The following is a 72,089-nucleotide window of genomic DNA, read 5'->3' as shown; positions in this document are numbered from 1 at the left end:
GAGCTACTGCGCCCAGCCACAAAACCCTATTTTTGGACTTCCAAGTTTATTTTATGCAGCTATATTTCTATCTGTGTGTCAGAATTATACTGGTTTTTTTTATCTACATTTGAAGTAATTGAGAAGCATAAGTCCTTTAATTTTGTTCTCTTACAAGCTTGCCTTGACACCTATTACACCAGCACTCAGGAGCCAAAGACAAGAAGAGTGTGATTGCAAACATAGCCTGAGTGACAGAGCAAGATCCTTACTTAAAAAAAATTTTTTTTAAATTATGTCCTTTAAGAGGCTTTCTTTCTTCCATTGTATTTTTTTGGCTCTCTTGTCAAAGATTAGGTGGCCATAGGTCTGTGGTTTAATATCTGGGTCCTCAGTTTTATTCCATTGGTCTTCACGCCTGTTCTTGTGCCAGTACCAAGCTGTTTTGATAATTATAGCTCTGTAATAGAGTCTAAAGTTTGGTATTGAAATTCCTCCTGCGCTGTTCTTTCTGCTAAAAAGTGTTTTTGCTATACGGGGTCTTTTATTATTTCATATGAAATTTTGAATTGCCTCTTCTATTTCTTTAAAGAATGACATTGGGATATTGATGGGTATTGCATTGAATTTGTAGATAGCCCTTGGCAAGATTGTCATTTTCACGATGTTGATTCTTCCAATCCAGGAGCATGGGAGGTTTTTCCATTTCCTCAGTTCTGCTTTAATTTCCTTTTTCAGAGTTTTAAAGTTTTCATCAAAAAGGTCCTTTACATTCTTAGTTGAGGTAATTCCTAGGTACTTTATTTTCTTGGAGGCTATTGCAAAAGGAGTTGCTTTTCTGATTGTTGTCTCATTCCTCTCACTGTTGGCGTAGAGGAAGGCAGTTGATTTTTGAGGGTTAATTTTATAGCCTGCTACCCTTCCAAAGTTTTGAATCAGCTCAAGGAGCTTGGGGGTAGAGTCTATAGGATTCTTTAAATACAGGATCAAGTCATCTGCAAAGAGGGAAAGTTTTACTTCCTCTTTCCTTACTTGGATCCCCTTTATGCTTGCTTCTTGCCTTATTGCACTGGCTAGGAATTCTAGGACTATGTTAAAGAGGAGTGGAGAGAGTGGGCATCCTTGTCTCATTCTTGATTTTAGAGGGAATGGCTTTAGCTTTTCGCCGTTAAGTATAATACTAGCTGTGGGTTTGTCATACACAGCCTTTATTACATTGAGGAATGTTCCATGGATTCCTAGTTTCTCCAGAGCTTTTAACATAAAGGGGTGTTGGATCTTGTCAAATGCCTTTTCTGCATCTATTGAGACAATCATGTGATTTTTATCCCTGCTCCTGTTAATGTGTTGAATTATATTAATTGATTTGTGTATGTTGAACCAGCTTGGCCTCCCTGTGATGAAACCTGTTTGATCATAGTGTATAATTTTTTTGATGAGTTGTTGTAGACGGTTGGCCAGTATTTTGTTGAGAAGTTTTGCATCGATGTTCATCAAAGAAATAGGTCTATAGTTCTCTTTCTTTGATGAATCTCTGTCTGGTTTGGGGATGAGGGTTATACTGGCTTCATAGAATGAGTTTGGTAAAGAACCTTCATTTTCAATTTCGTTGAAGAGCTTGAGGAGTATTGGTGTGAGCTCTGCTTTGAAGACCTTATAGAATTCAGCTGTGAATCCATCTGGCCCTGGGCTTTTCTTAGGTGGAAGGTCTCTTATTGCCATTTCTACTTCAGTGCTTGAAATAGGCCTGTTTAGTTGGGTTAGTTCTTCTTGGTTCAGTGTGGGTATGTTAATATTGGCTAGGAATTCATGCATTTCTTCTAGATTCTCAAATTTGTTGGCATAAAGGTTTGAGAAGTATTCCCTCATGATACTCTGCATCTTTGTAATTTCTGTTGTGATATTACCAATTTCGTCTGTGATTTTTTTTATTTCGATATGCTTTCTTCTTTTTTTGGTAAGATTTGCTAAGGGTTTGTCAATTTTGTTAATTCTCTAAAAGAACCAACTCCTTGTTTTGTTGATTCTTTCTATAGTTTTTTTGGATTCCAATTCATTTAATTCTGCTTTGATAATTTGCTTCCTTCTACTGGGATTAGGGTTGGTTTGTTGCTCTTTTTCCAGGAGCTTAAGGTAAGACATTAAATTGTTGGTTTGTAATTTTTCCAATTTGTTATTATAGGCACTCAGAGCTATAAATTTTCCTCTGAGTACTGCCTTTGCTGTGTCCCAAAGTAGTTGGTATTTTGTGTGCTCCTTATAGTTAAATTTCATAAACTGTTGGATTTCTGTTCTGATCTCTTCAATGACCCATTGGTGATTCAACAATGTGTTGTTCAATCTCCATGAGTTACAGGGTTTTCGTTGGTGGAGATGTGTGTTCAGTTCCAATTTGATGCCCTTGTGGTCAGAGAGTGTAGGCAATAATTTCAGTGTTTCTGAATCTGTCCAGGTTTGTTTTATTGCCTAAAATGTGGTCTATTTTGGAGAATGTTCCATGTGCTGCTGAGAAAAACGTATATTGTGTTGTTGCTGGGTGGAATAATCTGCAGATGTCTGCAGATTAGATTTAGTTGGTCTGTATAGTTGTTCAATTCTAAGGTTTCTCTGTTGAGTTTTTGCCTTGTTGATCCGTCCATAGGTGAGAGTGGTGTGTTAAAGTCACCAACAATCACTGTGTTTTGATCTATGTATGGTTTCAGTGAAAGTAAGTTTGCTTGATGAAGTTCGGAGCTCTGGGATTGTGTGTGCAGATATTTAGGATGGTTATGTCTTCCTGGAGGAAAGATCCCTTTAGTAGTATGTAGTAACCTTCTTTGTCTTTTCTCACTAATTTTTGTTTGAAGTCTATTTTATCTGATTTGAGGATGGCAACTCCAGCCTGTTTATGGGGGCTGTTAACTTGATAGAGTTTATTCCAACCTCTCATTTTCAAAAGGTGTTTGTTTTTTGGGGTAAGATGTGTCTCTTGAAGACAGCAGAATAATGGATCTTGTTTTTTGATCCAACTAAATAATCTATGCCATTTAATTGGAGAGTTAAGTCCACTGATATTGAGAGTCAGGATTGAGAAATATTTATTAGTTCCTGCCATTTTTACAAGCTTTCATTAGGGACTGTGTCTTGATAATTTTTGTGGTACTTAGATGTTATGAGTTTTAGGTGCTATGTCTTTCTCTGTATTACATTTGTGTTGGTTTTCCATGTGTAGAAAATCTTTGAGAATTTTCTGTAGTGTTGGTTTTGTTGCTACGTAATGTTGAAGCTTTTCCTTGGAATGGAATGTATTTATTGTTCCCTCAGTTATGAATGAGAGCTTAGCTGGGTACAGTATTCTTGGTTGGTAATTATTTTACTTCAGGGCATGGTATATATGATTCCAATCTCTTCTTGCTTGCACGGTCTCTGCTGAGAAATCTGGGGTTATTATAATCGGTTTGCCTTTATAGGTGATTGTTCTCTTCCCCTTGACTGCTTTTAGGATCCTTTCTTTGGCCTCTATTGATCCAGTTCAGATTATAATGTGGTGGTGGGATGTCCTTTTCTGGTCAGGTCTGTTTGGGGTTCTCAAAGCTTCTTGTATCTGGATGGGCCTTCCCTTCTGGATATTTGGGAAGTTCTCTGAGAGGGTTCCCTGAAGTATATTTCCAATACCATTGACCTTTTTCTCTAGACCCTCCTCAATACCAATCAGCCTTAAATTAGGCTTCCTAATTGTATCTTGGACCTCCTGTAGTGTTTTTTCATATTTCCCGGATTTGAATTGACTCATTTTCTGTTCTGTTTCTATAATAACTAAATTATCTTCAACCCTGGAAATTCTCTCTTCTGCATTCTCTAACCTGCTATCAAAGCTATCTAGTTTATTCTTCATCTCCCTTGCTTCTAATTGCTCATTTTTGATGCCTTGCATCTCTTGTTTTAGATCATGTATGGATTTCTTTAGCTCCTTGATTTCTATTTGAGTGGTTAGGTCAGCAGCTTTATTCTCTTTGGACATTTGTTGGAGTTCAGTCACCTTGGTGCTGGCAGAACTGGTTAAGCACATGCAGAAAACTAAAACTGGATCCTTCTTTGTCATCCTGTACTAGAATTAACTCCAAATGGATCAAAGACCTGGAGGTAAAAGCCGACACTCTGAAAACATTACAAGAAGGAATGGGAGATACACTAGACCTCCTGGGCACAAGTCGAAACTTTCTTAATAAGGACCAAGAATCACAACAAATCAGAGAAAGGCTGGATAAGTGGGACTGCATTAAACTGCAGAGCTTTTGTATGGCAAAGGACATAGCTAGTAAAATAATTAGGAAGCCGACAGAGTGGGAGAAGATCTTCACCAACCATACAACAAAGGCCTCATATCTAAAATATATCAACAGCTCAAAAAATTGAATCAATCCAAAACTAATCTCCAAAGTAACAACCATCCCATTAAAATATGGGCCAAAGATTTAAAGACAGTCTTCTCTGAAGAAGAAACAAAAATGGCCTATAAACACATGAAAAAATGCTCAAAATCTCTGGTCATAAAAGAAATGCAAATCAAAACAACTCTAAGATTCCACCCCACTCCAGTTAGAATGGCCAGGATCAAGAAAACTAATAACAACAGATGCTGGAGGGGATGTGGCCAGGAGCAATCACTACTAACACTCTTGGTGGGAGTGCAAACTTGTTCAACCACTATGGAAAGCAGTATGGCAATTCCTCAAAAGGCTAAACATAGAGCTCCCCTATGACCCAGCAATTCCACTACTTGGCATTTACCCAATCATCCAGAAACAAGGGCATACTAAATCTACTAGCACAACGATGTTCATTGCAGCACTGTTTACCATACCAAAGATATGGGACCAACCCACATGTCCCTCAGTTGATGAGTGGATCAACAAGATGTGGTATTCATACACAATGGAATTCTATGCTGCTGTCAGAAAGAATGACATCGCCCCATTTGTTAGGAAATGGAAAGACTTAGAAAAGATCATATTAAGTGAAGTAAGCCAGACTCAAAGGAACTTAGGCTCAATGGTCCCCCTTATTTGTCATAATCAGTAGAAACCTTGGTCTCTCCTAGCAGAGATTTGCAATAGAGCAAAACCTTGATACAAAAGGCCACATAGTAGGGTGCTAAATGAAAGGATCTCTAGGATATAGAAACATAAACCATGTAATGAATGATTGTTGTTCTTAAGGTACTATGTTATCTCTCATCTCTTTTGCTGTCCCTTGGTTATCTCATATTGTTACAGTATCTCACTTTGTTACCTGATATATGGGATATATTTGTATTTGGTTATTTGAATTTGGATAGGGAAAGGGGGAAAACAAGATGAGGGGTGGGGGTTGGGGGGAGGGAAATGGGTACCAAGACATGTGAAAGGGTATCAATGTATGGGAATTAATGCACCATAAATCTGGCAAATATCATGTAATACTTCTATTAATTATAATAAAAAAATGTATGAAAAAATTATGTCCTTGTATTTAAGGCCTGTAATTATTCATGCCCCAAATTTTAACTTTGTGAATAGAGATACTTAATCTGCACAAAACTGAGAATTTTATTAATAGTATGGAGTTATTTTGTTTAGTTACATATTTATTTATTTTTATTTATTTTATTTTTTGCCAGTCCTGGGCTTGAGCGCAGGGCCTGAGCACTGTCCTTGGACTTTCTCAAGGCTAGAGCTCTACCACTTGAGCCTCAACACCACTTCCAGCTTTTTTCTATGTATGTGGTACAGCAGGATTGAACCTGGGTCTTAGTGCATGATAGGCAAGCACTCTACCACTAGGCCAGACTCCCAGCCCTGACTTTATTTTTGAAAATTATTGTTAAGTAGTTATACAAAGGAGCTGCCATTCACTGAAGCAGTTGGTGAATGTGATGCATCTTGCTGAATGTCATCCCTTTCAACATTCTCACCACCCTTCCTTAACTACCTTTTCCATTGCTTGTCCTAATTTTAGGTTGTGTATTGATTTCTTTTTGCAGTTTAACAAGGGATTTTATGTGTACAATGCATCTTAATATGTGTCACAATTTCAACTTCTTTCCCCTCTTTTGATCCATTTTCCATTATATTTGTCAATTCAGAATTCTTACCTCAATTCTTCCCCTCTTCTATCCTTCTCCTCTGGCCCATCCTCTCTTCTTGCAAATAAACATTTCCTGGTACTTGTTTCACTGAGCTTTGTGTTAGTCTTTTTCAAGAATTATACTACTTGCACTCTCCATAGAGTCTATTGCACTTCAGCTCACTCAGTTGTAATCCCTGGCTTACTACCCAGTGTGTTTACTTTTAGATTTATTTACTTTTAGATTTATCGGTACATTCTAGATACCAAGCATAAAGGAAACTGTGCAACCTATGTTAAATTGTATGGCCATTTCTTGTGATGATTATGATGATGATGGTGTAGTTGGACGAAGGAGTTAAAATTCAATAAGCCAGGTCCTGAATACAAGGCTTCTTGATTAATGTCACACATATCTTCGATCCTACCTCCCACCCCCCCCCACCCCCCCAATTCTCCCTCTCCCATTCCTGTCCTCAGGTTACACATGACCATTCTTCATATAAATATGAGGTAGTGGTAAATAATGCTACAAAGAATATTTCTTCATGGACATATTGTCTGAGAAATTCTCTAATCAGTGAATGCTTGCCTTGGCATTCTTTGAGAAGAAATGGTAGATTTTCACATATAAGGATTTTTATCTAACTTGAAAATTAGTTCCACAGTGAATTCTGCCCTCTACAGGGTATGGTGCCTTGGTTCCAAACTGGTACAATGGAAGGTAACCAGTAAAGTTTGTCTTATGTGATTATCTCTCAACTAGATGATGACTCAGACTTTCTGGCAGTCTTAAGTTTCTATTATTTAAAGTAAGTCTGTGTGTCTCAAGTTGTGAGATCAAATTTTATCTTTGTCATTGGAAATTCCCACTTCCAATCCTAATAAAAAGCCTTTCAGATTCTGTATTGAGGCAACCCATTTAATAGAAAAGCATGACTTCATTTTGGCATGATTTGTCTTCAAATCAGGTCAGTGATTTAGATGTGAATGGCTGGATTGTTCCTGGGCACCAGATCACATTAGACTCCCATTTATTTTAAGAAATTCATTATACTAATTATGATAACCACAAAGGGATGTCTTATGACCAGGAAGTACAAATTATAAGAACAGTAATATCCTTTGTTATGTGCTAGAAGAAATTTCCTGTGTAGCTTGGTCATTAAAACTTGCTTTATTTTTCAAATATTTTTGAATAGTAGATTACAGGTAAAAGATATCAAACATAAGCAGAATTACTGAGAGTGTAACACACTGATCTTATATTCAAATGTTTGCCCCATCTACAAAAGAAGCTGAAAACACTGGCTCCCTTTTATCATTAAGTACCCATGTGTAAAAATACATTAAGTTGCAAAGATGGGGAAACAGGAAATAAAATTATGATAAACTTGGCACTTAATATCTATGTTTAAAAATCAGATTATAATATTCACTCCCACCCAGTTTGTAAAAAATAGTACAAATGTACAGTCTGAAAAACTTTTTTTGTCTGATATCAGAAATTCTCTTATAAACTGCATTTTATGTCTTCAAAGCAAATATTTTGCTTTATGTTAAGAAGAAAACCTAAAAAGCATTCATGGAAATTGAAATAATACATAACAAAAGATATACTGCCCTGGGTACCTATTCCATTAGTTGAAAAGCTGGTTTAGATTAACCTGAATATTGACATCTACATCAATTTTGAAAATTTGTACCTATATTTATTATAGGTATTGAACATAAGATTTGAAAGGAAATTAATTTGATTTCAAATTAAAAGTTCAAAAGTATTCAACTGTAATCAGCTTCCATGTTCTGGAGCTGAATAATTTTATAATTTTGTTGATGTTGTAGATGATAATGATGATATTGATGATGATGACAATAATAAACGGAATATATAAGCCATGAGGGGAAAAATTCCGCAATGACTATCTGTTCTCATTTTAGAACTGAAGGTACTCAGCTTCCTGTTTCTTCATATGTCATCTGCGAGTGAGTCAATCGTAGCCATCACTGATTTCCAAGGCCTTTACAACGGACAAACTGTGGTTTCTCTTTGATTGTACCCTTGGGTGAGCTTGCAAAATGGAAAGTTGTTTAAAGCCATGTGAGTATCCAAGACAGTAACCAGAAAGCACATTTGCCTGTAGATTTTTAATTGGATTAACTTGTCAAGAATGTATGAAAAACCAAACTACTCTCTCATGAGGTTTTGATTTTTTTGTTGTTTCTCTTATGCCTTACTTAGGACCTTGTCTGCCTACTCATAGAATAAAATAAAGGGAAAATAAATCAGAAACCAAAGTTGGCCTACATTGATAACACATAAGGCATACTGGAGACTCATGTCATCCTTCTGAATATCAAAGTTCTGGATGACAGTCTGTATAGCAGTATACATTCCAGAAAAGCAGTCAGAAAACTCCTAACAGTGTATTGCACTCTCAAAGGAGGCAGCTACTTGCCAATACTGCAAAGCCACAGAAAGTGAGTTTCTTTGCAAATGTCAATTGGTATTGTAGTTGAAAAAAAACAACAACAGAATACTGTGGTGCTCAGCATGTTGTTAAAATTTAAGAGCTCTGACAAAATGAGGTCAAGAGTAAATTAAAATCACAAACTGCCTTGTATGTCCTCACTGACTAGAGAGGACTGCATACGAGTTAGGAGTCTGCAATTTTTGTCCGCAACGTAATAAACATTTTATGCTTTATAACTACACTACCTCTGTTCCAGTACTCAGTTTTTAAGTGAATGGTCTTTGCTGTGTCCCTCTTTGGTAACACAACTATTTACAAACACTGAAGAGTGGGCCAGATATTTATAATGAACTATTGTTTGTAAGTTTCTGATTTATTTGATAGAATTATGACCAGTCCTATGAGCAATTAGATTGATGCTAGGTATTCTAATGTCAAAGTTATTCTGCATTGGATTTTGGGTTCAGTGACAGTAAGCACCAGGATTACTAATTTTCCACATTCTCTTTCTTCTGTGATGTCATCATCTATTGCATAATGTCCCAGCTTTCTTGTATGGTTGTACTCAGACAAGCTATCAACCCAGCCTTTGTGCTGGCATGGCCTAGCCCAACAATATTCTCAGTTATTCCTATATTTTTCCAAAGGAATGTCAGGAAACAAAATTTCACCTCAAGTATTCAAGGGAGGACAGCTTAATCAATAATCTACTTATCCATTTGTGGCAAGATTACAGAAAGATTAAAGATTAAAAAGTAGAACAATTACAGGAATTGAGTGTTGAGGAAAGAAAGAGTTAGAGGAAAAAGAACAAAGCATTAGATGACTTTTTTCTTGTACATTATTGATCGGGACTGTGTTCTTTGAAATGTTTTTACTTTAATAACCAAAACTAAACTAAGAAATAGATTAGATGATGCTAAATTATTGCAATACAGGTAACACAGTAGCAAGTTTCTAGTTGTTTTCTAATCCCTTCCTTGCCTCTAATTTTATTAATGAAAGCATTCTTTGCATTATTAAGAATCATTTTGATATTTTAGTATAAGGGGTACTTTAACGCTGATTTGGGTGATAAACTTCAAAACAGAAGAAAAAGAGCACTCATCATTGCTTCCATATCATATGTATGTCACTGTTCTAAGCTGTTCTCTCTTGCAAACACTTTGTACTCTTGGAAGATCAGAACTTATTGATTGATAACATTTTTATAGAGATCAAGAAAGTACCTGAAACCAAAAAAAAGAGAGCATCCTTGTGAATAGATAGGACATGATCATTATGATATTTTATCTTGACCAGTGAAGTTAGCAGTAAAAATTCTTACCAGTAACAATTTCTACAGAATTCTTTATCAAGTAAGGATAGAAATAATGATTGAATAGATCATACTTTGATCAAGACTATTGAACAGTTTTGTATACTCTCTTTTCCTTTCCCCAGTTCTCTATTCAGGCATACACAAGATGGATTGAAGTGCTGTCACATAATAAATTTAATTTTTCTGCCCCTCATTATATCTCTTTATTTTGTACATAAATGTGAGCTGATTAAATCCAGGAATTGTGTAGAGTGTAAACATTTTTCTTTCATGAACATGTACCTAAACATTATTTAGTTTGCAGCTTGATTTTTTTTGTAACATTGAGATTATCTAGGTAAAATACTTTTTATGATCACTTAAAGTAAATTTTATTATGCAATTACATCAGGATGCTATGGGATATGGAGGAAGAAAATAACTTTGTATAGCCATAACTTCATAGAGTACCCATGTTCAATTTTCGAAATTATCATGTTTAAGTAGTTGTATGAGGAAGATGTCATTGAGAAAAGAAGTTTATGAAGGCAGCATGTCTTGATTGATACCATCTTTTCAGTGCTCTTACCCATCACTCCCCATCCACAAATTTACTCTTCATAACTTCACAAGATATATATTGGATTCTTGACAGCACACCACTTCTCTTCATCTATCTCTTTTCTTTCCCTTGATCCCACCCCATTTTTTTCAAGTACCTGCTTCCTGAAGTTTTGTCTTGTTGAATTTTTAGTTCTCTTTTCTAAAGAATTACAGTTTTTGAGATCTCCCTTGATTGTACTCAATTTCAGTTAATATACTTGTATGCACTTGTATAATTGCCAAAATATTTCCTTATGAGTTTGAAAGCTAAATCTAGCTTCCACATATAAGGAAAACCATGGATCGTTTGTCTATCTGGGTCTACTTTACTTCACCTAGAATATTTTTTTTCCAAATCTCTACATTTCTTTACAAATGGTACAATATTTTTTCAATGGTTTAAACTTCCATTGTGTATATATAGTACATTTTCTTGTGTGTTTGTTTCCTTTTTGTAAATGGGTCTTTGGGCTTGAACTCTAGGCCTGGGGGCTATCCCTGAGCTCTTCAGCTCAAGGCTAGAGCTTTACCACTTGAGCCACAGCACCACTTCTGCCTTTTTCTATGTATGTGATACCGAGGAATCAAACCTGGGTCTTAATTCATGCTAGGCAAGCACTCTACCACTAGGCAAAACTCCCGACCCCTATATAGTACATTTTCTTGATCCATGAAATTCTACCGCAATCCAGTTAGAATGGCCATTGTCAAGAAAACAAAAGACAGCAGATTCTAGTGAGGATGCAGCAAAAAGGGAAATGTAATATACCGTTGGTGGGAATGTAAAGTTGTTCAGACTCTGAAAACATTGGGGAGATTTCTCAGAAGAATAAACGTGGAATTAACCTATGATCCCACAATTGTACTCCTGGGCATTTAATCAAAAAATTACAAACCAGCATGCAGGAAAGCCACAGGCACAACCATGTTCACTGCAGCACTATTCACCATAGCTAAGGTATAGATTCAGCTCAAATGTCCTTCAAAGGAGAAGTAGACCTTTTAATTTTGGGTTTAGCAAGAATAGTTAAAATGTGTTCTCTTAACTTAGGTACAACTGATTATTTATAATCTGCTGAACTCAATCTCTGGATTTATTCATTGTGTCTGTACACTAAATTCATTTCCCTGTTTCTTTCTTTAGTCTGTCTATAGTAACTTTTCTGTCATTATATATTTTATTTCTTACAGTATGACATATAAATGAGATCATACAATGAAACCAAGTATTATTTATAGTACAACCATGACAGGTCGTGGATGAACCTAGAGAAAAATTTCCTAAATAAAATAAACCAGACACAAAAAGTAAAATAGTATATTATCTAAACTTTTCTAAATTTATTGTATCATTAATCCTAATTGTCTAGTGGTTTTCTACATTTTGAACAGTTACTTAGCTATTTTATGTTATCCAAACTGACGAACAAATATTGTCAGGCAATACGTATGTTGTTAGAAAGGGTGATCACTGGGGGAAATACTCTAAGCTTTCCTTAGGCCATTGCAACTGGGATCTGTTATTCTGTGCCATCACTCCTTAGAGTTTCAAGCATTTTGCAGCCTGAAAAGATATTAGTCTGGTAAAAAGATAAGGGCCTTGGAAGTATAGTAGTTCAAATCACACTGTCTTTTTGAAGAATGTTGGTGTCAGCATATCCATTACTTCTGCCTCAGCATTAGGTAAGCAAATCCAGAGAACAGACACATTTTTGATTTCCTAGCCACAAAAATTCAGACCTATAATGGAGTAGAGCTCTAATTTTATCCTCCCCAAAGAATATTATAAAAGTATATTTAAATCAGATCTAACTGGAATATAGAAATAGAACTCCTATTGTAGCTTGACATATTTAAAATATTTTGTAATTACTAATGATTCTGACAGTATTTTGCATGATTTCTTTGAGCTGTAAGACTAAAACATTGAAAAATGGGCTTTCATTATAAAACTTAGGTCTGTATGTTAAGAAATAAACATAAAACATATACAATATATCCGGTAACAAAATCAAATACAGTAACAAAGGGACAACAAAGGAAAAGAGAAATAACAGTATATTAAGAAAAACAATCATTCAAAATAAAGCTCCTGTTTCCATATCCTAGAGATCCTTTCATTTAGTCTCATCCTATATATGTTTATTTGTTTATTTGAAATAGGAAAGGGAAGGGGGAAAACAAGATGATTGGAAGGGGTGAGGGGAGGGAAATGGGGGAAAAAACATGAGAAAGGGTATCAATGTGTGAGAAGTAATGCACCTAGTATCTGGGGAATGTAACTGTAACCCCTCTATACATAACCTCCATAAAAAAATAAAATAAAATAAAGAACTAAACATAAAACTAAATGATAATGCAAACTATCATATCTTTGTGTTATGTACTAAATTATTTGTTAAAATAGATCTCTAGAGCATACATTTCCTTATGAAAGTAAATTCATATTCATTCCAAGGACAGTTTTACTAAAGAAATAAACACACAATGTTACTAAATGCTGAGCTTCACATATATTATAAAGAACTCAACATTTTAGATGAAATGCTAGAAAAATTTGTGTTCTTGTTACAACTTTTATTTATATTGGTCTTAAAATTCATTTTCTTTTATACAAGTTATTCACCTGGAATCTGAGTGAGTAGAAAAAGGATAGATATAACCTTGAGGCAAAAAAGATCACAGGGAACTTACATCCATGCTGACATGTCATTATTTCCTATGCTAGCTAATCTCCTGAAATAAAAAATAAAAGCAATCAGCCTTAAGAAGAAAAAAAAATATTCACTGGAATTTCAAATGTAAAATATGCTTATGGAGCCATTGGGTATAATTTTAGTTTAGTTCAAAAGTATCTACCTCAATTCCAAAGCATAGCGTTCTTTGAAAAAAACCTGAAAATATAAGCATTTTAGATACACTCCAGAAGAATATCTGGTAACAAGTTACTTCTAAATATCTCAGTGAATATAAGTTTTATTTATTTATTTTTGATATTTTTTATTGTAATTAATAAAAGGGTTACATGATATTTGCCAGATAGAAGATATATTAATTCACATACATTGATACCCTTTAACATGTCTTATTTTCTTAGTATCAGTTGACTTTTGTGGCCATTTGGTTAGGAGGGAAAAATGTGATAAAAAATCCACTGCAGATTAGCTTTTTTGAAAAAGTAAATATAGTGGCATTCTTTAGGTTATATTTCTCCACAAGAAAAGACCTTGCACATGTAATCATAAATCCTCTTGTCTATCACCTTGACAATAAAATTAAATTTAAAAAATTAAGAAAAGTGAGCTGGGAGTTTGGCCCAGTGGTAGAGTGCTTGCCTAGCATGCACAAAGACTGGGGTTTGATTCCCCGGGACCACATACATAGACAAAGGCTGGACGTGGTGCTAAGGCTCAAGTGGTAGAGCTCCAGCCTTGAGAAAGTCCAAGGACAGTGCTCAGACCCTGAGTTCAAACCCAGGACTGACAAAAAAAATTAAGAAAAGAAAAGATTATTTTCTTTCTGGTTGGAAACAAGTTCAGTTTTATATTAGAACATTATACTATATGTTTTCAGATGGGCATCTTTTTACTTATCGTAATTTTAAAGTAGAGTCCAAAATATGAGCTTTTACAACTGCACGTTGTGTCTAAAATGTTTGTTTTTGACTGATAAAGAGTAATTTGAACTGAATAACAACAAAGTATATCAAGTAGTTGAAACATCCTCTCTACTTGTTCACCTGAAATTCATATAATTCCTATTTTGCTGTCTGAAAATGTATTTTTCCAATTATATTCATTCTCCAAACAATGCAGCAGTAGCACTTTTAAAACATGAAGCCAAGGATTTCCTGGATATTAGTCCCATGTTTGCTTCTAAAGAGCAAGAAAATTTAACATATGCTTTAGATTTATGTGTAAATTATTTTTAAATATTGTGTCTCTATGTCTGTATGTACAAGAAAACAAGATCTTCCAAATATATGCCACACAGTCTAACCCTGGATAGATGTTAGGGAGTGATTTAGGAATGTGTTTTAAAGACATATTTTAAGTATTTTTATTGCATAGAAAGGTTACAATTATATTCACTGGATAGTAGGTGCATTACTTCTCACACATTGATACCCCTTCTCATGTTTTTTTCCCCATTTCCCTCCCCACAGCCCCTCCCAATCATCTCGTTTCCTCCTCTTCCCTTTTCTATTTCAAATAATAAAATAAACATATATAAAACATACCAGGTAACACAGTCAGGTATAGTAACAATATGAGATTAACCAAAGGGCAACAAAAGAGAAGAGACATAACATAAGACATTAAGAACAGCAATGACACAAGGTAAAGCTCTTGTTTTCATTTCTTAGAGAGTCTTTCATTTAGTCTCATCGTATATGACCTTATGAATCTAGGTTTTTTTTAATTAATTTTTTTATTGTAATTAGTGAAAGGGTTACATGATATTTGCCAGATAGAAGGTGCATTAATTCACATACATTGATACCCTTTCACATGTCTTGGTACCCATTTCCCTCCCCCCCCACACCCCCCACCCGTCTTGGTTTTCCCCCCTTCCCTATCAAATTTCAAATATCCAAATACAAATAAATTCAATATATCAGATAACAAAGTGAGATACTATACCAATATGAGATAACCAAGGGACAGCAAAGGAGATGAGAGACAACATAGTATATTAAGGACAACAATCATTCATTATATGGCTTTTGTTTCAATATCCTGGAGGTCCTTTCAATTAGCTTCACATTATATGGCCTTATGTATCAAGATTTTGCTCTATTGCAAATCTCTGCTAGTAGAGCCCAAGGTTTCTACTGATTATATCGAATGAGGGAAACCATTGAGCCTAAGTTCCTTTGAGTCTGGCTTACTTCACTTAATATGATGAATCTAGGTTTTGTGCTATTGTAATCCTCTGCTAGGAGAGTCCCAGATATGTTTAATGTGTACTTTTCTTTTGTTCATTAGTTGTAGTGGGATTTGAATTGCAAATTCACATTTCTTTTCTTCTTTCCCTTCTTTCTTTCTTCATTCCTTCCCTTTACTTTTTTGTTCTTTTTGTAATTTATACTCAACAAAACTACAAAACTGTGAATATGTTATGTCTATGACACAAAACACAGGACACCATATGTTATATACCAGAATTGGCTTCATGGTAATGAAAACATTTATACAGATTACTATTATTATAAATCTCTCTAAATTACAACTTGTCACTGTATCTGTCAGTTAGTTAACAGCTGAGTGAATTTAAATATGTGACAAAATACCTGATCCATTTCAAAGCAAGAAAGACTTATGTGACTCATGGGTTCAGTGGTCATGGTCGTTTGGCCATGCATTTCTTTTCTATATAAAATGGAGGTACTATGTCTTGGCAGAAGGATATGACACAGGAAATCTGCTGACCCCATGGTAGATATGAAACAGAGAGTGTGGGACAAAATACACCTTCAAAGGCTCTCCCCCAGCAGCTTTCTCAAAATAGGCTGTCTCCTAAAAGAAAATTCAGTTATCATAATTAAATTATCTCTCTTGTCTGCCAGACAAGCTTTCCACACACAGTCTTTTGTCTTATATTTAAATGTGACCACTATTAGCAGTTGAAGTGCAAGGTTTCTTACTTTGAGTATTTTACACATCTTTGGATAAACCATTACTGCAGGAGATGGCAACAATTCTTTGGCCAAAACTTAACCAAAGTACTGAGCCTTTACTTGGGTTGTGTACTTTCACTTTCTAACTTTAGCAGAAGAACCCTGATTATTCAGTGTAGCTGGAACCCTAGTCGTAACTCTTTCCTCAGTATCTGCATTCTTCAATATCTGATCACTAGCCTCCCATAGACAGAGGTCTGATCCCCCAGCTCTGTGTTTAGCAAGAAGCTTATCAACTCCATTTTGTATTCATCCTAAATCCTTAACCCTGCCTCTCTCTCTGTCTCTGTCTCTGTCTCTCTCTCTTCTTCTCTTTCTTCAAGTTTCTACTGGAATGGTGCTTATAATTATTAAAATGGTTCTGAATAACATTTTCCTACCTTATGTAATAAGAATTATCAAGCATGTTTACTTTAACAGAAACAAGGAAGAAATATTCTGCTATAATTTTTTCTCCATTATGTTACAAAACTTTTGAAAAGTTAAACTTTAAAGGATGACTAGCAAATGATTATGGTCATCTATATTTAGCTCATGCAATCCCTTGCAGTGAAAGCAACGATTGGGTTATGTGATAAATACTGTAAATTTTAAATAGGACAATTAATTTCCTAATTTTTACTATATTTAGTATACTTAATGCCTCCTCAATCCAATAATATTTTAATTATTAACTTTAAGCAAATTATCTAATAGAAAATTTTCCATTGCTTCCTTTTTAAAGATTTCTTACAACCCATGTTCCTATAGACTTATGTTAGTTTCCCTTTTTAATTGTTTGTTATAACACCACAAATATGACCATATTACTTATTCATGTGTGAATGTTACAGACAGAAATTCTCCGCTTGGAGAATAGAAATGAACTTCCATCTCCTTAGGGTATCTTGTAATGTTCAAGTTAAAATCTTCTCCACAGAGTAAAAACAACAACAACAACACTATTTGTGTCAAACCATAAATTAAAAAATGTGCTTATGTCACAATTTCTCTAATAATCAGGAACTGTTTTCACTGCCTTTAAATGAACTAAGGTTAGGAGTTTACAAGGTTTAATAGCAAGCACAGATATGCATACAGGAAAATCCACTTTGGTTTTTTTTTATTTATTTCTGGTAGTTTCTCAAATACTATTTCCTTTTTCCTTCAAAATAGCTAATATGGAAATTTATATTGATTTTACTTACAGTACATGACTCATAAATTCTACTCTGGAAGAATGATATCATTCATTTTGTTTTCCTTTAGAATATTACATGTACATTCCAGAGTATTCCTGGTATTAGTCAAAACAGCAACTTCAAAAAAGGGTATCAGAAGCTAAAACTGATATAAAAAAATGTAACATTTAAAGTAATAAAATATTGTTTTTAATTTTAATTTAATTTAATATAATTTTATTGTCAGGATAATGTGTAGAGAGGTTATAGTTACATTCATCAGGTAGTAGGTGCATTATAAAGTGATAAAATATTATTAAAGGAACTTACTAATTTATTTATTATAGGTTGCTTCCATGATTGTGGAGACTGAGATATCTCATGGCTGCTCTCTTGTACCTGTGGATATAGGAATATTTGCACTGTAGTTAAGTTCAAACCCCAATATCTGAGAGACACGGGAGCTGATTTCTTAAGTCCAGTTTCAGAAAAATGCCATAAAACCAAGAAGTCCGGTGTCTGAAGGCAGTGGATAATGCCCCACCAGAATCAGAGAAAACAAATGAGCCCTGTTGTCTCAGAGAGGTGGATAACACACATCTACATTGATGAAAGAGAGCTTTATTCAGCCTACTGATTTTAATGACAGTCTCTTCCAGAAATATTTTTATACACACTGAGGAAATAATGCTTCAGTAACTATTAGGCATTCCTTAGCCCTGTCACGTTGAGATAGGGGGAAAAATGAATAATTATACTAGCAGAGAGTATACATGATTTTCCAGCCCTAAATCCCAGAGAAATAGGTTTCCTTGTCTGAAGTTATGACAGATTAATTTAAATAGTACTGTCTTCTACTACTGCTATGTTTAATTGAAGGCCCTGGTTATTATTATACAATCTTAGGAATAAAGATAACAAATTACATCATGATGACATAGACATGACTGTCAAGTTCTTTGATGAGATTTCTAGAACAACTTCCTTTATGCCTACTGTAATATAATGGTTTTGCTTTTGAAAACAATAGTAGAAGAAAAATATTTTCTTCAACTTTTTTTTCCAGTCTTGGAACTTGAACTTAGAGCCTGAGCACTGTCCTTGAGCACTTTTGCACAAGGCTGCCACTCTGCCTCTTGAGCCACAGCACTACTTCTGGCTTTTTCTGTGTACGTCATACCAAGGAACCAAATCCAGAGGTTCGTGCATGCCAGGCAAGCACCCTAACACTAGGACACATTGCCATCCCTTTTCCTCTACTTTTTAATATAGAGAAACTGAGATGTTAAAATCTTTTGAGTATGAAGATCAACAAATTTCGATAGCACATCAATAACATCTCCTCTAGCTGCTCAATCTTCACCAATCACCACTCCATATTTAAGTATCCTTTAAGTTATCATAGCTACATTCTTTCCATGTAGCCCTTCACAGCCTTCAGCTTTCTGTGATGCTTGATGTGATGCAGTTTTTTGAAGACCTACTCTTAGCAGTTTTTGGAGTATATTTTGAGTGCATATATCCATATAAAGGTAAATTAATTAACTTATACCATGTATTCTTAACAGTAGGTTTTATTATAATTTGACTAATTTTAAGAGCAATTTCATGAAGAAGCTGGTGTCCAGAGGCAATGCTTCATGCATAATGGAAGTTTATCACTGTGGTGGATGATATACTGTCCAAGCCATCTCTTGAAGAACATCGTCCTTCAAGTACTGGATGTACTGCCAATATGAGGCTTTCAGCTATCAGCTCTTTCCAGAAATTGTCCTCTGATGAAGCACACTATCTTACTCAAAAATCACTCCCATTAATCGAGCCAGAGTGCATGCAATGAGTAGGAGATGCTGCAATAATAGTGGCTCTGGCTCCCTTGTTCCATGTGGAACAACTCCAAAGGCCCATTCCAGTTTCAGAGATTCTGTGGGATTGGCTGAAAATTTTTATTTTTCCCTCTGGCAAATCTTACTTGCTTCCTTTTCAGTATCCTGGGATGGAAATCCAGAGAGCACGCTTTAATGAACTTCTTACAAACCAATGTTTGATTTCCAAGTGATTCCTGAGATAACCATCTCATTTATTGTCCATCCCAGATGAACTAAGAGTTACTCAAATGAGCCTGGGTTTACTACCATTGTTGGCCACTTCGTTAACCTTGAGAAGTCTTACTCCTCCCATCTGAGAAAACAAGAGAACAGTACCTGCTTTACTGGACAATTAGAAGATTTTATTAAGATAATACATATAAAATGTTTACATCTTTTCTTGGGAAATAACACATGGTACATCTCATCATAAATACATCTAATTAAGCAATGAAGATATACCCTTAAAGACAAATTCCATTAAGCGGAACAATGAAAATTTAAGCTCGGTATATAACATATGATGATATGTAATATATATCATAAATACATATACTATGTATCACTATATATAGTATAGATTTGATTTTCTTTTTTTTCATATAGTTTTATTGTAATTAATAGAAGGGTTACATTATATTCGCCAGATAGAAGGTGCATTAATTCACATACATTGATACCCTTTCTCATGTCTTGGTCCCCATTTCCCTCCCCCTACTCCCACCCCTCATCTTGTTTTCCCCCCTTCTCTATCCAATTTCAAATAACCAAATACAAATATATCCAATATATCAGATAACAAAGTGAGATACTGTAACAATATAAGATAACCAAGGGACAGCAAAAGAGATGAGAGATAATATAGTACATTAAGGACAACAATCATTCATTTTATGGCTTTTGTTTTCATATCCTAGAGGTCCTTTCCTTTAGTGTCATACTGTATGGCCTTATGTACCTAGGTTTTGCTCTATTGCAAATCTCTGCTATGAGAGCCCAAGGTTAGATTTGATTTTCTATATGACACACATACACTTAATTCATAATCATTGAAATTAATTAAACTTTGAAATATAATAGTTTATTTAATTAACTAATATATTTAGTCATTTTTTGTTTATACTTTACAATAAATACACATATACACGCAAATATATACAACTCAAGTCTAATAAGCAAAGGAACACAAAATATCAGGGCCAGCTCTGTGTTTAAACCAAGTGGCAGTTCCTATGTCTGGTGACAGTATTCTGAGAATTTTCTTAGGGCTTTTATTTTTCTAATTTTTGTGTTCAGCTTCCAAATTGATAGTATAAACGTAATCTATTTAATCTCATTGCTTGACTACATATCTGGGCTGTTGTTTTATATTCTGGCTTTAAATATTGCCATAGTTTTTCATGCTTGGACCATGATTATTGGCAGTTCAAAGGCAGTATAGTATACAATCCCAGAATTGAAAATAAAAACGCTTTTACTTCCATTTTCCATTTCTTCTCTCCATTTTTGGGTCTTTTTTAGGGTATGTAGAAATCCAGATTTCATATTTTGCCATTTTCCTTAGATTTTTCAATCTTTTCCACCTTCTTCTCTCATCTGATGTCCTTGTTTTTCATTCCATTGAAACAATGAAAGCAATCAAAAGAGTATTTCCTGGTGCTCTTATTACCGAATTCTTCAGCATGCCTGCATCTGAAATCACATTCCTTGCTTCTTTCCATTCAAGAGTGGTTGGTCTCTTAGTGTTCCTATCTAAGACCAAATCATATCACATTAGATTGCCAGAAACCATTTTTCCTGAAAATTCTCTTTTCTTTTGGATTTATTCCCACGTTTCCTCTACCAAATTATTTGCATCATGAATTGTTTGTTAAAGAAAGAACTATTAGAGCTTATCTATCCCTTTGAACAAAGAGGAAAAGAAAATGCATTAAGATAATAGAAGTTCCTTTTGCACCAACTTTGAATTCCTTAAAATATTATCTTCCAAATATAGCTGCCCATAAATGTATTTCATTGATCTCAACTTTCTACATTTTCCCTTCTAAATAAACATACTAGATATTGTCCTGGAGAGTTTGTGGGTGTTTTGGCAGTTTTTTCTTTCATTGTTGTTTTATTTTCCGTCTTAATTTTCCCAAATTTAGAGTAGTTAATCTCATAGCTTGATATGTTGAAAGTAGAAAAGCTCTTATTCAAATCAGAGATGAATTTTTATATTTTTCTTACTCCAAAATATATTTAACCTCTTAAATCTCTGTTATAATTACCTTTTCTCCATCTCCCATCTTCTTAGCCATCTATGTTTTTACATAGACTCGGGAAGGCAGATCCTGTATTAGAGAAAAACAAAAATGGCTAGTTTTCACCAGACCAGTAGGTAGAAATTTCAGGTATTCTGAAGCTGACAAAAGACAAGGGCTCTGAGTTCTCATTCAATGTAGTTACTATGTATGAAATAATGAATTATTTGGCATCCAGTTAATTTGTTATCATGTATAATAAAGCATTAATTTGTGTGTAAAATTTGAAATGGTCTTATAAATATTGCCAGCTAAAGCCATTGGAAGTGTGGCTAAACCATTGTTTTGTGGATATATATATATAACTTTGTAAACAGTTCCTTAACATTTTTCATCTGGATTAATTTTGATTTACATGAGGTTTTACTAACATGTCTCCATACAAAAATATGCAATTACTCTGTGCATATCGTTCTGGGCATCACATCAAGAATGTGAGAAACAGTTTTCCAGATTTCCTGCATATATGATTCCAATCTTACCAGATGTTTCTTCTAAATTATATTCATTGCTAAATTCTCTGTTGAGTGTAGTCTATCTCTATATGCATAACAATGGTTCACCTGCACTTCCTCATCCTGAGATGTATCAGAGTTTCCAACAGACTGATATTTCTACCGCTATATGACTTGGCTCAGTCACAAACTATGTAAATATTGAGTTTGAAACATCACAAAAGTAGGGTCTTGAGTCACATGGGAATCTTGTCTCCTGTATCACACTGGAGAAAGAATATGTTACTAAAAATTGATTGATCTTCCTAGAAACTTAAGCTAGACATAGCCAAGAAGTATCAGATTAAATGAATAAATCCTTAGGGTTCTATAATAAATCATACTTGACATGAAGGTTTTGTTCACTTCAAGACCGAGGGATTGCAACTTTACATGGATGGATGTATAAAGTCTTGAATAACAAGGAAATGACAAGGATGTTATCAAAACTTCTCTGTTCCAGATTGAGATGTGACTTGAGATTCTTCAGGACTTGACAATCTTCTTTTGAGAAAGCAAACAAATGGCTGGTATGTAGAATCGAAAGGAGAGAATTCACACTAGCAAGGCATATACAGAAAGGAATATTCTTCCAGAGATCATGCTGAAATCTTAGGATGCAAGCATACTGATACAAAAAGTAGTTACAAGAATAACTCCTAGGTCAGAATCGTGGTTAAAGTTCTTTTCATGAATGGGTAAAAACATTATTCTGTACCCTGCAGACAGGGCAATGGCTTCTCTAGGGTGGGAGCAAAGACCTCCACTATGTCTGGCTCAGCAACTGCTCTCTGCTTTCAGACCAGACTCCACAGCTATCTTGTCCTGCCCACTGATACAGAGGAAGTGCTAGCTTCAGGGTCTGCTGTGGTCCCATCCCCACTCTCAAGTGCGAAAATGAAGAAACAAGACTCTGCTTCATCTGTGAATTAAACAGTGTGGATGCTTCAATTGACCTCCAGGGTGATAGGATTTACCTTTCTTGATGTAACACCAATCAGCAGTGTGGGATCAGGTAGGAATTATGACACAGGAGTGAAGGTGCAGATCGATGAGGAATGTTCACCATATGTGTCCATGGAAATAATACAAAAATGATAGAAGAATAAAATATGTGTCTGACTGGGATGACTGATAGGGCATAAGTATACTGAAAAAAACTTCTATCCTCTGAAAAGATTCGAAATAGAGGGCTGGCTTAGATGATTCAGGTAGCACTAAAGAAACAAAGAAAACAAAACAAAAAACAAACCCAAAACGTCATTAGAATAAAAATTGGTGACTAGCTCCTATTGCCTGGTGATATTTTTCTGGCAAGGCATCTCCTTTTCAAGGTCATAAAGCTCTTCTGAAAAATCCAATGACTGAACTAACTTCAGTGAGGTGGTTAAAGGGATATTATCCAATATTGTTTAATAGCAATGCTGTGCTGAAGAATGGCTCCTGAGGTTTAGTCTGTTAACCCAAATTGAATCATACAGTCCCTTCTTCCTTACTATCCAAACAAATCCAGTGGATAGACAAGAACCAGATTTAGCCACAACCACTAGTAATCACCATCTTCTCTGTAGCTCCAAGAAGAGCCATGGCTAAAGAATTTTCCAATGGACAGAAGCCCCCATATCAATCTTGGCCACTAACTTGATTTATCTGCAAGAGGAAAGAACCAATGGTCAATTGAAAAATGTCTAATGCCTGGGGCATGAACTTTGATCAGCCTGCTGCCAGCACCTACCATCCAGAATCCAGTGTCAGTGGGGAAGAAAGGAATAAGGATGAAGAGAGCCAGTTAGAATCCTATAAGCATTTGGTTCCTAGTAAATGTCCATTGCTGTGTTGATTTCTTTTACTCTTGAGAATTAGAATATTATTTTTCTCACAATAACACTGCATGGTGGAGCAAGGGTGTTTTATATCCATTACAAGGTATTCGTAATAATAAGACCAATCTTTATTAATAATTGAATCTTACTTTATGTCAGCCACTGTCATTGGTGCTTACTATTTTAACTATTCTGATCCTTAGTAGAGAAAAATTCAGAGAGGTAAATAATCACTCTCTTATAATCATGAATGGTACAAGTGTAAAGAATCCCGATAATTTCACTTTAATCCTTACTCAGCATTTTAGTTTACCATATCTCATTTACTGGCGGAAATTTACACAGAAAATAGAAATAGAACTTACTATGTCAAATTGTAAGTATAGCTACAAAGTACTTCTACTCTAGTGCATCAACATGAACATAATCCTATTAGTAACAAAATGTTACTACTCTCAACACTAAGTCTTAGGAAGCTGAGAGCAAAGATGGAAAACTAACTTTATTGAGCATCTATCAAGTGCCAGACATAGTTCTATTCATTTCAGTGCATTCCATCATATTTTATCTAACAGAAAATGCTAAATTTGAAGAATGACAGAAGTAGGTAAGAAGTCTTTGTGTGTTTTCTGAATGTGCCAAGGCTTTTTTGTAACTTATATAATTAGTAGTAAATGAGTTACCAACATCAGCTTAATTTACATCAACCTTTAGATCTTATTTCCTTGATAGTTTACATTATGCACTATACATAATAGTCATTCTAAATTCTGCATTTATTCAAATGCATTGAAGGAAATAAATGTCCTGTGATTTTGTATTCCTAATAGGCTTCTCTAATAAACTTGTATTTATCATTTGTGCTTCTGTTAATGCCCTTTTTAGGATAATCATTGGTATGAAGCCTGGTGCTGATAGCTGATGTCTGTAATCCCAGCTACTCAGGAGGTTGAGATCTGAGGATTGCAGTTTCAAACTAGCCTGGGAAGGAATATGGTTGTTGTTGTTGTTGTTTTTTTTTAAATCTCCCACTAATCACCAAAAGGCTGGAAATAGAGAAGTGACTTAAGTGATCAAGAGATAATTCCCAGTCCCTGGGTTTAAGCTCCAGGATTCGGACAAATAAAAAGAAAACAAAGAAAAGAAGAAAGAATAAAAATAATGGACATGGAATGCATATCTTGCTTTATCAAACAGAATGAAACATATATGGCATTAATGATGCCTGTTGTGCAAGTCTGAATATTATTAATAAGGTTAGACTGTTGAGTGAGTCCCCAATTGTCAATATATCTAGGGGTTTTTTTTGTTTGTTTGTTTGTTTGTTTTTTGCCAGTCGTGGGCTTGAGCTCAGGGCCTGAGCACTATCCTTGGACTTTCTCAAGGCTAGAACTCTACCACTTGAGCCTCAACACCACTTCCGTTTTTTTCTATGTATGTGGTACCAAGGAATCGAACCCGAGTCTTCGTGCATGCTAGGCAAGCACTTTAACCACTAGGCCAAACTCCCGGCCTATATATCTAGTTTTTTTTAAAGGAATATACAACTATTTATTGACCATTGTTCACCATTATTTACAATAAACAAAATACAGTTGGGCAACATTCTGATTATTACAAAGTTGTTTTTCTGGGTTTTGTGGAACCAGTAACCCAATACTGAAAAAAATTGAACCTATATGTTAGGAATGAGTTAGGGTAAAGAAAAAGCATGCAGGTCAACAATTATAAAATTTTGTCAGCTCATTTAGGCCGGGAGGTCCTAAATAGTCAGAATCTCTAACCAGTTGGTTTTACATTTCCATGAGCAGAGTCTCAGACAGCTCATGATCTATGAGCATTTACTATATAGATTTTAATATTCTGTAAAGGAATGCTCATTACAGAAACTTTTAATGAAAGGAAATCAAAATTTATCTTAGTTGTCTCATCTGGGTGAGGGAAGCTGTTGATAGAGATACTTTTCCTGTCAAGACATTTTGCAAACGTATTGCATTTGCTATCTGTGGCAGAGGCAGGAGAACCTAAAGTTGAGGCTAGCCTGGCTACCTAGTAAATTCAAGGCCAGCTTGAGCTGCCTAGTGACCCTGTCTTAAACAACAACAAAATAAAACAAGGGCCAGAGATGTAACACAGTGATACATCATCTGCTTACATATGCAAGGCTCTGAGTCTGATGCCCAAAACCTCTAAACAAGCAAAATTTCCAAAACAAAACCTACCTATGTAAGTATTTTGTTTACACACACACAAACACACAAAAAAATTCAGGATGGTCCTTCAACATACCAGTGAAAGACAAGTTGTTCTGATTAAGTAATGGCCAAAAAAAGTTGCCTTATTAAAAAAAATCAATCTGTTCCTTAATTCAGAGGAAATATAGCATGATATTAAATATTCTTTTCTGATAAAGGAAGCAACTACAGAAAGTCTTAATTATATTTATTCAAAGTAACCAGTGCTATTGAGGGAAAAAAAAAAACACTCAACAACTCCCAATACTACTTTCAAAACCAACATATCAAACTCGATTTTCACTAGAATGTAGTTTCACACCATTAATTCAAAAACCAAGACTCAGATTTTATATATAAGTATAAATATATATAAAAAACAATTCAAACAATTATTGCGCTTCATCTTCTGGACAATAATGCCAAGTTAGTCTCTCTTCATAGAAAGCAATTACAATCTGAGGACACTTCATATTTGCCTCTTTTGCCAGCACCAAGTCAGCTTCATCTGAATCTTTCCATTTCATGAGAAACATCAATTCTCCACCGCTGTCTGTGGCACCAATTATTGGTTCAGGATCAAGACCACTAGCAAAGCCCCTTGGTTTGTCAGCAGTATCTCTTTTTCTTTGATTTGCTGTCATCAGATTCACTGTCTGATAAAGATTTTCTTTTTGTACCATCCTTTTAGTTACCAGCTTTTTGAGAATTAAGAAATGCTTCAACTTTTTTACTCTTTCCGTTCTCTTTCCCAGTTTTTGCCATGTAGTTTTGTTAGAGGCCTTTTTTTAATTGCAAACTTGAGGAGCTATTATTCACCACCTCAGAGGCTCCGGGTCGTGATCTTGCAGCAGAAGTGTCTCCTCCGAAGGGAATATATCTAGTTTTTGTCTCGATCCTATCCTACTGTTTACAGATGAGGTTTGATTTGTAAACACAGTTTGTCACTGGAAGAGGAAAGGGCCAAGGTTAGAACCTATTATCTGAGCTGAAAACCTCCATCTCCACACGCATATAATGTGTCTGGATCAAAGTCTCAGTGATCCACACAGGAAATTTTAGGTCAAAAATACCTCAGAAATTTGCATGAGGAACAATGGCATAGTAGTAGAATGTTCTATCCCAGTGTTTCACCAGTAGATGAAAAAGAATTAAAACAAGAGTACGCATACCATCTGGTCCTGTTGCTGAGAAAAAGTGGCTTTACACAAAGTCTCATCATGGTCCCAGGAAACCCTGGATACTGTAAACTGCTGCTTACCTAGGTTAAGCTCCCAGATATATTATCGCAATAGGATAATAAGATTAAGAAAATCTAGCAATTCTATGTAGACTGTAAAACTAAACAGTAATTTGACATACACAAAAGTCAGAAGTGTATTGAAATGCTCTACTCATTTTCTATTTATTCCAATTTGATATTGGTTTTTATTTCTACCCTAATTTTACAGAAGAAAATTTTCAGTAGCATTATTGACTGATGTGCGAAAACCTATGCAATTTAGAGGCAGAGAGTAACCTGTAAAAGACCTGTAGGAGACATAATTGAGTTACTGGATATTCCTTGAGAATTTAAATTCAGACATCTTAGTACAACTATCTCTTAACATTTGATAATTCCCAATATCTGAATGGAAAAATGTCCTCAGTGTTTAAAATTTATGAGCAAAAATCTAAATGTCCTTTCAAAAACTTCAATTCTCAGTCTTCTATACCTCAAAAGGACAAACTTGAATGGAAATTATTCCTTTTATCCAATCCAATCTCCTGATGCTTGTCACTTGTTACAATACCAGTAGTGGATATTCAAAACTATGGCATGAATGACACACACACTGGGCCTGAGGAAATGTTAAGACTTGGTGAGATGAGAATTTATATTGTGCTAAAATTAACTATCTAAACCTTAGGGTATTACTTGGTATTTGTATTTCTGCCTATTCAAGCTAAATTCCCTGCATTTCCAGTGAAAATGAATGGTCCTAAGATTGCTTGAGATGCTAAGAACCGCATACAAGTTATCTAACACTCTAAGATAAGCCTCATAAAGAACAAAACTTTTTAAAAATTGATATTAATTGCTACAGCTTAAATGCAAAGCTAAAATTTTCAAATATTTAAGACACCTGTTTTTTTTTTTCTCCAAAGTAAACACCTAAAACCCACTAACAATTTCTGCTACGGAATATTTTCAAGTATTATTAATTTAAGGGTTCTTATTCTAATTTGGATGACACAACTTTTCCCTAGTGCTATAGTGAATAGTTGTGGAACTATGGTCCTGTCATATACACGGGAATGGGAATGCTTTGCTGGTCGTACTCTAGTGACTAATCTGAAAACATCACAGACTTTGACTAAAAGACAGACTCCAGTAAATGGCATTGCCCTGCAGTAAAAAGGGTTAGATACCATTCAGTTCCACACAGTTGATAAAAAGTAACACAACTCAAAGGAAAAATGACAATCACTCTATCAATAAAAATCAACAATGTTTTCTAGGCTAGTAAATAATGAGAAAAGTGTGGGTTTTGTAGTGGTCTTCCTTCCCAACTCTAAGTCTGTCTTATTTATCTTGATATTTACTATCATTTGTTAGTTGTATCTAATTTTCTGTCCACAAATCCAAATCATAAATAAGAAAAAATTTGTGGGCTGGGAATATAGCCTACTGGTAGAGTGCTTCCCTAGCATGCCTGAAGACCTGGATTTGATTCCTTGGCACCATATACGTAGAAAAAAGTTGGAAGTGGTGCTGTGGCTCAAGTGATAGAGTTCTAGCCTTGAGAAAGCCCAAGAACAGTGCCCAGGCCCTGAGTTCAAGGCTCAGGACTGGCAAAAAAAGAGAAAGCTTTTGTCTAGGATATCTAATCACTTAATAATACATAAACTTTAAAATAATGGAGAAAATGCCCATGTATAATTTTTCTTTAATTTTACCCATATTACTAGCTATGCTAAAATCATGCTGCAGTTTAACTTTCTATACTTCTTGATTCATAATAATACATAGAAAATGAAACAAATTTATATAAATCCATATTAAGGCTTTAAAATTAAAATAATTTCAGAGAAATATCATGAGGTTCATTGACTCTAGTAAAAAGTTATATTAATATGTATCCGCATTTAAGTTAAAGCTCTCCAAATTTTCTTTTCTTTTTAAAAAATTTTTAGTATATCTTTATTGTTATTGTAAAGGTGATGTGCAGAAGGATTACAGTTATGTAAGTCAGGTAAAGAGTACATGTCTTTTTGAACAGTGTCATTTTTTCTTTTGTTTTCTCCCAGCTTTCCCATCCTGACCTCCATTTCATAGTATGACAGCAAACACTAAAGAAAGATCATATTAAAAAATTGAGAAGAATATTAGCTTTATCTGTAAATTAGTTTTGTTAACACAGTGGGAAAGTGGGAAATTCTTTTTAAGGAATGAGAGAACCAGATTCACTGAAAACAAAATATGATGAAGTGTTAAGTGTAAAATTGTGTGAATACTATATTGACTTAGAAGGAACTGAATGACTAGATAATTACAACACAGATATAATATTACATTTGAGGTTAAAAATAGCCTCAGTTGCGAAGTACTTACTACTTGGCTTTATTCTGTAATGTGTAATCAATATTATTCAACATTTAAGTCCAGGTATTTACCTAATGACTTCCTGGAACTTGGATTTACTATAAAAGCCTTCTTTGTTCTTCCCTAGCCCCTGAGTTGTAATAGTATCTATTATCAACTGTATTATCTTCTATCTTACAAGAATATTTCTCCTTCCTCTTCCTGTCTTCTTTCATGCTCACCCTAGAAATGGAACCAAGAGCTTCATACATGCCAGGATAGCAATATATCACAACATACCAATGTGTTACCTCAACATGTTTTATGTTTTCCCCCTTTTTTCTGTCATAAGTGGTTTATAAATTTTTTATTCGGTTTTAAGTACATAATACTTTCTTCATACAATTACAGTAGGACTTTAATGAGCAGCACATAAGTATATATCCATTGTTTAAACTAATAACTGCATTATATAAAAAATGACCAAAGCCAATGCAGTGGAAAAATATGTATTAAAAGTATACTCCCTTATTACAGAGTTTTGGTCTTCGTAATTCTAAAACAGAGACTCAAATGCACCTCTCATTGCAGAAGAAAACAATAGTAACAGTCGCACTTTTGAATATATACTTAAAATCTTGGAGGAGGTCACATGGACTTTGACTAAAAGTAATGAAAGAATTTATACTCCATATTTCAAATGAGTGGTTTTAAAATCTGACTGAGTAGAAGTCTACTGACTGTTTAAAGTGTAGATTTCCATGTTAACTCCAGATACAGAAGTTCCAATCAGTACATGTAGAACATTACTCAGGAATCTGCATTTTTGTACTATCAAGGGGCTTCTTTAACTTAACTAGATCTATGAAATTTCACTAACAGAAAAGTCAATGTGAAAAGAATGAATTAGGTGCTTACTTGGCATGTTAATGTATTAATGAAACACATTCTTTTTTCTATGCCTCCTATTTTTTCTCTTTTAAATATTCAATATTTTATGCTTTCACTTTTGACATTTATAAAAGCTCCAGTAATCTTCCACCATCTGCATAATTGCATAATCTGAACATACAAGTCCCCCCCCCTCCCCACCAAATTCCCTCTTCCCTCTTCAAATCTCCCTAAGTGGATGAGTTAGTTCTGTACTCTCATTTGAGCTGCTTACTTTGGGGCACCCACGATGCTTACTACTTTATAATTTATAAAAGTTACTATTGCTTCATATTCATTCGTTTTTCTTCCTTAACTGATTCAGTGAAGTGAATATTTGTGACTCTCGTCAGTTCATATATTGGAGTCAGGAACCATGGCTCACATTTGCAAATCTAGCAACAGAGAAGGCGGGTGGTATGTAAAGTTCAATCCAGACAAAAAGAAGTCTGTGCAATTCCATCTTAACCAGGGTCTGGGTTCAGAGGCCCAGGGCTGTCATCCCTAATGAAACAAGAAATCACCCATAGGAAAATCGCTGCCTGGGCCCATCAGGGTACAAAAGAGGGAACTTCATCCTGAAAATAGCAAACAAAGAGGATAGGGGCGTGATGCAAATGACGAAGTACTCGAGTCTGTCCAGTCTCTAGTACCACCAAAAATAATTCAGATCTTGGCAGGATGTATCGTCAATGTGATACATTCATAAGTGGAGCCTTCAGAAGTAAGTAGGTCTTGACACTGGAAGCCACATAAATGAGATTAGGGCTTATATCTTTGAATAAGGTAACGAATTTTATTCAATCTCAGGTATCTCTTCTTTTCCCTCTGTTTTTCTCTCATATGACTTCACAGGCAGAAGATGTCAGTTGGCAAGGCTACACAGGTTCTCACTGGATTCTACCCATGCTGTCACCCTGACCTCAGGCATTCAGGTCTTCAGAACTGTGAAAAATAAACTTCTGTTATTTATAAACTACCAAATTTGTGGCATTGTATTATGACATCCCTAGCAAAGACAAATATATCTTTAAAAAAATAAGTCAAAGTACATGCACTTACAAGAGAGTAAAACAGCATATTCTTGAAATAATACCTACTTTAATGCTACCAAAATAAATAAGAAATGCATGGAAGTAATATTAATCTTAAAAGAAGTCTTACTGATCGTATTTGCTTTGTCAAAGACTAATATATTTTATAAAAACATTGCCAACCTCAAAGATTTCAAAATCTTTATTTACTTAGACTAGCAAATATGTTTTCCAAACAATTTATTTAAAAATTACATATATTCTGATTTACTTTATTTTCATGCAGTTTGCACAGGAAGTAGAGTTTGCCTGGAAGATAGACTTACAGGAATAGAAGCATCATCCAGTGATTAAAAAAACTTTCAATTGTTTAGAACATTAAAAGTAAGCTGTTTTGTTTTCAAAGTCCAGAGAAAAGGAGGGTAAGTCTAAGACATCATTTCTGAAAAACATTAACCAGTCTTTAAAAGAAAATTACACCCTGTAAGGTACTTGGTAAAAACATCTTACTTTGAATCCATCTTTGGAAACTCACTGAGAACAAAAAGAAAATAAGCAAAAAGTAAGATAAATATCTCCAGAAAAACAACTATAAACCCAAACTATAAACTATGAAGCAAACCTGCCAATGTGATTACTAGAATGAGATTAGAGTGATCTCACATGTGTATTTATATACTTTATCCAGGTTCAAAATATCATTTTGTGAAAAGTTATTGCCTGAATCCTGGAAGGATTCCTCCAAATATTTTCCCTTTAAACCGTAAGATCATAAGGAATAACACAACTGTGATAATATAGAAACATTTCCACCAGTAACTCACTGTTGTCTATAAAATGGAAAGAATTTCAAGTTGAAGGAGAATTCAGACTGATCCATCCTATTTATTTCATATGTTGTGACATCCAACAGAAAAAAAAACAAAACAGAGGAGAAAAGGACTATCTGGAAGGGGAAAGAGTATTCATTTGAATAGGATCATGAAGATCCTTGTTTCCAGGAAGACAAGTATAAAAACACAGGAATAGAAACCTCATTATGACACTACTACTTAGACAAAACCAGGGTAAATGATTTGTGCAAACTCTAATACACACCGACCCTCTCTAGATTATTTCTTAGCTAATATTTGCAGCTATTATTAGAAGAATGATCAGAAGAAAGCAGAACCAGTCCTATACATGTGCTCTATTTTCCAATCATAAAAGTAAAAAGAATCATAACAAAAGTCCTGTTTCTCAGCTTATATTGTAAGCGAAAGTATGAACGTGTTAGAGGAGGTATAGAAAACCAGCTAGAGAAAATAAAGCTAGCTGATTGATCTCAGAGTTAAAACTGAGGTGAAAGCTGTGTGGGAAACCTGCGTCTCATGCCTGTCATCCTAGCTACTCAGGAAACTTACATCTGAGGATTTCTGCTCAAAGCCAACCTGGGCAGAAAATTTCAAATAATCACTAAAAAGTTGCAAGTGGAACTATGGCTCAAGTAGTAGAGTACTAGCCTTAAATAAAGAAGCTTAGGGACAGTACACATATAACACACATACACACACACACACACACACACACACACACACACACACTCTGATGGTAATAATTAAAACAGATTGCCAAAGGAAACTCATAAAAATCCTAATGCTACAATCTACTTCATCCAGGAAAATTGGGACACATGATGCAAAATCACATGAGACTGGATGGAGAAAGAATTTCATGGGCTAAAAGAATGCATTCTGGGGTATGTTAGAAATGGCTGATATTTGCTTCAGTCAGAGTGTTATAATCATGTAGCATTCTAATAAGATTCATACTTAGTGTCAGATCTGTTCTAAAATAAAGGGTTCTTTGGAACACATCTTAATGAAGCTTACAAAGACACTGAAAAATCATTCATGAGTCTAACTATATACATCAACCACAAACCAGGTGACAGTTTGCTTTAAACAAAGAGAACAAATCCATCCCACTTTGAGAACTGCAAAGAAGCAGGATAAGAATAAAATTCAAATAATAGATAAAATCAAACAAATTTTTAAAATGACAGAGTTAGGAATTATCAGGACATTTAGAAAGAGTAGGTTAATTTTAATCCCAGAAAAATGAGATTTTACAAGAAATTATAGCTGCAGTATTTAAGATTTGCAAAATTACAAAGTATAATAAAAGTAAAAGAGTGACTTTGAACAGAATAAATTTAGGATAAATTTGAGAAATATATTGAGGATATTTTTCTGTAAAGAATATAATTTTAAGAAGTCATAGAAAAAGAAACGTACAATGGACCACAACACTCTAATTCTCAACATTTTCATAGTAAGCTATTTATTTTATAATATAATTTTTTCAATATTGATTTGAATTTCAAGGTAATCACATTTATTTACTTATTACACTTCAGCTAGCTAATTTCAAGTTTTTATAAAATGACACACCTAGCCAGACATGGTGGTTTATGCCAGCAATCTTAACTACTCAGGAAAGAGGTTGAGATCTGAAGATTGTTGTTCAAAGCCAGCCCAAGCACTAAAGACCATGAGACTCTTCTCTTCAATTAATCACTAGAAAACAGGAAGTAGGACAATGGATCCAGAGGTAGGACAGAAGCCTTGAGCTGAAGAGCTCAGGGTCAACACCCAGGCCCAGGGATAGGAGGGTGGTCATGAACTGAAGAGCCCAGAAGCAGTGCCTTAGCCCAGAATCTATTGGTCATGATATCTAGTGGTCATGACAAAACACAGAAGAAACAGAACTGAAATATTTATTTGCTTATATTTCAGGTATGAGTCACAAGTTTCCCACATGGTCTTGTGTGAAAATCTTCCTATCAATACCTCCTACATATCAGAGAGGGTAGGCACATGCCACCATGCCCAGCTTATTTGTTTAAGATGGATCTCTAACCATTTGCCCAGTCTTATCTCAAACCATAACCCTCCCAATCTTTACCTTTTATGTCAATTTTTGGTAGCAACTTAGTAATACAAAAGAATGAACATTTCAAGTACTATTTATATGATGTTGAGCTGTGCTCTAAGTTTTGTAGTCTATGTATGTTTATATATGATGATGATGATGATGATGATGATGATAAGTTAAATTGAATTTCTTTTCTTAGAAAAGGTAAATGAGATTGGATGAGTATAGAAAAAATAAAGTAAAATACCATGATGACTTTGACTATGGAAAAACCTACTAAGCAAAATGATCGCTTAGAAATACACATATCGTTGTGTGCTAGTGGTTCATGCATATAATTCTAGCTATTCAAGGGACTGAGATCTGATGATTTGGTTCAAAGCCTGACTAAGAAGGAAAGTCCATGTTATTCTTATCTCCACAACCACCAAGAAACTGGAGGTCAAAGTGTGGCTTAAGTGGTAGAAGGGGAGCCTTGAGCCAATCACTTTAGGAAAAGTGCCCAGTTTCTGAGTTCAAACCCCAGGACCAGCACAAATAAAAAAGGAAGAAAGAAGGAAAGCCAGGAAGGAAGGAAGGGAGGGAGGGAGGAAGGAAGGAAGGAAGGAAGGAAGGAAGGAAGGAAGGAAGGAAGGAAGGAAGGAAGAAAGGAAGGCAGGCAGGCAGGCAGGCATACAAGCAAAAGAAAAAAAAGACTGTGAAGTTATTTCGTTTTTCTTCATTTCCCCTTAAGGTTTGCCTCATGTTGTTATTGTATCTGACTTTGGTACCTGGTATATTGGATATACATTTATTTGTATATTTGAAAATGGGAAGGTAAGAGAAAAACAAGATGAATGAGAGGGGTGGGGGAAGGGAAAGTGGGAGACAAACATGGGAAGGGGTAAAAAAGTTCAGGAAGAAATATACCCATTACTTAATGAATGAATGTAATCATTAGGTAATGTACATCACTCCAACAATAAAATAAAATTGAAAAAAGAAGAATAAAAGAAAGGAAACACAAACATACATATTACTGAGAGAGATTCCCTCCACCAGAAAAAAAAAATAGAAAAGCCATACTGTTTACATGTCTATAACTTTAGTCATTTTTACCTAGTTCTTTCTCATGTTTTTGCTTTTAAAGGCAAACAAATCCTTGGGTACAAAACAATGTTTAAACAAACGTGTTTATATTTACTTAAAGTTTTCTTCTAAAAATTGAATTACATAAATTGAATTACTAAAAATTGAAGCTTGGTTCACAGTAAAAACTATGTTAAATTATTAATAAAGGAAAGCAGTGTGCTTACTTATTAAAACACATATCCTGAAGTGGGCAGAGGCAGGTCCAATACAAGCCAAGATTCTGCCTGCACTGGCTTAGAAGTTTATTGTAAAACATTTTCAAGCCAAGGACATTTAGAGGAACATTGCCAACGCCGTACAAAGGGGCCAATGTGGAGTAATCTTTAAAAGATGTATACTCCATCACTGAACTAAGTGAAAGTACAATTCATGTCACGTCACTTTAACTGGAGACATTTGTTTCCAAGATCTAGAAGCATATTTGTCTATTAATTTCTAAGTTGAACCAGTCAGTGTGTGTTCACCCACTTTTAATAAATGCTCCAGAAAATCTTTTCAAATCCTACATTTTATAAAGCCAAGTTTCAATCTGTACTATTCTTGATCATTATTTCACTTGCAAAGTACAGGTAGAATAGGAGAGAACTGGAAGGTTGGCGCTTCTCAAAAGATGCTCTCTCTTATTACAACATTCATCTGGAAATTTGGAACCTGAAAATTCTTTGCTTGTCTCTTTTGTTTACTGTGAATCCTTTGAATGGATTTGAAATACGGTATATTTTCAGTATATTAAGTGTTTATTTGACAAATGCTCACCCAAAGACTGTCATCATCACCCCATCACCCTAACCTTTTTTTTTTGTTGTTGTTGTTGCTTGTCCTGGGCCTTGAGCTCAGGGCCTGAGCACTGTCCTTTCTCAAGACTAGAGCTCTACCACTTGAGCCACAGCACCACTTCTGGCTTTTTTCTATGCATGTGGTGCTGAGGAATTGAACCCAGGTCTTCGTGCATGCTAGGTAAGCACTCTACCACTAGGCCAAACTCCCGGCCCCCACCCTAACCTTTTTTAAGATAGTAGAAGTAATGACAGATATAATAAACATATTTTCTGAAAATCAGAAAGTAGGACAAAGTAGGATAAAGAACTTGTTTAGAAAAAAGTGATGAATCCAAAACAACAAATGTAGGGTTAGGGCAAATAAATCTTTAGATATATCAGCAGGTAGAACCCCAAGTTTCAAACCAGAAAGTTCATCCAACTTGTTTCCTTCCTAGTCACTTTAAATTGACTCAACCTAATGCAATGTTCTATTTAAAAAGTAAGGTTTTTTTTTTAAATTACCATGTAGCTTACATTTTAATATGTTTTATCAACTACTGATCAATCAACAAGATTCTATACTCATGATATGACATAAGAACTGATTCTAATATTCACAAAATCACATTGTTATTTTATGACTGCTTTAGGAAAGTTCTACAATGAAAGCAATATATGTCTAATATGTATAGAATATGAGGAAATAGAGTATGTGCAGGTAGGATTAGTTTGTTTAAATTATTTGTCAGACCTGACTCCAGTTAGAATGGCCATTATCAAGAAATCTAATAACAGATGCTGTAGGGATGTGGCCAGAAAGGATTGTTACTACATTGTTGGTGGGAGTGTAATCTCGGTCAACCACTCGGGAAAGCAGTATGGTGATTCCTCAAAAGACAAAAACTAGAGCTCCCATATAACCCAGCAATTCCATTCCTTGGCATTTACCCAAATGCCCAGAAACAAGGGTATACTAAACTTACTAGCACAACGACGTTCATTGCAGCCATGTTTACCCTATAGCTAAGGTATGGACCCAGCCCAGATGCCCCTCAGTAGATGTGGGTACTAATACACAATGAATTTCTATGCTGCCATCAGAAAGAATGACAGCATCCCATTTGTGAGTAAATGGAAAGACTTGGAAAAAAATCATATTAAGTGCAGTAAGCCAGACCCAAAGGAATATAGGCTCTATGGTTTTTTCCCTCATCTGTAGTAATTAATTCACATCTAGGACTCTCCTATCAGAGGATCACAATAGCTCAAAAGCTATGCACAAAATTAACTCAAGGATATAGAAACAACAAGTTTATCTTTGTGATTATTGTTCTTAATGTGCTATGTTATTTCTTTTCTCTTTTATTTTGCCCGTATGGTTAATCTCATGTGGTTACTGTATCTGACTTTGTTTCCTGGTATATTGTATATACGTTGATTTGTTTATTTGAAATAGGGAAGGGGAGAAAGCAAGATGATTGGGAGGGGGTAAAGGAGGGAAATGGGGACAAAAACATGGGAAGGGGTATCAATGTGTGAGATGTAATGTTCCTACTGCCTGATGTATGTAACTGTAACCCCTTCATACATTACCCTGACAATAAAATTAAAAAAAAAAAAGAGTGAATGTTGAAAAAGACCAGACAGTTCATTGGAAATATAGAAAAAATCTAAAGGAATATATATTTTCTTTTGATTCTACAGTTAACTCTTCTGTTTCTAAAATTTCAGTTAAAATGTATTATTTGAGCTGTTGATATATTTTAAATATGAGGCCTTTGTCTGTAGTATGGTTAGTAAAGATCATCTCCCATTCTGTAGGTTTCCTAATTAATTTACTAGCTATGTCCTTTGCCATACAGAAACTCTGCAGTTTAATGCAGTCCCACTTATCTTTCTCTTATTTGTTGTGTTTCTTGGTCCTTACTGAGAAAGTTTTGACCTGTGCCAAGGAGGTCTACTGTATCTCCTATTCCTTCTTGTAAAGTTTTCAGTGTGTCGGCTTTTACCTCGAGGTCTTTGATCCATTTGGAGTTAATTCTAGTGCAGGGTGACAAAGAAGGATCCAACTTTAGTTTTCTGCAGGTGCTTAACCAGTTATGCCAGCACCACTTGTTGATGAGGCTGTCTTTCTTCCATTCTATTTTTTTTAGCTCCCTTATCAAAGATTAGGTGAAAAAATTGAATCACTCCAAAACTAATCTCCAAAGTAACAACCATCCCCTTAAAAGATGGGCCAAAGACTTAAAGAGAGTCTTTAAAGAAGACACATGAAGAAATGCTCAACATCTCTGGTCATAAAAGAAATGCAAATCAAAACAACTCTAAGATTCCACCTCACTCCAGTTAGAATGGCCAGGATCAAGAAAACTAATAACAACAGATGCTAGAGGGGATGTGGCCACTACTATACTGTTGGTGGGAGTGCAAACAGGTTCAAGCACTATGAAAGCAGCATGGCAGTTCCTCAAAAGATTAAACATAGAGCTCCCCTATGGCCCAGCAATTCCACTACTTGGCATTTACCCAATCATCCAGAAACAAAGACATACTAAATCCACCAGCACAACAATGTTCATTGCAGCACTATTTACCATAGCAAAGATATGGAACCAACCCAGATGACCCTCTGTTGATGAGTGGATCAACAGATGTGGTATTTGTACACAATGGAATTCTATGCTGCTGTCAGAAAGAATGACATCGCCCCTTTTGTAAGGAAAAGGAAAGACTTAGAAAAAATCATATTAAGTGAAGTAAGCCAGACTCAAAGGAACATAGGCCCAATAGTCTCCCTCATTTGTCATAATCAATAGAAACCTTGGGCTCTCTGAGCAGAGATTTACAATAGAACAAAATCTAGAGACATAAGGCCAAATAATATGACACTAAACGTAAGGACCTCCAGGATAAGGAAACAAAAGCCATATAATAAGTGACTGTTGTCCATAATGTACTATGTTATCACTCATCTCTTTTGCCATTCCTTGGTTATCTCATATTGTATAATTTTTCACCTTATCTGATATATTTTATATGTGCTTAATTGGTTATTTGAAATTGGATAGGGAAGGGGGAAAATCAAGATAAGCGGGGGCAGAGTGGGAGAGAAATGGGGACCATGTCATGAGAAAGGGTATCAATGTTTGTGAAGTTTTATCTGGTGAATATAATGTAACCCTTCTATTAATCACAATAAGAAAAGTATTTAAAAATATATTATTTGAAATGATCAATTAAGGTATTAAATGTAGCTTTTACAGATGACAACTAATATCTATTTCTCAGGTTAACATTGGATATAGAATTAAGCAATTATCAAAATCTGTGTTTTTTCCAAGCAATATTAATTCTGGATATTAATTAATATATATTTTGTAGAAAACTCCTAGTATTTCTTTAAGGCTCCAAATTATTACACTTTGTCGATAACTTGAAAAGTTAGTATTTAATGTTAGATCACTGAAAATGGGATTCCACATTAAATTTAATTATTTGGACTGAAGAATGATCTCAGAATTAGGAGGGAAAAAGAACAAATAAACAAAAGATAAATTTGAATTCTTCCCATGGCTTTTGCAAATGATTCACTGGAGCCAAAGGTAACTTCCGGAACCAAACTTAGTTTTTGTATTGCAATACTATTTTTCAGTCTCAGCCCCAAATAGCATTATGTAGTAAAGGAAAAATAGTAGTTTAATCTTTAAAATACCCAGAAAACAATGTGGAAATAATTGTTTGTATCTGCTTTTTGTTTTGTTTTATTTTGCTTTTTTGTGGGTCATGGGGCTTGAACTCTGTGCCTGGGTGCTGTCCCTGAGCTCTTCACCTCAAGGCTACCACCCTACCCCTAAGCCAAACCTAACTTCCCATGTTCTAGATGTTAATTAGAGATAAGAGTCTCAAGTCCTTTTGTGTTCCAGCCAGCTTTGAAGCATGATCCTCAAATCCCAGCCTCCTGAGTAGATAGGATTACAGGTGTGAGCCACTGCACCAGGTTCGTATCTGTTTTAAACACAAAGTTTTTATTTTATTTCTTCCTTGTTGATTTAAAATTATATGTTAAAATTATATGTTAAGCAGTAATATTACCTACGTGCCAAAAGTAGTTACCAACTTGTTTTGATCAGGATCTCCTCAAGTTGTTTGAGAGAAGAAACACAAATTTACTGAGAACTTGGGATAATATACAGAATCATATGGAATATATTACTTTAGGAAAAATACCAATGTCAAGTTTAAAAATAATTTTAGCAGCTGGGGACCAGTGGCTCATGCTTGTAATCCTACCTACACAGGAAGCTGATATCGGAGGATTGCAGTTCAAAATCATTCCAGTCAGGAAACTCTGTAAGACTCTTATCTCTAATAAACTACTCAAAAAAGCCAGAAGTAGGGCTTTGGCTTGAGTGGTAGAATGTTCACTTTGAGCAGAAGTAGCTAAGGGAAAGTGGGCAGGCCCACCGTTCAAGCCCCAGGACCCATATAAAAATATAAGAGCTTCAGTTTACTTTTTATTAATAGTTAGATTACTTTATTGTGACAATATTTAAAAATAAACTGATTTATATTTTCAACTGGTGATGGTTTCTCTCTTATGCTATAATTTCCCAAACCACGGATGTCAGCAATAACAGCTCTACTGTTCCCGGCCTCTCCTGGGACACAGAAATATGTTATTAGCTGCTGTTCAGAGTCAGAACCAGAAGCTGTCTTAGTTTGCCTTCAAGAATGACATCCCACTACTAACGTAACAGGAAGTACTCTAAGCTAAAACTGAGCTCTGGTTTAACCTCTAAGCTATTATAGAAGTATTGACATTATAACTAACCTTTTAAAGACATGAAAAAATGTTTTTTTGATAACATATTTGGGGGTAATGAGAAAAATAAAATATACTATAAATGTGCCCATTGTTATCAGGTCAAAGTAAATGAATAGAAGAGATTTTCCTTAAGCGGCACACTTAGGTGACCCTCTGTTACTTCTAGTTAAATGATTCTGATTTGGGGTTGTGCTATGTTGATGGAAGTATTTGTTAACAGCTTCTCTACAATGTGTCTCCTCTCCCAGTTCCCAAAGAATTTTGTGGTTCAGCATCAGTAAGCCTGGAGTTGACTTTAGTCAAACCTAGTGAGAACTATGGTTCTCTTTGGACATGAAGTAATATTCCTTTTTTTTATATAATCTTGGATTTCTCAGTGTTCCATTTTTACGCTTCTAAAAAAGCTGGATACTTTATTTGTATGTCATTCACACTTAAGTGGCACTCACCAAACATACATTTAATGACAGCTAAAGGGATGCTTTAGATTTGTAAAGAAGTTCCAATCCAGGTGAGGTCATTACTTTAAGCAGCCTGGAATCATGGAAATTAAAGAGTGCTAGTTTGGCTGGTTTCATAGAAATGCTGCTGTGCACCCTTTTCTTTCCCAGTGCTTTCCTTTAGGGACTAGTGAAAACTGAGAGAGGAGACATTCCACTTCCTGTTGTGATTGAAATCCTAATCTTAACCTCAGTCCAGGGAGCATCAAATATGTTCTGATCCTCCTTCCACTTGTTCAATCACAAGCTCAAACATTTTGCTAAGCTCATGATAAAAGCCACTACTGAGTCTTTTGAAGATCCTTTTTGTGTGCTGGTGCTTTCTGTGATGCTAGCATTCAATCTCATGCCCTGTGCATGCTAAGCCATTTCTTTATAACCCTCAGCCATGAGTTATAACTCTCAGCCACGTGTATATATATTTTTTCCAATTCTATCTAAAGAGCAATGTCATGATGACTTTCCAGTCATCCTGCTCAAAGGTTCCACTCCCCTCCCCCGAAGATTGGACCTATTTTGAATTCAGTCCTAGAACATTCAATCATTACAAGGCCCAAAGTTTGGAAGTGAAGATTTATTCTCCATTCATCAACGGCTCCACTCTGAGGAGAATGTGGCAGCATTCTGCAAAGGGTCAGTATCAGAAATGATGTGATATCTCCACCAAGGTAACAACATATTCATCTATTCACTGTTTCTTTGCTTGCTTCCTATCACACTGTATTTACTCTTTGTTTTTAATTCAGAAAGGAGCTTAACAACATTTCTGTGCTAATTTCCTTAAGCAGGTTCTAAAGAATTCAAATTTAAAAAATTCTTTAATCTTACACCATACATATTTATGCCTAGAGAACTTAACTCCTTAAATAGCAAACTAATTTTTAATTAGCAATTTACTAATTTTGTGCTATTAACCTGCTTGTGGCTTTGATAGATATACGCCATGACAATTGTGTCACTATTATATAGTAAAAATCATCACTTCTATCTCATAAAAATTTTCCTATATGTCATAAAGCTCTCCCTACACGTCAAATAAATTCAGGATAAAGATTGTATCTAACTAACTGATACATACAATTCATTAGGTCAAATTTAGAATATAAGGATGATTTAGAATTTCTATAAGTGAGATGATGAATTTGATCATATTTAAAATTTTGTTGATAAAATTAGTTTTGTTAGCTGGATACTGATAGTAATGAACATTAAATTCAATACATTAAGGTATGAATAAATATTATGCTAAGTTATCTGAAAATTGAACTTAGTCCAGTTATATTTTTAAAATATTTTTATTGTAATTAATAGAAGGGGTACATGATATTTGCCAGATAGAAGGTGCATTAATTCACATACGTTGATACCCTTTCACATGTCTTGGTTCTCATTACCCTCCCCACCCCCCCATCTTGGTTTTCCCCCTTCCCTATCCAATTTCAAATAACCAAATACAAATATGTCTGATATATCAGATAATAAAGTGAGATACTGTACAATATGAGATAACCAAGGGAGAGCAAAAGAGATGAGAGATAACATAGTACATTAAGAACAACAATCATTCATTATATGGCTTTTGTTTCAATATCCTAGAGGTCCTTTCAATTAGCTTCATACTGTATGGCCTTATGTATCAAGGTTTTGCTCTATTGCAAATCTTTGCTAGTAGAGCCCAAGGTTTCTACTGATTATGACAAATGAGGGAAACCATTGAGTCTAAGTTCCTTTGAGTCTGGCTTGCTTCACTTAATATGATTTTTTCTGTCTTTCCATTTCCTAACAAATGGGGCGATGTCGTTTTTTCTGACAGCAGCATAGAATTCCATTGTGTACAAATACCACATCTTGTTGAAAGGTATTTTAAGTTATTAGATTTATTACTAAATGAAATATAACCATGACATGAATGCAACATAGAGTGCAATGCCATTTGTAAAATTCATTATCTTTTATTTTCAAAGTGAATTTCTGTAACATTGTATTAGTAAGTTTACTTAAAATTATTTTATATGGTTTGTAGATATATGCATTCCTATGTGTAAGTTATTGTCATTTACCTCAAAAGAGGTAAATATGCCTGGCACAGTGGCTCATACCTATAATCCTAGCTACTCAGGAGGCTGAGAACTGAGGACCAAGGATCAAAGCCAGCCTGGGTACAAACGGATCTGAGACTTTTATCTCCAATTAACTTCTAGAAAACAGGAAGTGGGGCCTTGGCTCAAGGTCACAGCAGTAGCCTTGACTGAAGAACTCAGGGCCAGGGGTAGGGCTGTAGCCCTAAGCTGAAGAGCTCAGGGACAGTGCTCAGGTCCAGAGTTCAAGCACCATGACACAATAAAAAAAAAAATAGCTGGCATACTCACATAAGCCACCCAAACAGAACAAATGAGATCACTGTAGGTTTATTGGGATGTTTGGGAAAATATCAATTGCTTTATTAGAGACTGGATGTGCATCACCTGAATCAAAGCATGCAAGTGTCACTTTCTGCCTTTTCTCAAGACTGCAGCCTAATTCAGAGCTTTTCTCCTTATGAGATAGATACTAAACATATACACACATACATTCAGATACACACACACACACACACACACACACACACAAAGGTATCCATCTATCTATCTATATCTTCTACATAGCTATTACCTATAGCATTATATTTGTTATACAATACAATTTGGGGACATTTTTAGGGAGTAATTATTTAAAAGAGTCACTTATGTTTGTAAATACTTGCATGTCACTCATTGTGATTATTTACGGGTTTATATGCCAATTCCAGCTTTTACATATAAAGGAAACAGTGCAACATTTGTCTCTCTCTGGGCCTGATTATTTCACTTACTATAATTTTTTTCAGTGATTTCAATTTCTTTACAAATGGTACAATACCATTCTTTCTCATAGATGAGTAAATTTTCATTGGGTATATGTCACATTTTCTTGATTCATTCATTCATTCATTTGGGTGAGCTCAAATAGTGTAATTTTTTAGAAAGGCAAAGTCAAAGCCCCCAAAAATAAATACAAGGAAATGTGTACTTATAAGGGGTAGGCCTGGGCCAAGGGGAGAGAGGTAGACTAATAAAGAGAAGAAGAGGGGAAGAATTCTGTCAAAAATTCCATGTATATACATTATTACAAAATTAAGAAAAGTAAGGGATACATTATTGCAAAATTAAGGAAAGTATGGGATACATTATTACAAAATTAAGAAAAGTAAGGGATACATGATTACAAAATTAAGAAAAGTAAGGGAAGGAGTGGGTAAGGGAGGTATGGGTGAGAATATTGAAAGGGATGACTGATCAATATGTGTTATAATCATAAATTTCCATTTTAAATTCAGATTAAGTGATTATAAGCATCATCATAAACTGCCTTCTTAAATGGAAATCCCTTTGTACAACTACTTAAGGATAGTGAAGTGAAAAAAAAGAGTCAGTTACATTTTATAACTCATTGCATTATTCCTGGACTCAGTAGGCATACCCTCCTATGATGGACTTTACTACGTCCTATAGGTAAAATGTCCTTATGGGGAAAATACCAGCTGGCATTCCTTGAGAACTGATTTTTGAACTTTGAGCAGTTTTTATGCAGAATTTTACGAAAATCTCAGGGTTAACCTGTGGCTACTGTTCTTATTCCCCAGCTAATAAAGAATTAAACAATAAAAGAGAAAGGGGTGGGAGTTTCAGTTACATAAGTGCACAAGTGGTAGAATAGTCAGGTTAAAGCATTTGAATCAGCTTGAAGAAAATATGTGTAAAACATGATTATATAAAGCAGAAACGTCAATGTACTTACAAATAATAATATGCCATGTCAATGAACAAAATCTTATATTTAAATAAATTTTGTAGAGTGTTGGTATTCAGATATTTAAAAGATGAAATTTGTGTTTGTGTATCCACATGAGATATAAAATATAAGCATTTTTGCAGAAAAATTTATCCAAAGTGCTTAGATATGATTAAAAACTTTTGGTATGCTTCTCAGAGGACAGTGACATCACATTTGAAGCAGAGACTAGTTTGAATTTTTACTTCTAGAGAAAAAAATGTGTTTGTATAATGAAGGCACACTGATATCTTGATGTCATTATGGCTTAGAGAACAATAGCAGAACAGTAAATGATACATTTCACCCCTTTGGCAGTCATATTATGCCCCATATGTCTATGTCTGGGACATTTAGATGCAAACCAGATTCTTTACCATCTTATGAAACTGCTAGTCATTTGATTTATTCCTTTCAGAGAGCTTATGTAAACACAAGATCAGGGTCTCTGAGGCAAAATAACTTAATAGCATCCAACACTATTATTTTCAATTAGATTGTGAGTTTGAGGAATTTGAGTCTACTCTTAATTTCCAAAGAATCTGGTTTTACTTTCTCCCTCCACCTCAACTTGAAAATTATTATCAGCTATAATTTATTACTGGGACATTAACTGACTTTGGCAAGTTTTATAAACCTTTCTTTTGTGATGTGGACAAAAACTGTAAATCTATATAACCAGAGTTCTTTATTTGCATATATGAAAGTAGAACCAAGAAAGCTGATGAAATTATTTCAAAAGGAAGGAGGGAGCTAAGAGAGAGGGAGTGAGCTTGATCCAGACATATTGTATTTATGTATAGCAAAGTTACAGTGAAACTCATGCAGAAATAAAATGTACTAAGAAAAGTCATTAACATACTTAAAAATAAATAAACCTATGTGTTCTTGAATGTTAAAGAATTTTGGTTAAGAATTATGATGGAGAAGAGAGTTTGGGGAAATTGGAAGAAGATAAAAAAATTAAAGTAGAAACATGAATGATAATTCTGGGCATTTTGATAGGAAGAATATTGAAGGCCAAGATGATTTTCCAACAAGTATTGGGATAAGAATTTGTATAAAATCCAAAACTAATCTCCAAAGTAATAACCATCCCATTAAAAGATGGGACAAAGACTTAAAGAGAGTCTTCTTTGAAGAAGAAACAAAAATGGCCTATAGACACATGAAGAAATGCTCACCATCTCTGGTCATAAAAGAAATGCAAATCAAAACAACTCTAAGACTCCACCTCACTCCAGTTAGAATGGCCAGGACCAAGAAAACTAATAACAACAGATGCTGGAGGGGATGTGGCCAGGAGGGGTCACTACTACACTGTTGGTGGGAGTGCAAACTCGTTCAACCACTATGGAAAGCAGTATGGCAATTCCTGAAAAGACTAAACATAGAAGTCCCCTATGACCCAGCAATTCCACTACTTGGCATTTACCCAATCATCTAGAAACAAAGACATGCTAAATCCACCAGCACAACAATTTTCATTGCAGCACTATTTACCATAGCAAAGATATGGAACCAACCTAGATGTCCCTCAGTTGATGAGTGGATCAACAAGATGTGGTATTTGTACACAATGGAACTCTATGCTGCTGTCAGAAAGAATGACATCGTCCCATTTGTTAGGAAATGGAAAGACTTAGAAAAAAATCATATTAAGTGAAGTAAGCCAGACTCAAAGGAACTTAGACTCAATGGTATCCCCCATTTGTCATAATCAGTAGAAATCTTGGGCTCTACTAGCAGAGATTTGCAATACAGCAAAACCTTGATACAAAAGGCCACATAGTAGGATGCTAAATGAAAGGATCTCTAGGATACAGAAACATAAGCCATATAATGAATGATTGTTGTTCTTAAGGTACTATGTTATCTCTCATCTCTTTTGCTGTTCCTTGGTTATCTCATATTGTTACAGTATCTCACTTTGTTACCTGATATATCGGATATATTTGTATTTGGTTATTTGAATTTGGATAGGGAAGGGAGGAAAACAAGATGAGGGGTGGGGGTTGGGGGGAGGGAAATGGGGACCAAGACATGTGAAAGGGTATCAATGTATGGGAATTAATGCACCTTCTATCTGGCAAATATCATGTAACCCTTCTATTAATTACAATAAAAATATAGGAAAAAAGAATTTGTATAAAAATATTCAGTGATTTTATTTGTAGGAACATTAACAGCAGTGAATAGACTTGATTTAAGAGAACAAAGATTATTTTTAATATTAGCTCAGGTAGTAGGTACTGTCTTTTGTAAAGTACCTGAGAATAAGTTGTCAGCTTTGAGAGTTTCTAATCTTTAGGAAAAGGACCTTTTCCTTTTCAGTGAATTAAGATGGACTCTGATTTTTTTGGTTCATCAAAGGGCCACAGAGAATCTCTATTAATATCTCTACTTATTTCATGTATTTCTCTAGGGACAGTTTCACATCTGTTTTCCTATTTTATCCTCACAATAACTTTGTGAGGTAAGAAGGACAAATATTATACTCTTCATTTTATAGACGTGATTCTGGGGTCCAATCAGGCCAATAAGTTGCCTAGTCAAATTGCCATGATTATAATTCAGAGAGCGTAAGGATTCATCCAGATTCTTTCTTTATGACCAAGTCTGGTGTCTCCCATTTAGATGTTTTCAAAGAAGCTTTGTGACACAAATGTAAGTGATGTTTTCCTCATTTGGATAATTCGATTTTTTTGTATTCATTTTATTTTCCTTAACTGGGCGTACACTAACACCTTAGTGTATGCACAATGGATTTTTCCTATTAGCTAACTTTGCCCTTTGCTTCACCCAACTTACAGCTGAGCTAAGTCATTCTGAAAGAATGTTGTCATGCCGGCCTTAAGGAACAGGTTTAGTAAAAAATCAATTTATTAAAACAAATCCCAGTTTTTTTCATTGGTTCCACTTTTTCTTTTAAAGAGTCCCTTGGTTAAATATTAAGGTGTTTTTACCATAGAAAATAATAATTTTATGTGTTTGGATATAGAGTAAAAAAGTAAAAGAGATTATGCTTTCTGCAATGGGACTTCTTGCAAAGCCCTTGTATGTGTACTTTCAAAAAGCTTAGAAACCAAACTCATAAAAACACAAACAACAGTCAATGCCTTGACACATGAAAGTATTGGACTGCAGTAGAGCAAGTTATTTTGACTGTTTAATAAGAATACTGTGTCGATGATTTGTTTTGGGGTATTTTTTTTTTGCTTCTTGATTTATTTAGTTGACTTGTTAGAGTTTTGGTGTTGTTCTTCAGGACAATTCATAGAAAAAGAATAATTCTGCGTAGTCCTTTTCATATATGAGAGAGAGAGAGAGAGAGAGAAAGAGAGAGAGAGAGAGAGAGAGAGAGAGAGAGAGAGAGAGAGAGAGAGAAGAGAAATATTCATCAAGCAAAGACTGAGAACTAGTTTTATTTTCCTCTGACCTAGAACAAGGCTTGTTTTGCTTTACGTGAGATGAAACCCATGTGATTTTTTCCCCCTCTGTCATATAATCTGTCAGCATACAGAAGGCTCATAATACTCAGATCTGAAAGACTAGTTACTCTCAACTCTCTGTTCCCTTTAAATAGACTCTCCTTGAAATGACAGTGAGGTTTCTGTTCCACTCATGGCAGATAAACATCAATAAGCAAATTAAAGTCCTGGGGTGTCTTAGATAGTTTTACTGAGTTTGCAAGGTTGGGGGAAGTGAAACACACAGATCCAAATAAGATCTAGGGAAGTAACTTGAACCTCTTTAATTGTCCTGATGAAAATGGCAAAGTGTAACAATTTCTAAAATTAAAATGTGACACTAGGGCACATTGTCTACTAGAAAGTATTCTAGGCTTTAGTACTTGGAAAACTGGGTCAACCTGAAAAGTAATAGCCAAGACGTTCAAGTAGAGATAGATAGACTGTCAGAAGTGTGTAGGCAAAAACCATAACTCAAGAAACTAGAAAATTCTGTGCTGACATGTGTGGTGTTTTGTCTTAACTGCCAAATATTTGCATGGTTATTGGGTAAAAGAAAAGAAATTGAATTAAGGCACCATAATTTATCTTGCTGTTTATTTAAATGGGTAAATAGTAAAAAGTATATTTTCTTAGGTCTTGTACTGTAAAAGTTTATTTAGAAGCACAGCAGAAGCCCTTTAGGGAGAGTACCTAGAAATAAATTATAGCCTGTTCAATAGACACAGAACACATTTTATTAAAATATACTGGGTGAAGAACATTTAAGAATCATAGCTGGAGTAAATCTCTGTGCTCCCCTATCAAATGTAAACTGAAGCCAAGATTCGTACGCTGACTCCCCTCTTTTCTCATAGTGTGTGGCCCCATTTTATAAAAGAGAGAACTGAGGCACAGTTGAATTTCGAGGGTAAGTACTGAGTCCCCAAATGGATATTCCCCTTCCCAGTAGTCTGAAGCCATGCTACACAGCCTATAGCCTCTCTGGCAAGGGGAAACAAGCTCAATACACACTGTGGAAGTCCCTATGCCAACCCCATGCCTCCATTTCCTGCCTCTCAAATCCTGTACTAGCATCTTGACCATTCAATACCAAGTTGATTATTTTAGTGACTCACAATTTTTTTCTGGGGAAATTTCCATCAATTAAGTATCTATTCTGTAGAAATACCAAAAATGATAGAAACCTATCTCTCCAGTGAAGTGGAACTATGATGAAGGAAAGAAAAAGATTTGGTTCAATGAGCAAACTAAATGAGATTGGTCATCATCAGAACTGGTTCCAATTGCATTGGGAAAAGTTCACAGGAGTGTGTAGATGTGCTTGTCAATTTGTGAAGAGAAAAAATATTTCATAATGTCTGTGAGAAGCTCTCATGTTTTAACCTGTCAGTGCTGAAAATTTTAAACATGAATGAGTAGGTGTGTACATGTGTGCAAGCATATGAGTATGTATTTATGAGTTGTTGTTCTAACTACAACATGCAGGGTTAAGATAAATAACAAAGATACGTGTCAGACACAGATACACGAAACAAAAATTTTGTACTTGAACTTCAGTGATGAGTTCATGTATCCTGATTTCCAACATCCATATTTATTATAATATTAAAATGTCCAATAACCATCTAGTATTAATAGAATGAAATGTGGTTGTGGAGTTCCATTGAATCAGTGAAGATAAATAGTATTTCATTATATGCCTATGTTAGTTTTGTTTTATATAATTGATACCCAACATTTTGAGTGAATTGAATATTTGCCTTTTATCATGTCTCCAGGAATGAATACTCTCCTGAGTCACTGTTGGTGATTCAGAAAAGCCTTCTGACCTGTTCTCTTCCACAGGTCAGTACTGAGAATGTGCTACTCAGACGTCCTCCAGTGTCTTGTAGTAAAAATTGAATAAAAACCATAGGGACACTGGAGGACTTCCAAGCATATCAATGCTTCTAGAAATGCACACATAATCTTAGAATAAATTAATATCTTTCCAGCTGAATTTGTAAGAAAATTTTTCAGCACAGAATAAAAAAATCAAGTAAATAATTATGAGTATAGGTATATAGATATGGACATGTAAATACATACTATGTATACACATATTTGGCAGTCAATCAATTGCTTCATCTTTTCCTTCTGATTTCTTTTTACATCTGCAAAATGATTTTTTTCATAAAAACTGATCATTACTATGAAGTGAGATAACTTGGTGGCCTCTTTTTTAAGGAGATAAGAGGCTTATGGTATTTTCCAAATGAAATGATGTGTCACATGGCACTTCACTTTAAGTATACAATTTCTCAAGGTTGCTTCTGTGATTAGGGGTGGGGAGTTTGCTTGCTTTAGAAGAAAGTAAGGAAAAGTCTATGACACTGGACTTTTTTTTTTTTGCCACATTGCTTTCTCAACCAAAAAGGACATGTGGTAAACTGCTTGTGACATAGACACTGGCCTTTTCTTCTTCGGAAAAAGGGCACTGCTGCTTTACGGTGGCTTGGAGGCCATGTGGAACTGGATGCCAGTGGCTGCTGCTCTAATAATTTCACCCAGCAGGAGTCAGCAGGCAAAGGGATGGGTTTCGTTCTTGTTCTCTTGCTGCCCAACTATAGCTGAATCTGTAACTCACTGAGGGAGCCTTCCCCTCTCTTCCTCCTCTACCCTTCTCTCCTCTCTCCTTGCTCTCTTAATCACTCACTATCTTCAGATTTGACCAGAGATTTTTCACTGCAGTTGTAAACACAGATTTCTTTTCCTTTTTTAATGGAGTTAACGTAAATGGGATGGATATATTGATAGGCCAGGTATCGTGCCAGTTATTATTTATTATGAGTTTAGGCTGCATGCAATGTCTTTTACTTATTTATTTATTTTTTCCAGTAATGGCCTTGTACTCAGGGCCTGGGCACTGTCCCTGGGCTTTCTCAAGGCTAGTGCTTTACCACTTGAGCCACAGCACCATTTCTGTTTTTTTCTCTGTATGTGGTACTGAAGAATCAAACCCAGGTCTTCTGCATGGTAGGCAAGCACTCTTTCACTAGGCTAAACTCCCGGCCCAAAGTCTTTTATTTTTTTGTATTGTCCATGGACTTTTGTAAGAAAAGTGTTTTTATCAGTGCTGGGCTTTGAAATCAATCTTGGTTTTCCTAGTTAAGGAAACTCTAAAATTTTCTGTGCTAGTATTTTAGCACACAAATCTGAAAAAAAAAGAGAGAAAATCAGGTGAGGACGTGGCTAGTGAGAGCTGGGAACTAAACATATTTGTATTATTTGTGGTATTATATAAGATAGTAGCTGCAAAGTATGCATGATAAAGAAGGAAAGATCTTGCTATTCATTTACAATGGTAACTCTGTAAGAAAATCTAAAGCCTCCCTAAATACACCTTGTTTATCCGTGGTAAAATATTGTTTAATACTTCCAAGAATATTTGGTAGTACTTTAAATTTGGATAGTACTCAAAAATTAACTTTTAACCTTTTTAAATAAAATTGTGGTAACTCAGATAAATGCTAGGGGTGTGATTGCTTGGTGATAAGGAGGCTCTATGTTTAACCTCTTGAGGAACTTTTCTGAAGAATTACTTCTGAAGGTTTACACTCCCATCAACTGTGATGAAACATTCCCCTTGGGCCATATCTCTGCCTGCATCTGTTATTGTTAGTTTTCTTGATAACGCCATTCTAACTGGGGTTACGTAGAATTTCAAGGTTGTTTTCATTTTCATTTCTCTTATGGCCAGATACGTTGAACATCTCATGTGTCTATTGGCCATTCTTAGTCTCCTTCCGAAAAGTCTCTCTTTAAGTCTCTAGCCCATTTGTGAATTGGGTTAAAATGAAAAGAATGTTTACAAGTTAAAGATAGAGTAGTTCTATTTTAAAGAATGAAAGCCATATTGTATTGAAAATGACTCACATAATTTGAAATATTTAGCATAATTAATTTATGATTCATTATTTAAGTTATTATATTCAGTTCCTTGAGTACATTAATATAATCTGAAATTTATATTTCTGAATTTTTATTGAGCTATCATATACCAAATCCGTCATGCTCATTATCTCATTGATCTTAATGGGAACAAAATTAAATAGATGGTCATCTCTCTTTCTCAGCTGATGATTATGAACTAAGGTAGCATGGAAACCCAAGATTTTTGGACTTGTGAATTTTTCCTTCCTCTGCTAGGTGTATTCCTTTACACAGACTGAGTAATCCATCCAATTTTCTCATTTTTCTCCTTTCTAAATGCAAAACAACAACATAAAAAGATTTATTGTGGCTAGAATATAAACATATTTCTCTTGGCTTTAGGCAATTTTGTGATTTCCATTGGCCAATGGCATGTGCAATAATGTAATACTGTATCAAATTTGAGCCTAAATTGCAAGACCCATTATGTGCTTCTCACTACTCTGTTTTCTCTCTCTGCCATCCAGGCTCTGCTTTTTGTGTAAGAAGGGCAAGAAACCCAGCTGACCTGTAGAAACATAGAGACAGCCAGTGCTGTCTGCCTGATGCAGAAGAGCCCAAACACTGACCAGATCATCACAATTCAAGCTGGTCTGCAAACTTACGCAAAAAATCCAAGTTTTCCACTATACCTGAAGAAATTTTGTAGTAATTTGTTATAAAGCAACAAATATAACAGCTTACTGATTATTGGCAATTGGATCAGTCAAGGTTCCCAGTGAGAGAACCAATAAGTTATAAAAACTAGTTAATAGTGTTCGACTATGTTGTGGGTCAAAAAAAAGTAGTCCAAGTTTTCCATTTACTACTGTTTTATATGGGTATTGTACACTTGCAGTAATTAATGGGCCATAAGCAGCATATTATTGTTAATTAGGGACAACACGTTTTAGATTTTTGTTCATTTCTTGCATAAGGCAGTTTTAATTGCTATTCCAAGGTCCCATGTGGGGTATTACATTGTTTTTACTTGTTAGCCTTCTTAGATTCTTCTTTGCTGTTACAATTTCTCAGGTTTCCTTTTTATTTTTGGTAACATAGGTTAGAGTATGCTGAGGAGGCATCTTTGTGAAGTGTCATGTGAATAAATTTTGGATATGACTACGTAGAAAAGCAGAATGACTGACGTGCTCATTTACTATGAGATTCTTCTTCGTTCATTCTCCTCTTCCCAGAGAAGGGGGTTTCCGCTTGATTTTGGCCAGGCTAACCTTTCTGGAAGTGGTCACAGTGAATTGTGAAATAAAAACAAAACAGCTGTTCCTCTGAATTTTCAAGTCTTACTGTCTAGCTTGCAGAAGACAAAGACACTTTGAAAGTGTGTCCTCTGTCCCAGTCTGTGATGAAGAAATGTCTGCTGGTTTAGGAAATAAGCAGTCTTTCTCAGATTCTTAATTGAAAGCCAAAAGCACTAAGATTCCAACTTCAAGGATGTCTCCCCTACCCTTTTGTGACAATTTGTATTGGTTATAGCTCTTCTTCTATTTAAAATGATTAATATATTTTGCATAAACAATTTCAATCATATTTTCTCCTTTTCCCACTCTTAACAATATTTTTTTCAGGATATGATTTCTACTCACTGCTTCTTTCTTTCTTTCTTTCTTTCTTTCTTTCTTTCTTTCTTTCTTTCTTCCTCCTCCTCCTCCTTGTCCTCCTCCTCCTCCTCCTCCTTGTCCTCCTCCTCCTCCTCCTCCTCGTCCTCCTCCTGTTCCTCCTCCACCTCTTTCTTCTTCTTTTCTATGTAATTTCTTTCTACATAACCTGGAAAATATTCCAGGTTGTAGCAAATAAAAATAATGTGTGTTAGAGTGCTTGTTTTTCATCTTCATATGAAATCGCCGCTGAAGTGTGATAGTAGAAGCCTACCAATCATGTGGTAGACTTTTTTTTTCAGAAATAAACATTTATTTAGAAATATAAATATGGTTAAAACAAGAAGAAAGTTGAACTAAATATTAGCATCTATCTTAATGCTGGGAGTATGATAACTAAATTTCTTTTTTTCATATATTTTTATTGTAATTAATAGAAGGGTTACATTATATTTGCCAGATAGAAGGTACATTAATTCCCATACATTGATACCCTTTCTCATGTCTTGGTCCCCATTTCCCTCCCCCCCCACCCCCACCCCTCATCTTGTTTTCCCCCTTCCCTATCCATTTCAAATAACCAAATACAAATATATCCAATATAAGACTTTTTTATTGTAGGGTAAAATCCACAAAAAATGAATGCATGTAATGATGATTACAAATGGGCATCCTGATGTACAGTTTATTCACAATGTCTAGTCTTTCTTTCCATAATCTCTTTGTCAATGAAGAGATTAGAGAGAGTGATGGAGCTTTATATTTTCTATACAGGGTTGAATTAATTCCGCTTTCTCTAAAACCTTAAAATTTCCCATGAACTCATGATTGAGAAGCTGGAGTAGGTGACTCTGATGACACAAACCCTACTCATTCCTCCTTTTATGTAGAGTATCTGTGTTGTCTGAAAACAGTTACATACAAGTTGGTGGCCAATGTATTTATTCCCTCATTGCAAACAGTGGCTACATGCCTGCGCTATCACACAAGGCCATAGCTCATGACTTTTTCCTGGGATGTTTGATGCTTAGCCTGCAAGGCTGTGAGTGCAGGCATAAAATATGCACTCATTTACACAGGAGTAACCCAGAAGCCTATAATGGATGCTTTTCATTTATTTTCTTTTAAATAGTTGGGTATTGCATAGGAGTATTTATATCAACAAATTCCTGCCTACAAATCTATACTTTAAAATAGAAAGGTAAATAATTGTGGGTCTAAATACTTACATTAAAATAGAGTACTTCTGTAAAAAATCCAGATCCTCTAAAAATTAAGAAAAGAGACTATAAATTGTTTTTTATGGATATTTGTTCTTCCTTAAAACCAGAAAAGGACATTGCAAAAGTGGAAAATTATAAACCAATACCTTCTGTGAATATGAACTCAAAAAAACTCAAGCAAGGATGAGAAAAAGAAATGTTACAATATAACATTAACAAAATAAATGATTCAGTAGACATGATAAAACAAAAGAACAGACTTTGAAAATAACTGAATGATATTATTGAAGTAATAAAATCTATCCCTCTGTTATGCACTTGAGGTCTTTACTTCAATTTCTCCTTTTCAAGGAAACTCCACTGAAATTCTCCCAAAATTTATGAACTCTCTTTGTCTAATTCTACTTTTTAGGATTTATGATTTGTGAGGTAAACTACATAGTGTTTACTTTTAGTCTGTCCTAAAGGAACTTAATCTCTGTGAAGACAGGAATCATTTTATTTTTATTTTTCTTGTTGTGTTTTCCATTGTATCTTCACAGTTAGGCTTGTCGAAGTGCTTAAAAAGCATTTGTGAAGGCAATGAAAGAAGCAAGACAGATTACGCATACATAAACTGAGATACTAAGTATTTAGACAATTACTTCCAGGTACTGAGAATCACCAGATTACCAATATTCTAGAAATGAGACCATGGCCTTATCTGAAGCATTTATTGTTAAAACAATGAACACTGCAAATAAAATACATAGTATGTTCACATTATATTGCTGCATTACCTATGAAGAAGGCTTCTGAAAAGCAGTTCAGTGGCTTAAAATTTATGAGTGAACCATAAAATGAGGATAAAATATCCCATTAAAAAATCTAGGATTCTATTCTTCTGAACTTGTTCTGAACCTTAAATTAAAACACACACACACACACACACACACACACACACACACACTCAGACACACACACACACACACATAATCGCTTCAACTTAAAACTCTATTCTTGGAGCTAAATACTCTTTTTCACACATATAACAAAATCCCAAAGTAATTGAATTACTAGAGGGATTTTTAGTATTAAAATGATATTTTTTGCAGGCTCCAATATGCAATTTTGACTAGAACAAGTAATATAGTGTAAAAAGTCATTTGCTAAGCAAAACTTTTCAAGAGTGCAATTTGGATAGGACTGAAAAGAATTAAATCACAACAGGAGTTAGGGAAAATGAGCCAAATAATATGAGATTTACTGGAACTTGGTTAAGGAGTAGCTGAGAAGGTTGTCTGATTCATTTCCAGTTATAAAAAGGATTTTTACATTGCCCTTTATTGGAGATTTAACTTCAAAGACTTTATTAGAAACTGTCACCAGGAAAGTGTGAGAGAGACCCTTATTCACACCGTAGAATTCAAGAACATGAACCTCTTTTACCATTTTCTAATAATTAATTAGGTTTTGGAGCATAAACTTGGCCTCTGTTTGAATATTTTAAATGTAAAACATTCTTTAGGGCAGTAGTTCCTAATCCAAGATGCATAGTATAGAAAATTTTAGGAAAAGGAGCCTCTCTATTTCCTTGCTAGGATTATACATTTTCCAAGAAGTAGGACCCAAGAGTTTGGATATTTAGAAGTTATTTTATAAGCTTAAAAGCAAAACCCAAATATATTTTTTGTTTATATGATTTTTTTTCAAGTACACCAGGATGCAAAGAACCATAAGAGATTGGAATCACTAGATTTTTTTTGGAGATGTGATATCATCCTCAATAAAATATTTGAAACACTTTTTTTTTTTTTTTGGTCCGTCATGGGGCTTGAACTCTAGGCTTGGACACTGTCCCTGAACTCTTCAGCTCAAGGCTAGTGCTCTACCACTTTGTGCATCAACACCACATCCAAATTTGTGGCAGTAAATTGGAGATAAGGGTCTCACAGATGTTTGCATCCTGGCTGGCTTTAAACTGTGATCTTCAGATCTCAGTCCTCTGAGTTGTTGAGATTATAGGCATGAGCCTGGCTCTTGTATTGCTTTGATAATATAAAACAATTGTAGTTAATTCTGTGCATGTAGAAGGGTAAAAATGAAGAGCCAGAGCTGATATTTTGTAATACAAAATTTGCAAAAACCCAATTAACTTTTTTCATGATTTTTATTGTAATTAATACAAGGGTTACAGTTACATTCACCAGGTAGAAGGTGCATTACTTCACATACTTTACTTCACGTAATTCCCCTCATCTTGTTTCTCCCCTTCCCTTTCCTATTTCAAATAAATAAATAAACATACATATCATATACCAGATAACAATATAAGAATAACCATGGGACAACAAAAGAGATGTGAAATAACATAGTACATTAAGAACAACAATCACACATTATATAGCTCTTGTTTCCATGTCCTGAAGGCCTTTTCATTTAGCCTAGTCTATTATGGCCTTCTAGGTTTTGAGTTACTGCAATCCTCTGCTAGGAGAGTACAAGGTTTGTACTAATTATGACAAATGAGGGAAACCATTGAGCCTATGTTCCTTTGTGTCTGGCTTACTTCACTTAATACAATTTTTTCCAAGTCTTACCATTTCCTTACAAATGGGGCAATGCCATTCTTTCTGATGGCAACATAGAATTCCATTGTGTATAAATACCACATCTTGTTGATTCAATCATCTACTGAGGGGTATATGGGTTGGTTCCATATCTTTGCTGTGGTAAATAGTGCTGCAATGAACATCTTTGTGCTAAAGGTTTTAATGTGTCCTTGTTTTTTGGATCACTGAGTAAATGCCAAGTAGTGGAATTGCTGGGTCATAGAAGAGCTAAACGTTATTTGTGTTTATTGACTTTTCTCATACAATGTTCCTAAATCAGTAGTTTAAAACTTAAAGCTGACTAGGCATGGTGAAACCACCTATAAACTCAACAATCAGGAGACTAAGACCGGAGGATCATGGATGTTAGGCCTGGGCTACATAGCAAGACCCTTGGAGAGGGAGACAGAGCAGAGACAGAGTGACAGAGAGACAGAGACAGAGAGAGATAGAGACAGACAGACAGAGACAGAGACAGAGAGACACAGACAGTGACAGAGAGAGAGGGGATAAAAGTAACTTGCTTCTGTTGAAGTTTGAAGCATTCTTTTGGGGTTATTATCACTCTTTTCTTTTACACAATGAATTTATTTTCTTTACCAGAAGCATTATTTGTATCTTTCCTTAGAACTGTTCCAATCTGGTTTAGAAGATAATTAAAAGCAAACTGAGTAAATGGCACAGAAAAGTGAGCATTCCTAATCAGTGAGAAACCTCATTTTCAAGAGACATTCAGAATGTAACTGGAGATGTGATTGAGGAAATGCAGTCATTCTTGCTTGGTATCAGTTACAACCCCACCATATTAGTAGAGAGCTCTCCCAAGCCACTCCTGGTAAAATGGCTTCGTGCTTCTTATTAAATTTCTCATCATAACACATTACTCAGGGCAAATCTTTCCCTTTAGTCAATGGAAAAATCTTTGGACTAAAAGGCCTGAGAACCTTTTTTTTTTTGACATAGGCACTATTGTGGAAACTTATTAAATTACATCTCCCTTTCTTTCAAAATTCATGAATGTCACCTTTTAGACTATATTGTTAATTAAGGTTTCAAGAGCAATTTGCTCCCCTCTTCTTTGGCCTATCTAGGTTTTCTTCAGTTTGTGGAATGTTTGAGAGCTGTGAATCGATTTTCTGATTCATCCATGTCTTTGGACACATAAATGCTCTCTAAAAACCTAGTGTATTGTATATGTGTTTATTAGAATTAGGGAAGGGAAGGGAACGACAAGATGATGAGACAAAGGACAAAGGGTGAGCCAATGAAACAGTTGCAATAGCAATGCCTGAGAAGAAATACACCCACTACATTAGAGCGCAACTGTAAACCCTCTCTATATCACCCTGACAATAAAATTAAATTAAAAAAACCCTAGGGCTTGGAGTTTGCTAGAGTTCTTGGGTAGCATACAAAAAGACCTGGGTTCGATTCTTCAGTACCACATACATAGAAAAAGCCAGAAGTGGTGCTGTGGCTCAAGTGCTAGAGCTCTAGCCTTAACAAAGCTCCAGGACGATGCTCAGGCCTTGAGTTCAAGCTTCAGGACTGGCCAAAAAACAACAAAACAACAACAAAACAAAACAACAACAAAACCGATGTGACAGGATGGGAGTTATGTATCATTATTTTTTCTTCAGTAGAGAAAGTGTTTGTAGGTAGAGCAACATGTCATTATCTAATTTGGAGTTTGGCCAGACCTCTGGGACTGGTGACATTGTGACATTGTTTCAATGAAGTGTCAAGAGATTTGTTTGTTTCCCCTGAACATTGATTGTCAAATGGTGTGTTAAATAGTATGGAATAATCTTAGAGTATGCTGGAGACCTACCCTAGTGTAAATTGGCTGAATATTTCTTTTTTTGTGTGTGGGTTATGGGGCTTGTACTCTGGGCCTGAGCACTGTCCTGAGAGCTTCAGCTCAAGGCTAGTGCTCTACCATCTGAGCCACAAGGCCACTTTCTGGCTGAGTATAATTTTTGTGTGTATGTGTGTGAGTCATGGGGCTGGAACTCAGTCTGGGTGCTGTCCCTGAGCTCTTCAGCCCAAGTCTAGCACCCTACCCTTGAGCAAAGCCCACTTCCCGTTTCCTAGAGGTTGATTGGAGATAAGAGTCTCTGCTCCTTTTATGCCCGGGCTGGCTTTGAAACTTGATCCTCAGATGTCAGCTTTCTGAGTAGCTAGGATTACAGGAATGAGCCATCTGTGCCTGGCTTGGCCAAACATTTTTTAAAGTGTGTGTGTGTGTGTGTGTGTGTGTGTGTGTGTGTGTGTGTGTGTATGGTGAATCTTTATGATAAATGTAATTTACTACAGTTTACAGAGTATGCCTTCCCTTCAAATACCCTAGGTATCTAGAAATAATTTTAGACTATAGGATAATACTCTTTTGACTTACATTACTTGATAACAATATTAATCCTGCTGTGACCTAGACTTTTGACATAAAAGTACTCAAAAAAAACTATTGATACAGTTTGAAGTCCAGTAGTTTCCAGATATTGTGGAAGAGGGTTAATGGAGTAAGCACAGATAGGTTTTAGATCAATGAAAATATTTTATAAACCTCGTGGTAGCTCCTATCAATAATAGCTACTTGGGGGACTGAGATCAGAATAATAGTTCAAGCCTACCCTTGGAGGAAAGGTTAGAAATGTACCATCTAAGCCAATAGCAGAGAGCTGTTGTGAAGTGCATAAAAAGGAAGATAGTGGTACAGGTCCGTGCAGACTAAAATTGAGATTGGGGGTAGAATGGTAGTAGGAATTGAATCGGGCCTAGTGTTTACAGGTCAGATTCTTTAATACTTGAGCCACATCTCTAACCCCAAGACTATTTTTTTTTAATAATCAGGAAAAATGACAGGAGGAGTGATTCAAGTAAATGAAGCCCAAGTTCAAATCCTAGTACAATCAGAACTAAAGCAATGAGGGAGATAGATGAATAAAGAAAAGAAAGGTGAGGAAGCAGACAGAATACTCATTACATAGCCTATGAATCTAGGAAAATTGAGAGGAGGGAATGGCTCAAAGGGAAGAGGGAGAATGGTGAAAGGAGTGTGATATCAATCAAGAGACTTTGTACTAAAAACTGACATATTGTCAGTTTGTACAACTTTAAACAACAATAAAAATATAATTAGAAAATAAAAAAGGAATTGTACTCATATCCTTACTTATGTAAGTGGTTACTTATAAAACTGTAACCCCTCTCCACATCACCTTTACAATAAAAGAAAAATAAAGTACTATTGTAATGTTTATATTTTATCAGAATTTAAGCTGCATATTTCTGTTATTTTAAATATGCATATATGTAGGTTTAAGTACATATTGATATATTTACATATATTATTAAACCATATATAATTATACATATATATGTATAATTATATGCCTCTGTCCCCTTACTAAAAGACTAGAATATGCAAACAAGCACAGTAAGGTTGGTTAGAGCTGTCAAGAATCGAATAGTTGCTTTGCCATTCATTACAGTAAAAGCTCTGCATGTATTTATTCTATGAGACAATCATGAAACAAAGTTTCTGTCCAAACAGACAAAGAAATTTTCTCAGTGTCATATAATTCAAGAGAGTGAGCTGGGATGCCATATATGAATTATGTGACTATGAGATCTCTGTGGATATGTATCACAAGATTCTTCCAAATAAAAAATTACATTCTGCTCTGGATCCTGTTTTCTAAGAAGACAAAACATTGAGTATGAATATAATTCTCCCACAGTAATAATTTAACCATTTTTAGGTTAATCCTATTCATAAACACATAATCTATTTACACAGCCTTATACCATAACACATATACTGGGCCAGTTAAGAAACAATGAAATTTAATATTGGCAATCTTACTACAGAGCCAGGATTTGAGCCTTCCTCCACATGTATATTATTTTGAACAAGCAGCCTTGATGTAAAGTGTTAGATGGTATTACAGAGTCTTGTGGTCTTCTATCACGTAAACCTTTAATTGGCTCTTGGGAGAAGTCAGGATTCAGGTTTAGAGACTGCTGGATTCAGAAAAGGGACAGCAAAGAACAAACTTCTTTCCCTTTCAAGAATGTAATCCAGAAGTCAAAAGGCAATACATTTCCTCTGTCAAACATTTGAACTTCATGATATGTCAAATCCACATGGAATAAAGACCAGAAAATTTTGGTCATTGAACAAGCAGCACTAAAGATATAAGGAAACACTGATCTCAAAGGACAATTATATCAAGCAATTTCTTGGAGATTTATATTCTGATATTTGTAAATTTAATGGTTATTACAATGTGGAAAATGGATTTAAAAAATTCAAAAGCTACCCCTTTAGTACAAATTTTGTACACAATCTCTAAGTAGTTTTCTACATTGCTTATCTGATGACCTAGCAGATAAGAAAAAAAGTGCCTTTAAGATAGCTGATAAAGTTTCATGTTATATGAAGAACCCATATACTCTCTAGCTTATCATATAATACATTAGAGTATATCTTTCAAAATCAATCTGTAATTGTTACGTATTTATGTATTAGAATTAACTATCATAATATAACTGGTTTGTCTACACAGACTTGAATGGGGTTTAAAATAGCTTTCAGAATTTATTTAATAACAAACATGCTCTCTCATGTCTATACATTTAGTCTGATCATTTATTTATAACACATCATAGTCATTTACATTGGTTTATTCAAAAGTTTCTACTGAGCACCTTCTAGGCACAGGTATGGGAGATGAGCTGTAAATAACTTAAAGAACACTTGCCTTCACAAAAACCACTGATGCCACTACAGTACTATGAAACCGAGGGTCAAAGCAGATGGAACACAGATTTAGTGAAAGTGTCAGTGAAGTTCAGTGAAGAGTTGAAACTCAGACAATGTCCTCAAGGAGCCGTCCCAGTTGAGTGATTCTACCCCTGAAAGATGAATACCCTGAATTGACCCTCAGGTTTGGAACCAAGGCTGGAGTCATGGATCTGACAAGACCTGAGCTTTGACAAGTAAGTGGGCACAGTGAGGACCTCTGATACTGTTTGGAGACAAGTGAAAAATTTTCAGATTCTTGATACATATTATTACCACATATAAGCAAATATAATCAGGGATGAGGATATAGCTCAGTAGTAGAGTACTTGCTTAATATAGGAAAGGTCCTGGTCATACCCAGCAACTTCCTATCTGCCTACCTATCTACCTATCTATCTATCTATCTATCTATCTATCTATCTATCTATCTATCTGTCTGTCTATCTATCTATACATATATATGCATAAATGTAGTTATACTTATTGAGTTAGTTGTATATTTGGTTATTTAGTATATACTCTATAGTATATAGGATAGTATAGCATATATAGGATATATTATATATAGTACAGTATATAAAATACTATATACTAATATATAATATAATACTCTTTACTGCCCCCTTATATCTTTCTTGCCCCATTCTTGATCTTGGGACTTAAGCTTAGAGCCTGGGCATACTGTACCTGAGCTTTTGTGTTCAATGCTAGCTCTGTACCACTTGACCCATAGCCCCATTTCTAGGTTTGTTTGCTTTCTTGTAGATACTGGAGATAAAAGACTCACAGACTTTCCTTGCCCTGGCTGGCTTTGAACCACCATCCCAGCTTCTAGTTAGCTAAGATTACACTTTTAAGATACTAGCTCCTGCCTGGCTTGTACATTTTCATTTCTAGATTAAAAGTACATTTTTTTTTATCCTGGTCTTACGAAAGTTTCTTTTATTTTACCGTAAAAACAGTTACTGGAGTAAAAGGAAAGTAGTTTCCTTTCCCTTCTAAGGATTGATTGGGAATAAACTACAAAGAGACAGATAAACAGGAGGCAAAATCAGAGGACATTGATAAGTATGAACCTAACTGAGGGTAGATGTTTGTACTCAGTTTTCCATGTGCAAGATAAATTTTCTTGAACAAATTTTGAAGCTTAGTAAAAGATTGTTAAGCTATAGTGACCAAAACAGCTTGTTTCTGGCACAAGAACAGGCCTGAAGACCAATGGAATAGAACTGAAGACCCAGATATTAACCCACAGACTTATGGCCACCTAATCTTTGATAAGGGAGGCAAAAAAAATAGAATGGAAGAAAGACAGCCTTTTCAACAAGTGGTGCTGGCAGAACTGGTTAAGCACCGGCAGAAAACTAAAGTTGGATCCTTCTTTGTCGTCCTGTACTAGAATTAACTCCAAATGGATCAAAGACCTGAAGGTAAAAGCCGACACTCTGAAAACTTTACAAGAAGGAATAGGAGATACACTAGACTTCCTTGGCACAGGTCGAAACTTTCTTAATAAGGGCCAAGAAACACAATGAATCAGAGAAAGGCTGGATAAGTGGGACTGCATTAAACTGCAGAACTTCTGTATGGCAAAGGACATAGATAGCAAATTAACTAGAAAGCCTACAGAATGGGAGAAGATCTTCACTAACCATACAACAGAGAAAGGCCTCATATCTAAAATATATGAACGCATCAAAAAAATTGAATCACTCCAAAACTAATCTCCAAAGAAACAACCATCCCATTAAAAGATGGGCCAAAGACTTAAAGAGAGTCTTCTCTGATAAGAAATTAGAATAGCCTATAGACACAAGAAGAATTGCTCAACATCTCTGGTCATAAAAGAAATGCAAATAAAAACAACTCTAAGATTCTACCTCACTCCAATTAGAATAGCCAGGATCAAGAAAACTAATAACAAAAGATGCTGGTGGGGATATGGCTAGGAGGGATCACTACTACACTGTTGGTGGTAGTGCAAACTCATTCAACCACTATGGAAAGCAGTATGGCAGTTCCTCAAAAGACTAAGCATAGAGCTCCCTATGACCCAGCAATTCCACTACTTGGCATTTACCCAATTGTCCAGAAACAAGGACATACTAAATCCACTAGCATAATGATGTTCAATGCAGCACTATTCACCATAACAAAGATATGGAACCAACCCAGATGACCCTCAGTTGATGAGTGGATCAACAAGATGTGATATTTAGACACAATGGAATACTATGCTGCTGTCAGAAAGAACAACATTGCCCCATTTATAAGGAAATGTAAAGACTTAGAAAAAATCAGGTTAAGTGAAGTAAGCCAGACTCCAAGGAACATAGGCCTAATAGTCTTCCTCATTTGTCACAATCAGTAGGAACCTTGGGCTCTCATAGCAGAGATTCACAATAGAACAAAATCTAGATACATGAGGCCATACAGTATGACGCTAAATGTAAGGACCTCCAGGATATAGAAACAAAAGCCATATAATGAGTGATTGGTGTCCTTGATGTACTATGTTATTTCTCATCTCTTTTACTGTCCCTTAGTTATCTCATATTGTTACAATATTTCACCTTGTTATCTGATATATTTTATGTATGCTTAATTGGTTGTTTGAAATAGGAGAGGGAAGGGGGGAAATCAAGTTGTGAGGGGGGAGGAAAATGGGAAAAAGGACATGAGAAAGGGTATCAGTATCTGATGAATATAATGTAACCATTCTACTAATTACAATAAAAATAAATGAAAAAAAGAATGGATCCAGGTACCCAAACAATTTTTGGTAAAAGACTTTTGGTGGAAATTGTGAAGAAAGATAACATGTGCCAAGATACTTGGTGACATTCTTTTGTGAATAAAGTTTCAGTGAACAAATGAAAGTAATCATTTTCTTCTTGAGATATTGGTCTTTAAGCCAGTGAAAGACAATCAAAATTCAGCATCTTCCAGTGGCCTATGGGATATCCTGTATAGTTTCTAGCACTCCTTTATATGCTCTAAATCTAGATGAAATGAGTTATAGTCCTCTTCCAAATCATTTCAAATGTTATATCTAAAGGTGTCACCAACATTTTTCCAATATCTTATTGTTTTTCTTTTCCCTCCTCCAAAGATGTCTATATACTAGAACTTAAAGGCCTGTCATTTCTTTACTTCCCAATTAATCTGATTAAATATTTTGGTTAAATATTAAAGCACATATTTATTATATTATTTTCCTTCTTTATATTTCTTAGAAACTGTCAACCAATAGCTTTCACACTATCCAAAAGCCAAGAGGGCTTTAAGCCCAATCTCAGTAGTGCTGGGATCAAACTAAAATTCTTGGATCATTTTATTCTCAATTTATGCATAAATAGATGCTATAACAAACTGGAAGGGATTATTGCTGAGCACATATTTCCAAGTTATTATATAGATGGGCAGATTAACTTTTCAAGTCAAGAGGCTGAAGTTTTCAAGTCCATGTATGGTCTACTCCACATTCAATAATTGACTCAGCTACCTAACACAGGGTTACTATTTTTAATTTATTAAAAGCCTTCAGATGTGAAGGCTTTTGGTTGCCTCTTAGAATTTTTGAAGTGGAGCCACAACAAAACTAGAGCCAAATTTAGACGATAGTATATTTTTGGCAGAAAGACTTCAGTAAGGGTTTTCTCTTTTAGTTATATCTGTGCTTACTAAAGAAAAAATTCAGGTCTCTTGAATATTAATACAAAGGTTTAATTCTGGAGATAATTCTTTGTTTTCAAATGTTGGACTTGATACTTATCAAGATGTACGGGTATTTGAAAAATTTCAATTAATGTCTACTTATGCATAACCTTTCTGATTTTGCAATTTAAACCTATCACCTCCTATCAAGTATTCCTAAATTTTTCTTTCTTTGCAGCATATTTTGACTGTCCTCAGAGAAATGCAATGAGCCAGTCTCATCTAATTTACCTTCTGGGAAAATGTTGACTACAGCTTGCAATCAAAAGAAAGCAAATCATTGATAATGCGTCCTATCCTTGGATTTAATTTTAGCTGAATAAAACTATAAATGGATTTTGAATATGACTTCTAATTCGGGCAAGGAAATATGTCTGATAACAAAGGTAAAAGATGAGTTCAAGAAAACTGAGGAAGTGAGAAACAAATTTCCATTCTTATTGTTATTTGAAGCAAAATGTTCCTTCCTATTTCAGGCTTGTATCAGTCTAAAAATAGCCAAGTCCTTTATACTAAAAAGTTAGAGACAGGTCTCAGCCTGACAAAATACTAATCTCCATAGATGTATATATATTTCCAGCCCTTGCAATGATGAATACCAAACAAAAGAATTAAAAAGCCAATGTGAGTTATTTCCCACTCTCACAGGCACAGTCTGTGTGGTCTCATTTGCAGAAGCCATCCTAAAGCTGTTTACCTCCCTCATACTTGATTTGCTTGTGCTTGAAAAGTGCTTGAGGAAGTAAAACCTTAATGACCTAGATGATTATTTCTTAATTAACGACCTTGCACTTTCTTCCTTAGCCCTATTTTTTGTTGATAGAGCAATCCTACCCACACAATGCAGATTATAAAATTTTCCACTGCTTGTTTTTCCTCATAAATCCAGAAATGAAAATACTGCCTCAGCGATCACTTTAGCGTATATACGGTAAAACCTCTTCCTTATCTTTTCCTTTAATTTAATCTGACTTCACTTTGACAGTCACAATTTATTCCTGAAAATAACAATGGTGCCAGAGGGCTACTTTCATAGGAGTCGACTCAAAAATAACGTCAGTGTCTTTTTCTGGTTGTCCTTCCTTTTGAACCTTCTTCTGTCCTGAATAGTTCCTGCAGGAAATTATAAAAATAACTCAGGTCCTAATAAGGATACAACTCTTCCACAGTAGCACCCACAAATTGCCATGCTGAGTCAGACTTTACTGACAAGGTTCTATTGTCTCAGGTCATTATATGTGATCTCATATGGTTCCAATTTCTGAGAAATGCTAAGCTAAAGACTGATTTTTAAATTTAGGATGAACTTTTTGTTTGCCTTTTATTGAAGATGGAAGCCTGGTTGGTTAAATAGTGCACATTTACTTTGAATGAATACCTTTAATTGCTATATATCCTTAATCACAAAGACGAAAAAAAAATTCACCAAGGTGTTCTCTCAATACTATGAAACTGACCAAAGATTGTCACATTTCTCTCTGGTATAGTGCTAAATCTACAGTTTTATATTACAATTCTTGGAAAGGACATAGATAAATCTTAAGGAATATATTTTGAAGATTGAACTTTATGCAGCTATTCAACTCAATCTGGGATTAAAGAAATGTGTTTTCAGAGCTGGGAGTATAGCCTAGTGGTAAAGTGCTCATCTAGCATACATGAAGCCCTGGGTTTAATTCCTTGGTAACACATACACAGAAAAAAGTTGGAAATGGTGCTGTGGCTCAAGTGGCAGAGCACTAGCCTTGAGCAAAAAGTGTTCAAGGACAGTGTCCAGGCCCGGAATTCAAGACCCAGGACTATCAAAAAAAAGAGAGAAATGTTTTCATTGTAACATGGTTACTGACATGTTTTTAATTTTTGAAAAAGCAATTAGAGATCAATATGGATTATGTGTAAAATTATACTATGTCTAATGTTAGCTGCAGTAAAAAATGGGTTATTTGCAAACCTTGTTCAGATACTGATAGTAGAATCTATATTGACTTGTAGAATTTTGTTTGCCATAGATTTTGGGGTTACTGTTTTTTATTTGTGGATCAGGTAATCCCCCAAAGTTTAAGGCTATTTTGAACATTAATGTACTCTCTTTCTAAGTTTTAATCTTATATCAGCAAGTTGTCTTATAATATTTCATTCTTTGCCTTGGATAATATTCGCATATGAAAGTTGAGTTCCTACCGTGAGGAACCAAAAGAATGGGAAATTCATTTCATTCTGATTTTTACTAGGTTGGGGTAGAGGTGTACTTTGCTGTTAGAAAGTTGGCTTGAGTGGTATTTCTGATTGGAGAGGACTATTAAGCAGGAGTCCTCAGGTCTAAAGCACCTATGGCTTTATAAGAAAAGGTGGAGTCTATGGAAGACACACATATGTGTTCTGCCTCTTGCCATGATAGGTTCTGCCTTCCACCTCAACACTGCCACTGGATACATCCATCAGAACCTCCTGAAAACTGTGCCCATCTTATCATAAATTGAAACTCCTAAATCCATGAGATTAAAATAAGCCTTTCTCTTTGTTATTTCAGGAATTTCATGGCATCGGTGTAAGCTGACCCACATAACTAGAGAGTGGAATTATCTTCTCAACTCTACAGTGTCCGTTACATGTGAAATCTTAGCCAGTCCTCCTTGAATAGTAATTGCTATGGTAATTTTCTCATGTGAATATTTTAATTGGTTGGAATTATATTTTGCCTGAATAGTGGAACTTTGTAATATGCAAATTGTAAGTTTTCTATAAATAAGGCATTCTATAAAATGTACTGGATTAAAATTTTTTAAATTTTTATTTGTATTATCTTTAAGTAGTTGTACTAATAAATCGCCACTTAATAAAGCAGTTTGTGAATACAATGTTTCTTGATCGAGGCCATCGCTTTTGTCTTTCTCATTCATCTATTTTAGCCACACTTGCCCTCAATTGTCTTAATTTGTAGGATTTGTGTTAATTTTGTGACTGCATTCTTCCCTCTCTTTCTTCAAGACTTTTTAATTTTTTTAGCAAGAATATTTTAAATACTATTTTCTTTTGATAAGTCATCTGAGTTCCAATGTAAATAAAGTATAAGCAGATAATCCCTCTACCTTCTAGAATTTCTATGCTTTAAGTCCATACATCCAGGTGACTAGATACTAAAGAGATGTTGTATTTTATATTACAGAGAGAAAAGGTACGTGGATGGATACGAAGTCAGTAAATCAGAAATGTACTGGCTTGACTTTGCATTAGACCCAGTGCATTGGTAACAGGAAACCTTGTTTATACTGGTTTAGCAATAAAGTAAATACATTTTTGTGTGTTACAGCATGATCTCCAATGAGACTGAAGCTCTAGTTATGGTAGGTTAAAAAAAAAAAACATTCAGCCCAATTTCTGTCTGGCTCTCTCTACTGTTCTCCTCATGTGGTCTTTGCCCATAGGGGATCTGTATCCTGGCTGATCCAAAGCTGAGAAAACAGAATATCCACAGGAAGCAGAGGAAATAATCATTATTAAGAGAGAGAAAATCCTTCCAAAGGTGATTCATCACTGTGTGTATGTAAATAACTTTAAAGTATAAAATGCCCATACATACTACTTAAATATTTTTATTATTTAAGGGAGTAGAATATGATTATATAAAAGTAAAAAAAAAATCTCAGTCTTCTCCTATAGTACCTTGAGTCTTGGAGGATGATGTATAGTAAAAAAAAGTTAAACATAAGTAGATATTATCAACTATAATAAACATTTCTAATGGAAAAATTTTATAGGAACTAAACCATTAAAATATAGTGCAAGGGGAGCTTTGCATAGTGCCTCAAGCCTATAAACTTAGCTACTCAGGAGGCAGAGGTCTGAGAAGCAGATTTTTGAAGCCAGCTCATGTAGAAATGTCCAGGAGATTCTTTTTAAATTATTTTTAATTGTAATTAATAGAAAGGTTACATTATATTCCTCAGATAGAAGGTGAATTACTTCACATACAGTGATACCCTTTCTCATGTCTTGGTCCCCATTTCCCTCCCCCAATCCCCACCTTTCATCTTCTTTTCCTCCTTTCCCTACCCAACTTCAAATAGCCAAATACACATATATACAATATATCAGATAACCAAGTGAAATATTGTCAAAATATGAGATAACCAAGGGACAACAAAAGAGATGAGAAATAACATAGTACATTAAGGACAACAATCACTCGTTATATGGCTTTTGTTTCTGTATACTGGAGGTCCTTTCATTTAGCCATTCTATATGGACTTATATATCTAGGTTTTGTTCTATTGGGGCCCAAGGTTTATACTGATTATGACAAATGAGGGAAACCATTGAGTCTCTGTTCCTTTGAGTCTGGCTTACTTAACTTAATCTGATTTTTTTCTAAGTCTTTCCATTTCCTAACAAATGGGGCAATGTCATTCTTTCTGACTGCGGCATAGAATTCCATTATGTATAAATACCACATCTTGTTGATCCACTCATCAACTGAGGGACATCTGGGTTGGTTCCATAGCTTTGCTATGGTAAATAGTGCTGCATTGAACATCATTGTGCTAGTGGACTTAGTATGTTCTTCTTTCTGGAGGAGTTGGTAAATGCCAAGTAGTGGAATTTCTGCGTCATAGGGGAGCTCTATGTTTAGTCTTTTGAGGAACTGCCATACTGCTTTCCATAGTGGTGAACGAGTTTGCACTCCCAACAGCAGTGTAGTAGTGATCCCTCCTGGCCACATCCCCTCTACCATCTGTTATTATTAGTTTTCTTGATCCTGGCCATTCTAACTGGAGTGAGGTGGAATCTTAGAGTTGTTTTGATTTGCATTTCTTTTATTACAAGAGATATCGAGCATTTCTTCATGTGTTTATAGGCCATTCTAATTTCTTCTTCAGAGAAGACTCTCTTTAAGTCTTTGGCCCATCTTTTAATGGGATGGTTGTTTCTTTGGAGATTAGTTTTGGAGTGATTCAATTTTTTGAGTTGTTGATATATTTTAGATATGATGCCTTTCTCTGTTGTATGGTTAGTGAAGAACTTCTCCCATTCTGTGGGCTTTCTAGTTAATTTACTAGCTATGTCCTTTGCCATACAGAAGCTCTGCAGTTTAATGAGTTCCACTTATCTAGACTTTCTCTGATTTGTTGTGTTTCTTGGTCCTTATTAAGAAAGTTTCGACCTGTGCCAAGGCGACCAGGAGATTCTTTTCTCCG

The sequence above is a fragment of the Megascapheus bottae genome, chromosome 1, assembly GCF_031878675.1.
Source record: "Megascapheus bottae isolate mThoBot1 chromosome 1, mThoBot2.hap1, whole genome shotgun sequence".
Lineage (NCBI taxonomy): Eukaryota > Metazoa > Chordata > Mammalia > Rodentia > Geomyidae > Megascapheus > Megascapheus bottae.
This window is presented reverse-complemented; position numbering follows the sequence as displayed.